This window comes from Aptenodytes patagonicus, unplaced genomic scaffold (assembly GCF_965638725.1).
Source record: "Aptenodytes patagonicus unplaced genomic scaffold, bAptPat1.pri.cur scaffold_74, whole genome shotgun sequence".
NCBI lineage: Eukaryota > Metazoa > Chordata > Aves > Sphenisciformes > Spheniscidae > Aptenodytes > Aptenodytes patagonicus.
In genome coordinates this window covers 392476-461698 of record NW_027472023.1, presented here as the reverse complement: position 1 = coordinate 461698, position 69223 = coordinate 392476, and the positions used below count along the sequence as shown (strand labels likewise).

Genomic DNA, 69223 nt, shown 5'->3' with positions numbered 1-69223 from the left:
CCAACGCAGCGCTGGTGTGCAGGGAAGTGTGCAAGGGGGTGTGTGCCACACGGTGTGCAAGGGGGTGCCTGCAGATCAGCGTGCAGCGAGGTGCTGGGACACGGCTCTGTGTAGAGCGGGATGGCCACGTGTTGGTGCAGCAGAAACCCCGGTCGATGCAGAAACTCCCCCCGTGCACCAGGGACGACTGTGCAGCAGGAACCCTGGTGTGCACAGAAACCCCCGTGCACCAGGGACAATTGTGCAAGCCTGGCTCTGCACACCGCTGCTCAGGACAACGAGGTTCCAGCGTGAAACTTGCACGCGTGCAGACCCCCATGCCGGGCAGGGGGCAGATCCGGAGCAAGTTCCCCCAAAAAAATGTGTGGAGGGGGACAGGGATCTGCAGAAACACCTTTTATTTTGTTTTCTTTTTTTAAAAGAGGGACTACACCTCCCTGCGTGCTTCCGCCCCCCCCTGCCGCCATGGAGGCAGTGGGGATGAGGATGTTTTGGGGGTCACCAGCCACCCAGGGGGGCAGCTCACCCCGTAGCAGCGGGTCAGGGTGTTCCCACGTCCCCTCTGCGGTCCCTCGGGGGGGTGACACCCGTCACGGGACCCCGTCACAGCTCGGGCATGGCGTCGGCAGCGTCGTCCTGTCCCAGCGGCGCGGGCAAGCAGAGGCGTCGTGGCGACTGAGGGCGAAGAGGCGGCCGACGGCCAGCAGCGCCAGCAGTGCGATGGCTGCGCAGACACCGAACATGCTCCTGGTGCCCATCTGACGGTCACTGTCGTGGAGAACCAGTAAACCCAGACAGGCCAGTAAGTTCAGGGGGAGGCGAAACCAGTTCATCACCCCCAGGCGATCCCTCTCCGGCACCACTTTCCATCGGAGGAAACCCATGGCCGGGAAGTAAAGCCCGCAGGAGAGTTCGATGAGGAGGAAGGCGAGGAAGGACTCGGCGGGGCTCTCCTGGCTGGGGTTGGTGGAGAAGGTGAGCATGAAGAGGGAGAAGAAGACCAGGAGGACAGCGAGGGAGAGGAGGTGGACGGGCTGGAGGTGGTACCTCCTGGAGATGGTCAGGCGGTAGAGTGAGGAGCCCAGCGTGCTGGCGGCCATGAAGCCACAGAAGACGATGCCCAAGGGAGCGCCCTGGGGATCCAAGATGGGGGTCCAGAGGAAGACGAAGATGTAGGTGACGCTTTCAAACAGAGCCTGGATGGTGCCCAGGAGAAGGACGGGCCGGTCGGAGAGGAGGCACTTCAAACCGTCGCCGCAGGTTTTGGAGAAAGCTCGTTTCTTTCCGTAGTTTTCATCCCAATTTTTCATGGCAAAGACCCCCAACAGCACCAGGAGGGGGATGGAGACCGTGAACGGGGCCACCAGGCCCAACCCCAACCCCTTGGTGAAGAAATTGGCTGCTCCCCAGCCCCCACGGCGATGATGTTGGTCCAAAAAGCCGCTCGGGAAAAGGTGACGTCGATCCACTCGGTTGGAAAATCGTACCACTCCACGTGCTCGTGGACGTACCACACCTCGAAGGCAGAGAAGAGCAATGCTGCGGACAAACCCCTGGTTGATTATTGCTGGTACCGCGGGGACACGCGGACACGGGGACACACAGACACGGGGACAGCCGGCAACACCAGCCTGCCCCACACCGCCGCCCCCCCGGCCCCCCGCAACCGCCACAGCACGGCGCAGGCACAACTGCCCACCTCGGCCGCCGACGGTCACGCACCCCCCCCCACGCACCCCCCCCACGCACAACCACCCCACGCAGCCCCCCCCACGCACACCCTGCGTGGAGAACCCTCCCCGCCCCATACCCCACCCTGTGCATGGGGGGGGTGTTGGGGGGGGTCGTTATATTGGGGGGCTTGGCCGCGGTCCCTGAGCCCCCCCCCGGCTTCACCCCCTAACAAAGGGCCGGGCCGCAGCGGGGTGGGGTGGGGGAGGGGGACAGGATCTGTGGCAACACCCCCCCTCCCCCTCCCGGTGCTGCCCTCAGGCCCGATCGTGGCCCCCCCGGGGGTCAGGGCGTCCCGCTCGTTTTAAACAACCCCCCCGCCCCCCCAGCACTGGGCCAGACTGGGGGAAACTGGGAGTGCCGGGAACCTCAGAAAAGGAATGGGGGGGGGGGTAAGGGAGGGGCATGCGGGGGGGCAGGGGAAACGCCCCGGGGGGGGGGGGGTGCTGGGCCCATTTGGGCACCGGCCACACCCAGGGCGATTCCCCCCCCCCCTCCCCAAACAGGCTCTGCCCCCCCCAAGCTGACTGTCACCCCCGCCCAGGCCAGTTACCCCCCAACCTGGCTATCCCCCCACCTCCGGCCGTGCCCCCATCCCCCCCCCCGAGGCTGGGGGGTCCCTGTGCCCCCCCCGCACTCACCCCCACCACCACGCTGTCGTCGCCCTGGAAGACGGGCAGGAACTTGTCCCCCCGCAGGATCTCCGCCTGGTTGAGGGGCCGGAACCGGCACAGGACCTTGATGCTGCACTCGGTGCTGGGCTCGGTCATGGCGGGGGGGGGACCCGGGGGGGGCGTCGAGAAGAGTTGGGGGGGGCCGGAGGCTGGGGGGGGGGGCTCAAGGGTGCTGCTGGTACCCAAGGGTGTGGGATGTCACCCGGGGATGCGGGTGGTACCCGGGGGTGCTGGTTACAGCCTGAGGGCCAAGTGGTACCCGGGGATGCGGGACGCTGCTCAGGGATGCTGGGCGGTGCTCAGGGATGCAGGATGCTGCCCGGGGATGCGGGTGGTACCCGGGGATGCGGGATGCTGCTCAGGGATGCTGGGCGGTGCTCAGGGATGCAGGATGCTGCCCGGGGATGCGGGTGGTACCCAGGGATGCGGGATGCTGCCTGGGGATGCAGGAGGGAGGGCGGCGCCGGGCGGGGGATGCTCCGCAGCGCTCCTGCTGCCCCCTGCTCCAGTGACCGCGCTGCTGTCGCCGCTGCAGCCCCGGTACCGGGTGATGGGGGGGGGGGGAGGGAAGCCGCCCCCCGCCCCCCCCCGCACGCACACGCCCCCCCCCCCCGCGTTAAGGTGGAGCTGCCCGCGGCTCTTAAGGTGGACGGAGGCCGGGGGGGGAACGGACACGCCCGGCCCTGGGAACCGTCCCCCCAAACTGCTGATTCATGGCGGGGGGAGCAGGACCCTGTCCGGGGGCGGGGGGGGGGGGTGTCGGCGCGGGGCCAGCCCCCCCTCCCCCCCCGCGTCAGCTCCCCTCCCCCCCGCGGGAAGCCAGCACTCCTGGCTCACGGCCCCCCTCCGGCGCTGAGGCCGGGCACACTCGTGTCCTTGGTGGCCCTGCCCAGGCCCGGGGGTCCAGGCGGGGGCAGGGACGCGCAGTCAGGGGGCACCGCCCCCCCCCGTGACCCCCAAAAACACGCAGGGGTGCCTGCACGGAGCTCACCCCGGGGGCACGCCCACGGGCGGCAGTGGGCAGCCCCCCCGTGTGCCCCAGCCCGCCTGCACCCCTCCGTGGGTACCCACCCGTGAGCACCCCGCTATGCACCCACCCGTGCATCCCCCGTGTGGACCCCCGCGAAACCCAGCCCGTGTGCCCCCTCTCCTGTGCCCCCCCCGTGTGCCCTCCCGTGTCTCCCTCCGTGTCACCCTCGTGCCCACCCGCGCGGTCCCCCGCGTGCACCCTCCCGCGTGCCCCCTCTCCTGTGCCCCCACCCGTGTGTGCCCACCCATGTGCCCCCGTCTGTACCCCCCCGGGTCTCCCCCCGGTCTCCCATTCGTGCCCCCTCCCCATCTCCCCCGGCCCACCCCGCGCAGGCCCCACCCCCGCGCACTCCGTTTCCCGCTCTCCCCGGCCCTGCCGGGGTCCCGTTACCGACCCCCCCCCGTTACCAACCCAACCGGGCCTTAACGGCGGCGGCAGCGGAGCAGCGTGAGTCTGAGGGGCCGCGGACACGGGGGGGCCGAGGAGTGGGGCTGTGGGCCCCGAGGGGGGAGGGGGAGTGGGGCTGGGGGGGGCTGAGGACACGGAGGGGGCGGGCAATGGGGCCTGGGGGGGTGGGGGGATCAGCACTGGCCCCCCCACTGCACGGGGGTCTCCACACGCCGACCCCCCATCGCACGAGGGTCCCCGTGCACTCTCCCACCATTGCACGGGGGTCCTGCACAATCACCATCATTGCACGGGGTCCTTGTACACTGACCCCCCCATTGCATGGGGGTCCCTGCACGGCCACCACCATTGCACGGGGGGTCCTTGCACACCAACACCCCATTGCACGAGGGTCCCTCACAACCAGCAGCATGGCACGGCAGTCCTGCACAATCACCACCGTTGCACGAGGGTCCCTGCACACCATCCCCCGTTGCACAGGGGCCTTGCACACCGGCTCCCATTACACAACGGTGCCCGTGCACCCGCCCCTCCTCACACAGGGGTCCCTGCACAATCGCCACCATTGCATGGGGGTCCTTGCACACCAACCCCCCCATTGCACGGGGTCCTTGCACACCGACTCCATTGCATGGACGGCCACCCCCGTCGCAGGAGGCGCCGTGCGCATGCGCGCCCCCGGGGCGGGGACTACAACTCCCGGCCTGCCCCGCGCGGGCAGCCCGGTGGAGCCGCGCGCTGATCGGCTGCGGAGGAGATTTGAACGGGGCGCGCGGCGGGGCCTGCACCCACCGGCGGCGGCGCGTGAGTCTGAGGGGCCGCGGACACGGGGGGCCGCGGAGCGGGGCTGGGGGGGCCGAGGAGTACGGCTGGGGTGGGGGGGACCTGCAGGTCCCGGGGAGGGCGACTGGGGGGGGCGCTCCAGGCCGCGGCGGGGCTGTGAGCATCTGGGGAGTGGGTCTGGGGGAGGCTGTGTGGCCTTAGGGGGGCCGAGGAGTGGGGCTGGGGTGTGTGTGTGTCTGTGTGGCCTTAGGGGGGCCGAGGAGTGGGGCTGGGGGCTCCCAGGGGGCTGGAGAATGGTGTGGTGGGGGGCAGCGAGCATTAGGGGGCCTGGAGAATGGGGCTGGGAGTTTCCTGCAAGCACTGAGGGGCTGCAAGTGTTGGGGGGGGCTGTGAGCCCTGAGGGGGGCTGTGAGCTGTGGGGGTCCCACACCTTTCCCTGCCCGCCCCAGCCCGCCCCCAAGTCACCAGCCTGGTGTCACATGTGAAGCACCTCAAAGGAGCTGATTTTGCTGCCCGGATGGACAGCTGGGAGGACATAGAGGAGCTGCTCACCGAGCTAAGGGTGAGCGGGGGACCGGGGGGCTCCGCTGCCAGCACCGCAGGGTGGGAACCCTCCCCCAGAGGGCCCTGGGCTGGGTGCCGTGGCTCTGACACCCTCCCCTCCCCAGGAACGCCTCTGCTGCTGTCCTGGAGCCGCCTCCGACTCCAGCCAGGCCTCCCGGCTGCGGAAAAGCCAGGTCTGCGACAGAGTCCTGCGGATCTGTGCCGAGCGGATGGCCGAGCCCGGGGGCTGCCCGGCACATGCCACCAGCCTGGTGGCCGTGGCCGAGGAGGCGTGCCGGGGCTACCTGACTGCTGTGTCACAGCCTGCTCCCCTCTACCTGGAGAAGATCCTCTACCACCGGTGGAGGAACGCGGCCGGCCAGGGAAGCGGCGATGCCTGCTGGAGGGTGGCCGACCTCCTCCGTGCCCAGCTGCTGACTTACCGCCCCGGCCAGGCGCCCTCCAAGGACTTCATGGACATTGCCTACAGCAGCTTCAGCGTGCTCTGGAGAGGGGCGGACGCCCTGGCCGAGCCTGACCGGCCGCAGGAGGAGGGTAGAGCCATCCTCTCAGTCCATCTGCGAGCCCTGCGCTTCCTCCTGCTGCTGGAGGAGGATGGGGCGGCCTTGCTGCCACTGCACCCCCCTTCTTCACCTCCCAGACGGCACAGCAGTCAGCTGCCACCTTGTACGAAGCCCAGCGGGTGCCGTCCTCGGCTTTCCTCAGCTGACAGCTCGGGTACTGCTTGCTCGCGGCTCTGCGAAAGGAGGCGATGAGGCCGCCCACCCTCCAGCAATCCCTCTGCTTCTTCGAGCTCACCTGGAGCAGTGCCGGCATCTCTGCAAGAGCGGCGGGTACAGTGAGGCTGAGGAGGCAGTAAAGGACGTGAGGGGCTTCTTGGGGGCCACCGGCAGCTCCGCAAAGTCTTTCGGTGACCCCCTGTCCCTCCCGGAGGCCGGGGTTCAGCTGAGCCAGGTGCTGGCCAAGAGTGCTTGCCCCGCGGGGCTGCCCTTATCCCAGGCCTTGGAGCGCTTCCTCAGGTGCTGGCTGAGAGCTGCCAGTTCATCGTCTCCTCCCTCGGCGAGTACGCGAAGAGGAGCAAGCAGCAGCCCTTTGGCTGGGAGGATGTGCTCAGCCTCTGTGCCTTCACCGAGGGTCACTGCCGTGTCCTCCACCAGCTGCTGGAGAGGGTAAGGCAGGGGCTGGGAGTGGGGCCACCACGTAGTGTGGTCGATCAGAGCCTCTGTGAGCAGCTGGAGGGTTCGTAACCCCGCTCCGGGCTCGATGTTCCCCTTAATCCATCAGCAGAGGGTCCCTCTCCGGTGTCCCCGTCAAGCAGCAGCGCCTGGTGCTGCCCGGGCCCCACGAATGCTGTTTTTCTCCTTCCCTCCCTTCTGCAGGTTCCTCCTGACAGCGTCAAACAGAAGCTCATGGTGAAGCAGCTGCTCTACTGTAGCATCGAGCTCTTTACCAGTGTCAGTGTGGCCTACGACCCCGAGCCCCCCGGGAAACTCACCTCAGCCAAGAAGTGATCTTATGCCTCCTTGAAGCCCGCTGCTCCTCCTACAGGCCAAGGCACAGCAGGGACATGTGTTGGGCTGTGCGAGGTGGCTGAGGTTTGGGGGCTCAGACCCCCTCCCTCGTCCCTGCTGAGATCAGTGCCCCCATGTCCCCCGGGCACAGTGCAGACTCTTCCCTCCCCAAGGCCCACAGCGGGGTTGTCTGTCCTACCAGCCGCACAGCCACCATCTCCTGCGGCAGCGACTCATCGGTCTCCTCTGCCTGCACCGTCTTCCCCCTGCTACGGACACTGTGGGCATCTGGGCTGTGAGAAGAGACCTCGGCCGGCATGGCAATCCCCCAGGGGGCCAACAGGGAGCCAGGGTGCTGCCCAGCCTCTGCTGGGGCTGGCACCAGGCACCCCCAGCACCCCAGCACTGCACAGACCCACCCCCCGCCCCTGTCCTGCCCCAGGCCTGGGGGGCATGGAGGAGAGCCTGGGAGCTGCTCAGAGTTGTGCAGAGCTGCTTCCAGGAGTCCCGAGTTGCTCAGAGATGTGTTGAGCCGCATAGGAGAAGACAAAGGGCTCTCCCGAGCAGGCTGGAGGAGCGGACAGGAGCCAGAAAGATGTCTGCAAGTGGCAGAGGTCTGCTCGAAGCTGCGAGGAACAGAAGTCGTCTCCTGGGGGACAGGAGAGGGGTCAGGCAGAGCAGGGGGCAAATTTCTCAGCTATTTCCAACCACCCTCTTCGAGTACCACTGTGGGAGCTTGCTCTGTGCTGGGCAAAACACCCCCCACTCCGGACTGGGGTGAGGGGCCTGGGCATCTCTCTTGGCTCTGCTGTACATCTCCCTGGTGGACCCCAAAATGCCCCCCTGCCCACCCCGCAGTGCAGGGAAAAAAGAAATCCTGAAACATCACATCCTGGAGAAGTCCGAAGCTGCCTAATGCCCTTGGACCACTGGCACGGGCATCCCACTGCCTATGGAGAGAGGGCACAGGGCCTTGCAGACAGGCCTGCCTCACTCCTCTTCTCTGCCAGCAGGAGAGCTTTCCCGGGGCTGTGATTCTGCTCTCCCAGTGACACTGGAGCTTTGGTGAGCGACCCTGGGCTGCGCAAGCTGGAGCTGGACCAGCGGGGGCTTCTCCTTCAAGCCCCATTCCCCTGCCCTGTCCCTTGCAGCCCGGACCACGAGCATCCTTCTCCTGAGGGAGAAAGCTCCCTTCCCCACTAGCGGCGCAAGCTGTTGGAAGCTCCCTGGAAGAACATTTGCAAGGAACATACACAAGTCGAGCTGCCACACATCATCTTTGCTTTATTATTCTTCCTAAAGGAGCTCTTGGGCCTGCGGGTGGTCGTTGTGGCTCGCCGTCTTCCCGTGAACCTGTACTCGGTACACACAGGTGTACTCTGGGTTTCCCCAGTTGCTCTGCACCTGGAATTTGATGTAGCGAAAGGTCCTGGGAAGCTCCTTCTGTAAAGAAATGGGGGGAGCCATCATGACACAGGTGGCAAGAGCCACAGCACATCGCCGGAGCCCCCTCTACCCGTGCTCCCCCTGCCGAGGACCAAACAGCAGCCCTGACGAAGGAGGCAGCAAGGTCAACCAGATCCCCCTTTGCCAGGGCCACGGAGGAGCCCTCTGTGCCCAGAAAGCAAAGGCCTGGCCTCAGAGGCTTGCTGAGGGGGGCTGTGGAAACCGGAGGCCCTTTGCTGCCTGGGCTGCTGCGGGATGCGGGGAGAATCCCACTGCGGGGGGGGTGGGGAGACATCTGCCATCCTCCCTCCCGCCGTCTCCCCCGAGGGGGACTGTTTCCCTGCCTGGGCCCCTTCCCACTGCTGCTTTCTCTGCGCTACCCGAAGGAAAAGGAACCACCCCACCTTGCAAAGGTGGGGCAGCTGCCTCGGTCAGCAGAGCAAAGCCCCATTTGCTCTCCTCTTGCCGTCTTCCCTGCAGGAGCAAGGAGCGTGGGAGAGCAGAGGCTGGCTGGGGTGATCCTCCGCACTCTTTCCTCCAAGGACTTGCAGACAACCCCGCCTTCTTCCCAGGCATCCTGCCCACAGCTCTTGCGGTACCTGCACATGGAATGTCTGAGCGATCTCCTTGTGCACGTCGTAGGTGAACGTTCCCAGGAGAGTTTCTGCCGCTGCCTCATCCACTCCCTCAAAGACAAGAGACAAAAGGAGCAGGTCAGGCTCGCACAGGGCGTCAGAAAAAGGGCACGCCGAGGCCGAACCCGGGAACCCTTCCCCACCTCCCTCGGCTCTAGCGGTAGTCTAGCACAGCTTAGGCTGACTCTGGGTCAGGGTGCTTTCAGCACGTGCTCCAGGATCCTTGGCCATGAAGCAGAGAAGAAGCCCCCAGAGGCACAGAACCCCCACGTGTCCCCAGTGGCCCCCCAGGGGATGCGGTGCTCTGCAGCAGCCAGCCCCAGACACATGTCTGAGAGCAGCCGCCGAGAGAAGCACGTCTCTGGTACAGCTTTTCCCTGGGGCCGGCCCCCCCCCCCGAGAAGCACAAGGCAAAGACTTACAGAGACAGCAAACTCTTTGGGGGCACTGCTGACTTCCCCGGAAGGAGAGACTGCCTCCGAGATATGCCAGATGGTGAAAGCCGTTGGCCAGATTTGCTCAGGCAGCCGGACGACCACGTGGCCCCGAGATCCTTGGAAAGCCCAGCAGCTGCCAGGGGCAATACGGGGCTGAAACCAGAAAGCCATGACCGTCAGCGGCAAGGCAGCCCAAGAGCCAACAGAGCTGCCTGTTTGGCCAGAAGCAGAGACTTTGCCTTGCCTGTGGGCTGCGATCCTGCTCGTAAATGAGTACAAGTCGCTGGGCAGCAGGGCAATATGGAAGTGTTTCTACAAAACCTCTGGGCTCCTCCAGCTTTCCCAAGCCAGCTCTGCTTTCTCAGAGCCTGCAGAGACAGGGCAGGTCTCCCCAGTGTACCTCACCCCATTGCCCTTCAAAGATTGCGCTGCAGCTGCACGGTCCAATGCAGATTGGGACCCTGCTTCAGACTTGGTAGACCAGATCAGGGCCGGGGCCCAGAGGAGCATCTCTCGCGGCTTCCGTGGCTCAGCAGCCCCCACCACTCCCACCCCCTCTGGAAAGGGACCCTCAGAGATGCGGTATGGCAGTGGGGCTGCCAAGGACAAACTGCAACCAAGGGTGGTGGGCAGGTCGCGGAAGCTGGGTTCAGCTCGGTCCCCCTCCTGATGGGAGGGCAGTGCTGTCAGGGATCGCAGGGGTCAGGAATGCGACGCAGCCTGCAGGGCTGAGCGATAGGGCCGGGCTGAAGGGAAGTGCTGTGCGCTTGGTCTGCCAATCCAAAAGCAAGGAGGTGAACCACAAGTCAGGACTTCCCTTGTGATACCTGCAAGATTGCCTCTGGAGGGTTTGCAGAAGAGAAGCCGAACAGAGAAAGCCACCAGGTCATCTTGCCTTGCCCACCATAACTCTTGGATGTCCTCTCCGCATCAATGGTGGCACCTGACATGAAGGAGGCCAGAGATTAGGAGTGGAAGCAGTGCATTAGGATGTATTTCTCAGGCTTGAAAGCAGAGCTTGGCAGACTTTGGGGGAGTGCCACACACAAACGGAGGGCAGCGAGACTTCCTGTCTGCATACCTATGGCTTCCAGAGCCCAGTCCGGCATCCGGACGTAGCCTTCAAGCACCTTCTTAATTGCCGCCTGGGTCAGCTGCAGAATTTCCTGGGGGGAAAAAAAAAATGGGAATGGCAGTGAACACAAACACATGCACGGGCCGTTCCGCATGAACACCGAGTCCTAGCACAGAGCCAAGGAGCGCCTCTGTGTCAGAAAATGCAAGGCAAGACCCGTCGGCAAAGGTGCCGACTTTGAGAGTGCCAAGAGGAAGCAGCAGGAGGGAGGCCAGAAAGACAGCGAGGTCTCTGATCTGCCCCCAGCACCCTCACCTCTCTCTTCTCCTCTTGGACACCATGGTCTCCGAGGACCTCTCTCACTGCCTGAAGAATGGTTGCCCTCGCAGCAGACACCTGAGCCACCGTCTCCTTGAGCTCCCACGTCTTCTGCTCCAGCCAAGCCTGTGAGTTCCTGGAGGCAAAGGGAAAGCAGGTCTTGCCCAGCAGCTGCCCAGCCCCTGCAGGCAGGCTCCAAACACTGTGCAGAGAAGGGTCCCCGGGCCTTGGGTCACCCCCTGTCCCCCAGACCCTTTCTTTCCTCTGGTTTACAAATGGCTCCCTTCTGCCACCGCAAGTAGCAGACGGGGAAGGTCAGGGGCCCTGGACGCGAGGCGAGTGAGTGCAGGCAGCACGAAGCCAGCTGAGACGGCTCCACAGAACACGTTCCCGGGCGAGAAAGTGCTCTTACCCCAGAGACTGCAGCTCCGTTTCAGAAAGCCCTGACGCCTCCTGCAAGACAAAGAGGGGGCGGGATGGACTCCTTAAGTAGCTTGTTGACTGCCAAAATTGACACTTTGGAGAGACACTCCGCTGGAGCAAGCACGAGGAGCACTGCCAGGGCTCCCCAAAGGACACTCCCCTAGGGAGAGCTGGCAGAATGTCCTGCTGCTTCGAGTCACTTTGGAGAGACCCCGACACGAAGGTTGGGCTCTTTAACCAGCCACGTTCAGCAGAGCATCTTTTGGGTCTCCGTCTGCCCCCCCAGGCTCTCCGAGAGGGATGCAGGCAGCAAAGGCACCTTCTGCCAAAGTGCTCCGCGCTTCAGCCTGCCACCCTGCGGAGGTCACTTGGGAAGATCTGTCTCTGTGTTGAACGAACATGGAGACCGAAGGACGAACAGAAGTGCCCCCCCACCCCCCACCCCTCCCGCCTCAGCCGTGATGGGCATTTTTGACCAGACGTCCCATGTTCCCAGGGGAGGCAGGAGGGCAGAGCCACGGCCTTTACAGGCATTGGCTTCCCCACAGCAAGAGACACTTACCCGCAACGCTCCCTCTCCCCACACCGTTGAGCCCCAGCGGTAGACAGCAGCTGTGGGTCACATTGTCAAGAGATGGTTATTTTCCTCAGGAGCTGGTCCCTCTCTCCAGGACTGAGAGGACCATTTTTGGTCAGGGATACTCACCCAACAGGAGGGGAAGCAGCAGGAAAAGGAGCCTCAGGACCCTCCTGCCCTTCTGGCGGGTGTTGCATTGTCTAAAAGAGAGGGAACACTGTTGTTACCAAAGCCCAAGGTTGGGACACATATTTGCCAGGGATCCCTTTAGGAGCTCGCTTGCTACCAGGCTCCTGTGTGCTCAGCACTTGGGAAGGTCTGGCCCGTTGCACAGCACCCCTGGGACACAAAGACCTCTGGCCTGACACCGGGGCAGCAGCCTGGCCCCGCTCGGCTCTTCCCAGAGAAGGGGCAGGGCCGTGCCCACAGACTGGGGTTGCTGGGCTGCCCGGCTGGAGGGCAGTAGGGCAAACAGCCCCCATGCTCTGGGGCTGCCTGCTCCTGCCAGGAAGCCAGGTGGCACACAAGGCTTCTGGCCTGATCCCTCTCTGCTTTCTAGGCCTTCCTGCACCCACCTGCCCAACCTGGCCGGCATCTCCGCAACCCCAGCACGCTGGCCAGGCAGAGGGAAAAGCCTGCTCTCCTCCCGAGACCCAAGCACCTCTTCTCCAGGCATCCACTAGCTGCTGAAAGCGCTCTGCTTCGCGCTGCTGCCCACCTCTGCGGCGTGGGGTTTTATGGAGGGCAGCAGGTTATGACCTCACAAGAGCCAACTGGTGGTGGCCATGATGACCTCAGAGGGGCTACCCAGGAGGGGGTTGCTGTGCCACCTGGGAGGGAGAAACCCTGTGGGTTAGCCCCTGCCCACACCTGCAGCTCCCAGAGACAAGGGGCCCAGAAGCACCTGGGAGCACAGAGAGCAGCACCTCCTTTGCCTACCCCGGCAAGCTGCTGTGCCGTTACACACCTCCTCCTGTGCCAGGCGGTGGCATGCCCTGTGCTCCGGGCAGGAAGGTAGTTTTGTGAGAAGCTGGAGATTTTTCACACTGAAGTAGATCAGGGAATTGCCTTTTTTGCACTCAGGCATTGCCAGCTGCTGATGGCAGTGAACTGTGGTGAACTGCGGTGCTTCAGAAGAGGCTGTAGTTCCACGTGGCTTAGTCCAGAGGCAGTGCTGGTTTAAGCGGCCCCCCCCCTCAAAACCCCGTGTGCAGGTGCTGCAGACAAGCCCAAAGACTCGGGCTTGTCCCTCGGCCCCACGCCAGGCTCCTCAGCCACCTCCCGGTGGTGCGGCAGCCTGCAAGGATTGAGCTGTGAGAGCGCTGTGCGCAGCCCCCCAGGGTGACTATCAGGGAGCTGGGCATGTGGGTACCGCACAGACCCCTGCGGGACTGGCCAAGGAGCATGCATACATACAGTCTACATGTCTGTAGATATGTCTTCGGTCTAACGGAAGATGCTAACAGTGCTAATGGAGGTGACTCTGTGCATCGTGGAAATAATCAGCAGCCAGGCTGGCTCTCTCTCTCGAGTCGTGCTGCTCTCCTGGCCTCCCTCCCTGCCTCCCTGCCTCCCTGCCTCCCTCTTCCCAGTGCTGGGGCCAGCCGCTGTCCCCAGGCCAGGAAGAGCTGCTGCAGGCACCCAGAGCGCTTCCCGGCAAGGCCTGTACCGCCTCCTCTGCCTCCCTGGCTGCCCAGGGATGTTCCTTAGCCCGCGGCCGTCTGGGCACCGAGGCAATGTGCTGCGCCTGGCGAGCAGCTGGGTGGGGGCTGCTCCAGCTCATAGAATCATAGAATGGTTTGGGTTGGAAGGGGACCTTTAAAGATCATCTAGTCCAACCCCCCTGCCATGGACAGGGACATCTCTCATTAGATCAGGTTGCTCAGAGCCCCATCCAGCCTGACCCTGAACCCTTTTCCAGCGATGGGGCATCCACAACTTCTCTGGGCAACCTGTTCCACTGTCTCACCACCCTTATCGTAAAACATTTCTTCCTTATGTCCAGGCTAAACCTACCCTCTTTCAGTTTAAAACCGTTGCCCCTTGTCCTGTCTCTACAGGCCTTGGTAAAAAGTCTCCCTCCATCTTTCTTCTAGGCCCCCTTTATATACTGAAAGGCCGCAGGAAGGTCTGCCCAGAGCCTTCTCTACTCCAGGCTGAACAACCCCAACTCTCTCAGCCTTTCTTCATAGCAGAGGTGTTCCAGACCTTGGATCACTTTTGTGGCAATCCTCTGGACCCACTCTAAGAGGACCATGTCTTTCTTGGACTGGGGACACCAGAGCTGGATGCTCCAGGTGGGGTCTCACCAGAGCGGCGTAGAGGGGGAGAATCCCCTCCCTCCACCTGCTGGCCACGCTTCTTTGGATGCAGCCCAGGATACGATTGACTTTCTGGGATTGCAAGCGCACATGGCTGCCTCATGTCCAATTTCTCATCCACCAGGATCCCCATGTCCTTCTCCACAGGACTGCGCTCAATCCATTTTGGCTCATGCGCAGTTTGCCCTTGGTGAAGCCATGTTGGCTGTCTGTAATCACCTCCCTGTCTTCAATATGTTCTGACATGCCTTCCGGGAGGATGTGCTCCATGATCTTATTGGGCACGGGTGCGCTGGGGCGGTCTGCAGCCCTCCGCAGGGGTGAGCCTCTGCAGGAGCATGGCAGATGTCTGCTTGCCTTTAGGCTGGCCCAGCACAGGAGCAGCCCAGGACAAAAGGGCCCAACCTGAGCCGATCCTTCTCCAGACTGTCGGCTTGCTACGAGAACTGTCCAGGGCCAGTTCTGCACCTCCTCATAGGACCCCCAGCTCTTCTACGGACTGCTGTTGTGTGTGCTGTGTGAGGAGACCTACACCGACCTGGCATATGCACTGGGAAAGATCCTCCCCGTGGTCAGTGAGGGGCCGCTGCCCTTTTGACAGACGCCCCCCCAATAAAGCCTTTTCTATCTCCACCTCCATGTGCTCGGGCGTGTTTGTTGGGGCGCAGGGAGAGGGTCTTGCACCGCGTGTCAGTCCCTGTAGCCCCTCGAGGCCAGGCCCAGTCTCATCTGCTAGGCACTGGGTGCCGCCACCCTGCCTGCCGCAAGCCAGGTCCCTGCGTGCTGGCCTCACCTGCCCTCCCTCCCTGCATCCCTGGAGTTTTTATGACACTATATAATCAGGTGGAACCACCATCTTCTCAGGCCACGGTAGTGTTTTTTACTCCACCTTTTTGGCAACCATTTAGCACTGTGCAGGCCAACCCCCGTAATCATGTCCGACATTAACTCAGGCTCCAGCAGCCGGGGATGCATTTACACGGAGGCCGGCAAACGTTATCATCCACAGCCCCCTAGACCTCCCCCAAGCCCCCTCCCTTTCTCCCCACAGCTCCCCATGGCCCCACAGCCACCCGCCTGCCCTCTCACTCCACGGCCCGTATGGCCCCCATGCTGCCCTTCCACGCCACAGCCCACCAGCCTGTGCCCTTCTCCCTCCCCACAGTCCCCATGACCCTGGTCTGCCTCCCTCCCTAGGCTCCCGTCCCTGCTGGCCCCACAGCCCACTGGCCCCCTGGCCCCATCCCCAGCGGTGCTGTCCCCATGGCCCCGTTGCCGCTTGCACTCCATCCCATGGGGCCCACTTGAGCAATCTCGTAGCCGGTGGCCCTGTCCCCAAGGCCCTGTCCCTGCTGACCCCACAGCCACTGGCTGGCACAGCCCCGGCTGCTCCCTGACAGCTTCTCCAGCCACTCACAGGTTTTGCTGCCGAGGGGAAAGGCCCTGTTGGATGGAGGCCAGAGTGACCCGGTCTGCCAACTCCTGAATGCGGTGCCGCTGCACGCAGCCGCTCGAAGGGCCAGAGCTGAAGCACGTGGGTCACTGCCTGCCTGCTGCGTGCCCCCAACCCCTTCCTCCTGGTGTCCCCCCATGTGCCAGCAGCCGCGGCTCTCTGAGCAAGAGAGACACCCCATTCCTCTTGGGAGTCTGCAAGCAGGGTGTCTGCCCAGGCTAGAGCAGAGGGCTCGCCTTTATTTTTCCCCTTTCCCAGCTGAAGTTCCCACCTGGGACTGAATGCTGGATCCTGGTGGAGGATGGATGGTTGAGCCCTGTGCTGGAGCCCACGTAGTGTGTCTGTCCGTGCACATGTGCACACCCGTGGAGCACGTACGTGTCTGTGACTGTCTGCATGTTCCTGCTGGGAGTACATGCGCAGCCTGGGTCCTGCTTGGACTTGGGGTGGGGAGCTGCCACAGCTGGACTGCCATGGGACAGGCATACACCACAGGAAGATGCCAACATGCGGTGCCCGTGGTTGCTCCCACCCATGCTCTAAGGGTGGGTGCTGAGAGTGACGCCCTGTTTCCCCGGTGGCCACGACTGGGCCCCACTTCAGCTCTTGCCACCAGCCCCGGGGAGGTGATTGCCATGTCACAGTGGGCAGCGGTGGCCGTGTCACCGTGATGTCACTGTGGGCTTGTGACATGGGCACCCTGGCAGGTATAAAGGGGGCTGCTCCTGGAGGTGGGGGAGCATCTGGAGGAGAACCTCGGTGCTGCCGGGCAGGAGTTTGGAGAGTACTCGCCAGCGACCTGTCCTGTGTCCACGGTGCAGTGGAAGGTCCCTGACGGGGGAGAGAACGGTGAGGGCACAGTATCCCCACGGTCCCCATGGCCCTCGGCCGGGCGAGGAGGGTGGCCAGGGGTCTGTGTGTGGCTGCGAGCGGTGGGAAGAAGGCAGTAGCCTGGGCCGAGGCAGGGCCAGGCAGGGAGGCTGCACTTGCTGCTGGGGCTGGTGGGGGAACAAAAGGAAGGGGATCCCGGAGGTGGAGGTGTGTTGACCTCACAGGGTGGGGTGTTGACGCTGGAGGTGGCGTCACAGAGGCCCCAGGGCAGGGCAGCCCCACAGGCAGGAGGGGCCCCATGAGCGCCTGGCACAGCAGGGCAGGGGAAGCTCCTTCTCTTCTCAGCGGTCCCTGGTGGCCCCCCCCACCTCCTGCCACGTGCTCAGCACCCAGCTGTCGCAGGCCAAGCTGGAAGTAGTGCTCCTCTCTGCAGGGAGGCTCCCGTGCCAGCCCTGGGCTTTCTTGACTGTCCATGTGCATGGTCGTGTCCTGTGCATGAGAGAGCGCGCGTGTGCACCTGTGCTTGGGGAGCACAAGGCGCTGCATGGCTGTGCCCACGGGCATACGGCTGTACCTGTGCCAGCACCTGCGGTGCTGGGCACAGCTGGAGGTGAGCAGGGTGGCATGCCGGTTCACAGCCGTGCGGTGGTGCATTCCCCTGAGCCCACCCACGTGTCCATGTGCAATTGTGTGCCAGGGTAGGGCAGCGTTCCCGCGAGTGTCCATGCCTGATAGTGCCCGTGGCCGTGCCCTTCACACCCTGCTGGCTCTCGATGCGCAGGTGCAGCCATGCAGGCAGAAGCAGTAAAGCAAGACCTCCGCATGATCCGGGAGTGCCTGGCTCAGTGTTCTGCTGAGTCACAGAGGCACAAGGAGCTGCTGTGGCGTCTGGTAGGTGTGGAGTATTCCCCTTGTCCCTGGGGGCTGGGGGCTGCGAGACCCGAGCCCCTGACCCCACCTTTCCCCACGCAGGGGAAGAAGCGGCAGGAGCTGCAGGAAACCATGGAGCAGCTCAGCATGAAGGTCAGTGTCCCCTCCTCTGCCCATGTCCCCCAGCTGCGGCGGCTGGGGCTGTGTCAGGGGCTCAGTGCCTCTGTCCGGCTCCTCTTCCCAGAACTGTGTCGTGGCGCGGCATTTCATAAACAACCGCCAGGAGCTCCAGCAGCTGGAGGGGCTGGTGGCCCAGACAAAGGTGAGTTCACAGAATCACACACTGGCTGAGGTTGGAAGGGACCTCTGGAGATCATCTTGCCTTGTGCAATGGCCCTGCTCAGGCAGGGTCACCTAGAGCCAGTTGCTCAGGACCATGTCCAGATGTGGACTGTGTCGATACTTTGGCCTGGGGGTCTCTCTGCCTGCCTGCAGTGCCTGCAGGGCTGGGAAGGAGAGGGGAGGCGAGGGCAAAGGCAGTGCCTGAAGGGAGCCGGGAGGGGATAATGCGGAGGGGACTGCACTCGCGGGAGTGTCCCAGCGCCCTGATGGCTGCTCCTCTTGCCCACCTCTCCCGCAGGAGCACGTTCAGGTGGCAAACAGGGAGGCAGCCGCCAGCCTGGGAGAGGCACAGAAGGTACAGGGGAGAAGGAGGCCCGTCCTGACAGGGTCAGGGACGGGGGTGCCAGTGCTGGGTCCGCGCACCCCAGCAGCCATGGGCAGTGGTGTGGCTGGGGAGGACATTTACCCTGGGATATGGCGTCCATGATGGAGGGATCTCCCAGGCTCTTGGCTGTGGCTGTGCTGCTCAAGGGAGCCTGCTGTGGGTCTGCAGGCACAGCAACATGGCTTTGGGGAAGGGGGTGGGATGAGTGACCCCCACTCGTGTGTCTGGGGACGCCGTGTGTAACAGGAACTCAGGCACGGGGGGCAGTGGGTAGTCTGGTGTTGCACCCTGGCCGCTGTCATGGGGGTCCTCCTCCACCCCCCTGCCCCTCCTGGAGACGCTCCTGTTCTCTTTTCCCTCCCAGGCAGACCTCTTTCAGGGAAAGACAGAGGGAGGCACAGCAGTGCAGGAGCTGATCAAGGTGTGTGACCCAGATCCAGAAATCCCTCAGGGAGCGGCCAGAGCTGCTGGGCAATGGTGCTAGCCCCAGGACACCTGGGTGCCTGCCGCCCTGGCCTTGGCCTGACCTCCCAGTGCCCTGGGGACTGACTGGGGATGCCCTTTCCCACCATGGCTCCCTGCAATGTGTCCCACTTGCTTTGCAGTGGGAGCAGTGGTCAGATCTGGCAGAAGCTGTTCAGGAGCAGGTTGAGGTCAAGAAGGTACTGGGGACAGGAGGGACGGGGGCTCAACATGTTTGTGGGGGGAAGCCCCCTCAGAGCGGGCATGGCATGGACTCTTGACTGGGCCCTTTGCTTGTCCAGCTGCTCAGGAACAAGCTCCAGTGCCTCCGGGAGAGACAGAAAGGCCTCCAAGAGCCAACAGCATTGTGAGTGGCGATGGGGCCCTGACTGAAACCTGGGACAGGGGGGTGGGGGGTGCTGAGCTGCTCCAGGCAGACCTCTGCCACTTGCAGACATCTTTCTGGCTCCTGTCCGCTCCTCCAGCCTGCTCGGGAGAGCCCTTTGTCTTCTCCTATGCGGCTCAACACATCTCTGAGCAACTCGGGACTCCTGGAAGCAGCTCTGCACAACTCTGAGCAGCTCCCAGGCTCTCCTCCGTGCCCCCCAGGCCTGGGGCAGGACAGGGGCAGGGGGTGGGTCTGTGCAGTGCTGGGGTGCCAGGGGTGCCTGGTGCCAGCCCCAGCAGAGGCTGGGCAGCACCCTGGCTCCCTGTTGGCCTCCTGGGAGACCGCCATGCCGGCCGAGGTCTCTTCTCACAGCCTAGAACTCCACGGTGTCCACAGCAGGAGGAAGACGGTGCAGGCAGACGAGACCAATCCGTCGCTGCTGCAGGAGATGGTGGCTGTGCGGCTGGTAGGACAGACAACCCCGCTGTGGGCCTTGGGGAGGGATGGGTCTGCACTGTGCCTGGGGGACATGAGGGCACCAATCTCAGCGAGGACGAGGGACGGGGTCTGAGCCCTCAAACCTCGGCCAGCTCGCGCACCCTAACACATATCCCTGCTGTGCCTTGGCCTGTAGGAGGAGCAGCGGGCTTCAAGGAGGCATAAGGTCACTTCTTGGCTGAGGTGAGTTTCCCGGGGGGCTTGGGGTGCTGGGGCTCTTCCGTAGGCAGTGGGATGCCCGTGCCAGTGGTCCGAGGGCATTAGGCAGCTTTGGACTTCTCTGGGATGAAAAGTTTCAGTATTTCTTTTCTTCCCAGCTTGGGGGGCGCATAGCGGGGGATTTTGGGGCCCACTGGGGAGACGTACAGTAGGGCTGAGAGAGATGCCCGTGCCCCTCACTCCAGTCCTGAGCAGGGAGTGCTGTGCCCAGCATGGTGCAAGATCCCATGGTGGTGTTCGAAAGAGGGTGGCTGGAAAGAGCTGAGACAAATTTGCCCCCTGCTCTGCCTGACCCCTCTCCTGTCCCCCAGGAGACTTCTTCTGTTCCTCGCCTTGCTGCAGTTTGCTGTCCTCATCCTGGTGCTGCTGAAGAGGGACATCCTTAACTGGGTCCTGCCACCAAAGCTGGCGGCTGCCTTTGGGAGCCGCCCAGTGAGGTCCCGGTTCTTTTGAAATAAAACGAGAAAGAGAATAAAGAAATCTGTGATTGTAGGACAAGTGCGTCACCTTGTCAATGAATGTCAGACCCCTCCAGCGCATCCGTGCCCAATGCACGGTCTGGGCAGACCTTCTTGCGGCCTTTCAGTATATAAAGGGGGCTTAGAAGAAAGATGGAGGGAGACTTTTTACCAAGGCTTGTAGTGCCAGGACAAGGGGCAACCACGTACCCGCTCCCCCCCCCCCCGCTGCCCCTCTAGACATCCTGGCCCTGGCCTGCTTCCCGGCTCAGCCCCACACTCGTGATGCTGGGCAGGGCAGCGTACTTGGGGTCAGCCATGGCTGGGGGGGCATTAATGGGGGGTGGGGGGTGGGGGTGGGGGATGTTTACCGGGGGATGCATGCAGGGACTTAGCAGCGGCTCAGCCACCAGTAACATCAACAGTGCCCCCTGGGACCTGTCCTGCCGAGGTCGGGCGCAGTCCCAGGGGGTCCCGATCCCAGGCTTGCTCTGGCCCTGTGTGGGGGTTAGGGGATGTGCGAGGCTGGGAGCTCATGGCTGAGGCTCGCGGGTCTTTGGGGCCGTCATCAGGGTCTCTGCAGCTGGTCAGAGCATGGGCTCAGTTGCGCTGTTGGGGTCGGTTCAGGTTGGGGGTGCTGGGGCTGTGGTGCCGCTCGCAGTCAGGGATGAGCGAGGGGGGAGTTTCGGGGATGGGTTAATAGGGGTAATAAGGGCTTCCGCCTTTGGGGTCCAACTTTGCCTCTGAGCCCAAACAGCCCCCGGGTGGCCGTGGTGTTAGCAACTTAGTCGTAATTGCTTTCAAACGAGATGAAGCTAAACGAGGAGCATTTAGGAAAACCTCTACAAGAGCTGACATGGGTGCAAACGTTTGTAAAAAGGACGTGGGTTAAGGAATGGGAGAAGAAAGCGTATTTTAGTCTACTTGCACCAAGACTAAATGGGAAAGGTCTCTCTCTGCCGCCTATATTAAATTTCCTGCTAAGCGCAGGGGAGAAAACGTCTACATGGAATTAATACATGCATTTCGTTGCTGACAACAGTCAACCATCCTTTAACGAATCTACCTTCTTAGAGACGATCTTAATAGTCAGAGGGGCAAGACAGTTACCCTCTTCTATCCTGAAGAGAAGGTACCCAGGGAAGATATTTGCCTCAGTAGACAGAAACGTCTCCCAGCCGGGAACGGATGCTTCATGATGTTATTGAAATTATTACTTTCTTTTCAAAAGTAAAGACAGTCAGAAAGTGACAACGTAGAGTTGAATGGAATACGGGAAATGTCTGTATATATAAGCGTATATATAAGAGGGGAGGGAGGGAGGGAGAGAGAGAGAGAGTTTGTATTCTCAGAGGAGTTTTAACATTACATTTAAGCATCACTGTGAAGCATCGCTCATGTTTTTTTTCTCATGGCCGAAGACTCTGACCCTTTGTCAAGAATTTTTCTTTCCCGCTGGGCTACTTCACTCAGCTCTTCAGGAGCAGCTTCCCGCTAAGGATTAAAGCAAGATGAACCTTCCCCCTAGAGGCTGTGACAGATCCTGCAGCAGCATTTGCTAAAGAAAATGTGAGTTGTGAGAAATAGAGTGATGACTCTTTTGGCAATAATGCAAGAAATGGACCTTTCAGGACGGTGTAAAGGTAATGAGGCCACTCAGAACTGTTGCAGGGCAAATTTGCCGTTGTGTATTTTAATGGAAGCACATGAAGTCTTGTACCTTCTGGGATCGTGTGACTGTGTTGGGGCAGTGCTTAGGGCACTGTGAATGAATCCAAACCCAATGTTTAACAGCCTGGAGGTTTTTTGAGCAAATCATGATGCAAGTGACGCGCTCCCGTTCTGATCATTCTGATGTTAAAGGAAGTCTTTGACGGAAAGAATGAGCAAGCGCAAGTCTCAGAAATTACAGACTGACACGGACAAAGGATTCTTAAACCAGCCTTCAAAGAAGCTGCAAAAGGAGGGGAAGGTTCACCATTTTGTTACTAATAATGAAGCAAAATCCTCTGTCGGGGAGTGTCTTTACAGGATGCTCCAAACCAAGATGTGGAGCTACTTACAGCCCACAGCACCTTTTGCCACATTGGTGTGCTCTCAGAGTTTATAAAGAGCTGTAACCAGAGCTTCCCCAGAGCTGTCAGAGCCCGGCCTGTGGACGTGAACACTTCAGACTCGGCAAGGATTTGGAAAACCGGAGATAGGGGTGTGTTTGAAACTACAGGATCTGCGCCTCTGCTCCAAAAGGGAGGCCAGAAAGCCAACCGTATCCTGGGCTGCATCAAAAGAAGTTGGGTGTTGCAGTTCCAGGTGCAGGGAATGGTGAGGGAAGAAACAGGAAGAGCCAGCAGATCGACACCTGGCTCTGAGCCCGGTGTCACCGGCAGAATTTTTTGGGTTTTGAGCATGGGTCGGCTTACATGACACCAGGCCTGCTGGCGACAGACAGGGTACACCTGTCTCAAAGCGGGGGGGAAATGAACTTGGCGCAGGATTTAGCAGGGCTCACTGAAGGAGCTTTAAACTAGATGTGAATGGGGAAGGAGATAAAACCAGGCTTGCTAGAGGTAAGCCTGGGGTCGACACGCCAATGTTTGAGGTTGATGGTGTGCTAGCGAGGTCCTTTGGTCTGCCGTCTCAGTGGAGCTAGGGGGATGGAGAGCCATTCGACAGCAAAGACACAAGGGTTATTGATGTGTTAGAAACCATGGAAGCGCCTGGGAATGGTCACGTAGGAATTAGGGCTTCTCTCCCAAAAACGGTGGCGGGATCAAGAGCCCGGCTTGAAGTTCATCTACACCAGTGCATGCAGCGTGGGCAACAAACAGGAGGAGCTGGAAGGCACTGTGCAGCGGGAAAACTATGGTATTGCTGCCATCACAGAAACATGGCGGGATGACTCGCACACCTGGAGTGCTGCAATGGATGGCTATAAACTCTTCGGAAGGGATAGGCAAGGAAGGAGAGGCAGTGGGGTAGCCCTGTATGTTAGGGAGCGTTTTGACTGTCTAGAGCTTGATGATGGTGACGATAGGGTTGAGTGTTTATGGGTAAGAACCAGGGGAAAGGCCAGCAAGGCAGCTATCATGGTGGGAGTCTGTTACAGACCACCCAACCAGGATGAAGAGGCAGATGAAATATTCTATAAGCAGCTGGGAGAAGTCTCACAATCGCTAGCCCTTGTTCTCGTGGGGAACGTCAACTTACCAGATGTCTGCTGGAAATACAGTGCAGCAGAGAAGAAACAGTCCAGGTGGAAGACAACTTCCTGACACAGCTGGTGAGGGAGCCAACTAGGGAAGGCGCCCCGCTGGACCTGTTGTTTATGAACAGAGAAGGGCTTGTGGGTGACGTGGTGGTTGGAGGCCGTCTTGGGCGTAGCGATCACGACATGATAGAGGTTTCCATTCTTGTAGAAGGCAGGAGGGGGGGTTAGCAGAACTGCTACTTTGGACTTCCAGAGGGCGGACTTTGGCCTGTTTAGGGGCCTGGTTGACAGAGTCCCTTGGGAGGCAGTCCCGAAGGGCAAAGGATCCCTCTTCAAGAAGGCAATCTTAAAGGTGCAGGAGCAGGCCATCCCCGTGTGCCGAAAGATGAGCCGACAGGGAAGACGACCGGCCTGGCTGAACAGAGAATTTTGGCTGGAACTCAGGGAAAAAAAAGAGAGTTTATGACCTTTGGAAGAAGGGGCAGGCAACTCAGGAGGACTACAAGGATGTCGTGAGGTTATGCAGGGAGAAAATTAGAAGGGCCAAAGCCCAGCTAGAACTTAATCTGGCTACTGCTGTAAAAGACAATAAAAAGTGTTTCTGTAAATACATTAGCAACAAGAGGAGGGCTAAAGAGAATCTCCGTCCTTTATTGGATGGGGGGGGAGGGGGAACGTAGTGACAAAGGATGAGGAAAAGGCTGAGGTACGCAATGCCTTCTTTGCCTCAGTCTTTAATAGTAAGACCGGTTGTTCTCCGGGTACCCAGCCCCCTGAGCTCGCAGGCAGGGGCAGGGAGCAGAATAAAGCCCCCGTAATCCAAGGGGAAATGGTTAGCGACCTGCTACACCGCTTCGACACACACGCACACAAGTCTATGGGGCCAGATGGGAGCCACCCAAGGGTACCGAGAGAGCTGGCGGAAGTGCTCACCAAGCCACTTTCAACCATCTATCAGCAGTCCTGGCTAACCGGGGAGGTCCCAGTTGACTCGAGGTCAGCAAATGTGACGCCCATCTACAGGAAGGGCCGGAAGGAGGATCCGGGGAACTACAGGCCTGTCAGCCTGACCTCAGTGCCAGGGAAGGTTATGGAGCAGATCATCTTGAGTGCCATCACGTGGCACATACAGGACAAGGAGGCGGTCAGGCCCAGTCAGCACGGGTTTATGAAAGGCAGGTCCTGCTTGACTAACCTGATCTCCTTCTATCACAAGGTGACGCGCTTAGTGGATGAGGGAAAGGCTGCGGATGTTGTCTACCCAGACTTTAGTAAAGCCTTTGACACCATTTCCCACAGCATTCTCCTGGAGAAACTGGCTGCTCATGACTTGGACAGGCGTACGCTTCGCTGGGTTAAAAAACTGGCTGGATGGCCGAGCCCAAAGGGTTGTGGTGAATGGAGTTCAAGCCAGTCGGCGGCCGGTCACAAGTGGTGCTCCCCAGGGATCAGTAGTGGGGCCAGTTCTGTTTAATATCTTCATCAACTCTCTGGACGAGGGGATGGAGTGCACCCTCAGTCACTTTGCAGACGACAGCAAGTTGGGCGGGAGTGTTGATCTGCTCGAGGGTAGGAAGGTTCTGCAGAGGGACCTGGACAGGCTGGATCGATGGGCCCAGGCCAGTTGTATGAAGTTCAACGAGACCAAGTGCCGGGTCCTGCCCTTGGGTCACAACAACCCCATGCAGCGCTACAGGCTTGGGGAAGAGCGGCTGGAAAGCTGCCTAGCGGAAAAGGACCTGGGGGTGTTGGTCGACAGCCGGCTGAACATGAGCCGGCAGTGTGCCCAGGTGGCCAAGGCGGCCAAGAGCATCCTGGCTTGCGTCAGAAATAGCGTGGCCAGCAGGAGTAGGGAAGTGATTGTGCCCCTGTACTCGGCACTGGTGAGGCCACACCTCGAACAGTGTGTGTTCAGTTTTGGGCCCCTCACTACAAGAAGGCTATTGAGGTGCTGGAGCGTGTCCAGAGAAGGGCAACGAGGCTGGTGAAGGGTCTGGAGAACAAGTTCTATGAGGAGCGGCTGAGGGAACTGGGGTTGTTTAGCCTGGAGACAAGGAGGCCGAGGGGAGACCTTATTGCGCTCTACAACTACCTGAAAGGAGGTTGGAGTGAGGTGGGTGTCGGTCTCTTCTCCCAAGTAAGAAGCGATAGGACAAGAGGAAACAGCCTCAGGTTGCGCCAGGGGAGGTTTAGATTGGACATGAGGAAGATTTTGTTTACAGAAAGAGTGGTTAAACATTGGAACAGGCTGCCCAGGGAAGAGCTGGAGTCATCCTCTCCGGAGGTATTGAAAAGACGTGGAGGTGTGGCGCTTAGGGACATGGTTTAGTGGTGGACTTGGCAGTGTTAGGCTAATGGTTGGACTTGATGATCTTAAAGCTCCTTTGCAACCTAAATGACTCCATGATTCTATGATTCTCAGTGCGGCCAGCAGGTGGAGGGAGGTGATTCTGCCCCTCTACTCTGCTCTGGTGAGACCCCACCCGCAGTACCGTGTCCAGCTCTGGAGTCCTCAGTACAGGAAAGACATGGAGCTGTTGGAGCAGGTCCAGAGGAGGGCCACAAAAATGATCAGAGGGATGGAACACCTCTGCTATGAAGAAAGGCTGAGAGAATTGGGGCTGTTCAGCCTGGAGAAGAGGAGGCTCCGGGGAGACCTTATTGCAGCCTTTCAATACTGAAAGGGGGCTTATAAGAAAGATGGGGACAGGCTTTTTAGTAGGGCCTGCAGCGATAGGGCCAGGGGTAATGGTATTAAACCAAAAGAAGGTAGATTCAGACTAGGTATATGGAAGAAATTTTTTATGCTGAGGGTGGTGAAACACTGGCACAGGTTGCCCGGAGAGGCTGTAGATGCCCCATCCCTGAAAACATTCAAGGTCAGGCTGGACGGGGCTTTGAGCAACCTGGTCTAGTTGAAGAAGTCCCTGCTCATTGCAGGGCGGGGTTGGACTAGATGACCTTTAAAGGTCCTTTCCAAGCCAAACCATTCTATGATTCGATGGTTCTATGAAAACAAACCTCTGCTACAGCACCAATATTGGGCCGGAAACTGGAAAAATACCCAACCAGGATACCACTGGGAAGAGCAAACCAAAGAAAGCCACGAAGTGGGCAAACTCATCATGGAAGGGTTTCCTGTGCTCAGTGCCACTGACTGGATTTAGTTTTCCCTGTGAATCCTTCCCAGTTCCCTTTCTATGTTCTTCTTCTGTGTCACCACTCCTTTTTGGGGAGGAAACAACTCCCCCCCTCAGCCTCCACCTTTTTTGGGGAAAGAGCTCCCCACCATGGCCCTCCACCCAGACTGTGGTGGGGGGAAGAACTCCCTTCCATCGCACTCCCTTGTAAATGCTCCCCCGGCCACGTCTGACCCCAAGTATGGCGACCTGCCCGGCATTGTGAGTGCAGGGCCTGGCCAGGGACCGGGCCAGGGGGATTCTGGAGGAAGCAGGACCTTGGGGGGAGCAGGTGCCTGGGGTACCTGGAAGGAGTGGGCTGTCTGGGGGGAACTGATGGGATCAGGAGGGTATGGGTGGGGGAGGTAAAGGGGTCGGGGGTGTTGGGAGAGAGCTAAGATGATGGGGGTGTCTGGGGAGAAGTGAAGGCAATGGAGGGTGTGCAGGGGGGAAGTGAGGAGATGGAGGGAGTCTGAGGGGAACTCAAAGGATTGGAGGTGTCTGGAGGGGGGAACTGAAGGGATCGGGGTCTTCTGAGGGGGTAACTGAGGGGATCGGGGTCTTGTGGGGGAAACTGAGGTGACCAGTGGCATTTAGGGGGCATTTGAGTAGATTGAAGACATCCGAGCGGGAGAGCTGGGATGCCTGGAAGGGTAACTGAGGGTATCGGGGCTGTCTGGGGGGAAGCAGAGGCATCTTTGGGGCTGAGGTTTCTGGGGTTAACTGAGGGGATCGGGGGCACTGAGTGGGTAACAGAGGGGATGAAGGGTACCCTGGGCAGGTCTGGCATGTGTAAGGTCGTAAACAGGGCATATGGAGAGTTGGGGGTGGTAGGTGGATGGAGGACGTTAGGGTGTCCTGGTTTCGGCAGGGATAGAGTTAATTTCCTTTCTAGTAGCTGGTACAGTGTTTTGGATTTAGGATGAGAACAAAGTTGATAATGCACCGATGTTTTAGTTGTTGCTAGGTAATGCTTACACGAGCCAAGGACTTTTCAGCTTCCCATGCTCTACCGACTGAGAAGGCTGGAGGTGCACAAGAAGCTGGGAGGGGGCACAGCCAAACTGGCCAAAGGGACATTCCGTACCATGTGACGTCATGCTCAGTACATAAACTGGGGAAAGCTGGCCGGGGGGGGGCCGCTGCTCGGGGACTGGCTGGGCATCGGTCGGCGGGTGGTGAGCAATTGTACTGTGCATCACTTGTTTTGTGTATTATTATTATTATCATCATATTATTATTATAATTTTATTTCAATTATTAAACTGTTTTTATCTCAACCCACGAGTTTTTTTCTAACTTGTGCTCTTCCATTTCTCTCCCCCATCCCACCGGGTGGGGGGGAGTGAGCGAGCGGCTGCGTGGTGCTTAGTTGCTGACTGAGATTAAACCACGACATAGGGTAACAGGGAACGGGGCAAATGGGGTGCCTGGGGGGATCAGAGAATGAAGGCGCAGTTAGCGGGGTGTTTGGGGACATGGGGGGGGTTCTGGAGACTGTCTGGAAACAGGCATATCTGGGAGATGTCAGGAGTACTTGGGGTATTTGGGGCGATTGTGTGACTCAGGGTACCTGTAAAGGCCCTGGTCATTTGGAGGTGTAGGGGGGGATGGGGGCAGTGAGTGGGGTATTTGGGGACATCAGGGGTGTCCAGAAGGCATGTGGAGTCTTTGGGGAGATGGGGGAGTGTGGGGGCAGGTAGCTTCTGCGGGTGTCTGTGGGCTGAGGTGGTCTCTGAAGCTGTTTGGGGCAGTTGTGGGGCTATTTGCTCATAAACGGCTAATAGCCGAGGAGAGCTGGGGTGCCCGGGGATGACCAGGTGAAGCTCGAGGCGGTAAGGCCTTGCTGGGGCTGTGCTTGGGGTGGGGGTGAGCAAGTGTGCCAGTGCCCCCATCCCGTGGGTGTCCAGCACAGCGGGCCTGGCACCCTGGCAGGGAAATGGCTCCTCACCCCACAGGCGCCCCTGCAGTGCCACATCTCCCCAAGGGTGCCGTGTCCCAGTGATACGCACCCGTGGCTGGAGAGCTTTCCTGACATAGAAGCGCACATCACGGGGCTGCAGAAGTGAAAGCACCACAAAACCCTTCCCCAGGCATCCCTGCCCAACCCCGGGCCCCACAATCCCCTGCAAATCCCTTTGCCACCCACCAGGTACCAGCCCCTGCTTCCGCATACCCTGGCTCTGCCTCTCCCGCGCAGCATGGGGAGTGGAGGCGCCCTGCCCATCCCCCATTCCCACCCCGGGCCGGGGGGTGTTCTGTGTCCCCCCCCATACCGGGATTAACCCCACTAAAGGGCCTGGCTTGAAGTGTGTTCGTGTCAGCATCTTCTTAGGACTGTGGGGTGTGATCAGGGCCCAGCCGCTGGGTATTAAATGCACCATTTAATTGTGCATACAACCCCTCCAAACACCCCATCGCAGCCCCAGCGCTGCCTGTGAGTACGTAGGTGACAGAAGGACGGCGAGGGGAAATGGGGGCCTGTGACGGGTGCGCTTGACCCCTGACCAGACTGGCGGTGGTTTGGTGCAGGCTCCGGAAGGGGTAAAGGCCTGAGCCGTAGCCAGGCGTGAACTCCCCTAGTTTCAACCTGTTCTCTGAAAACCCACAAAGGAGCAGAGTGACACAGTGAGCATCAGTGCATATGAGCTTGGAACACCGACCACGCAACTAACACATGAATAGTGGGTGGCTTTTCCAAGACTCATTTATCAAGGAACAAAGAATGTTGTGGGTACAAGGAGTCTCACGTATACCTTTTCCACCGCATGTACTTTGACTAGGAGCCAACCGCTTTATCCCCTAACTATGACAGCCTAGGTGAGCCTTCTTTGAGCTCTCCCTGCTAAGCAGCTGGCTGCGTGGCGGTGATCTCCCCTTGAGCTGGGAGACCTCTCAAGGTTGCTCCTCAAGGCAGAGAGACCTTTTACCAACAACAGATCTTCGGTAAGCGACCGATACTGCGCATAACCTTGTAGTATGGTAACTTGGATTTGGTCTTGGTAACTTTGATACGTAGACTCCTCTCGAAGGAGGAATTCAGAAAGCAAGGGGGGCCACTCTGAACCTCATGGCTCAATGGGAGGGTCCTCCTTACCTTTCTGCATCTCCGCGCTCTCTGTGAATCATTCTAACTCGAGTGTAACTCAATTTTCCTTTGTATGTTTCTTCCATGCAGTAATTAGTAGAGTGAACCTTGCCATCGAACTTTCTTAAGTTGCGCTTTTACAACATCATATTAAAACCTCTTCTGCTAATACGTTTGACGGTGATTCTTTAAGCAATCTAAACCACTCATTTCGTGACAGGGCCCGCTGCTGAACGAGGCGGGGGTCCTGGGGACACAGGACGTGGGAAAGGCTGAGGCACTGAAGGCCGCCTTTGCCTCTGTCTCTACCAGCCTGACTGGCCTTCAGGAATCCCAGGTCACAAAGGCTGGAGGAAAGGCTGGAGCAAGGCAGACGTACCCCTGGCGGAAGAGGATCAGGTCAGGGAATACTTAAGGAAACTGGACATACAGAAGTGCATGGGCACAGATGGGACGTACCCGCGAGCGCTGAGGGATCTGGCTGATGGCACTGCAAGGCCACCCTTGCTAATCTTTGATGGGTCATGGTGATTGGAAGAATTGCCAGAGGACTGGAGGAAAGCAAATGTCACTCCTGTCTTCAAGCAGGGCAAGGAGGACCCAGGAAACAACAGGCCGTTCAGCCGTGCCTCGACCCTGATGGGAGCAGCTGTAAAGGCAACCTGCTCATAAGGGAAATGCACTGACAGAGAAAAGGTGTCTGCCAGCCTGGGAACTGCTGGCCTGGGAACCTGGGGCATCCTCGAGGGCCATCCTTGAGAAGCGCACCTGGCGTCCTTGAAGCGCCGCTGGGAACCTGAGGACCTGAGACATCCCGAGGAAAGGTAGAAATTGCCTGTAAACGTTGAAAACCGTCTGGAAAAACAGAAGTCAGCAACAGCTATTGGCTGCCCCAGGTGGTGGTGCCCTACACCCCCCTTATGTCTCTAAAGATAGAAAAAGAACTCGCTCTCTACCCAATACGGATCTTCTCTCCGAGAGCTCCCCCGTGAGAACGCCTCTACACGGGACCTGCTAGGCAGACTGGACCCTCTCCGGGGATGCCTGGCTGACTGCAGACTCCGTGACGCGGCTCACCTTCGAAGTGAGACTTTGTGCGTGGTCGATTGGCCCCACTCTTCGGAGCGGTTTGGTGAGTGCTGTACCGCTAGCACTTCAAATAGTACAGAGAGGCACTCATATACTAATAATTAATTGGTAATAATAATTACATTAATTTATAATAATTAAATTTGTAGTAAGTTGTAATACAGAAATTTGACAAAAACCCTCCTTGTCCTTGTGTATTACACCGAGACCCATAGCGGCAATACGGTCCTACAATATAGTGGGTATGGATCTTTTAAGACCCCAGACCGTTAGTACTCCATCGGGCACTTGGCGGCCAAACCATCAGACCCAGAACTCCGTAGTCTCTATAGATGAAACACCAGCCAAGGGATCCACTACTTTTCTACTACAGGCCACACCTAAATTACCCAAAAATGCCTTGACTCATGTATGACAATATGATATTAGCCCTGAAGCCACACTAGGCATAACTACTCTTACTCACGATTTATGACAATGGGGTGTTATTCAGAAAACTCACTCTCCGTGTAACTGCCCTGTGTGGCCTCTCTGTAAGCCTAACAGTACCGGGCGTTTGATGGTACATTATGGCAAACTGAATGAAAATACTGGACCCTTACCTGCTGCCGTCCCATCTATCACGGGTCTTCTTTTCATGATAGAGCAAGCAGCCCACCCTTGGGTGGCTGCCGTGGATGTAAAAGATACATTTTTCATGGTCCCATTACAACCTGAGGATCAAGAGAGCTTGGCTTTTACTGGGCATGGGATAAAGCATACTTCCACCCCATTACCCCAAGGATGCAAACATAGCCCTACATTGTCACATCAGGCTTTTATTAGCACGGGGCATTTTAATTGGAGGGGATTCCTCCAGTGAGGGCCGAAGAATGCGTGGTCACCTCCTAGCCCATCTGGAAGGTAAGGGGATTACCATCCCTGAAGCTAAATGACAGGGACCTAGCCAGCTGGTTCCCTTTTGACATATAACCTGGCAAGATGGCAGGCGATGTACTCCCCCTGATACCCTGCAGCAAATATCCCAGCTAAACTCACCCTCCAATAAGAAGGAGCTCCGACAAGGAATGCAGGATTCTGGCGAGACCATATTCCAGGGCTTACTATAACTGCCCAACCCTCATACGATCTGTTGAAGAAGCACGCTACCTGGGAATGGACAATTACTCATAAAGAAGCGCTTTGTTTGTGAAGACACAATGTTTTAGAGTATCAGGCTATGGGCCCCGCAGTACCAGGGGCCCCCTTTAGCCTACATATAGGACTCGCAGAAAGACGGTATCAGTGGAGATGGTGGCAATGAGTTGGGCCCAATAAGGCCCAATTAACTCCCATAGGGTTTGGATCAAAGGGGTAGCAAGGTTCCCAGTCACGCTATTCACTCTGGGAAAAAAAATCACTACTGGCTACTTACCCAGCCCTACTAGATACTGAACCCATCACATCAGACACAGCCTTAGAAATTCAGACCCCGTTCCCTATCCTCAAAAGAATCAGAGAGTCTGCTCCCGTTCCTCAGGGAATGGCACACGCCAGTACAATTCAGGAAATGACAACGTACACAGCACGTCGCGACTGGGTCGTGAGGGGAACAGGGCTTACAGGGAGCCTGACAGAGTACAGTATCCAATGGCAAAGGGGTGCCTTGTCACCCCTTGGTACGCTGCCCCCACCCATTCAACATGCACCACCCCCATCCGATTTACAAGAGGATATCGAGGTGTGGTCTAGTGATGGCTTACAGATGGACCAGCTCACAGGGAAGTGGGAGGGAAGGGCTGCCCCCCTGCAGCCCTCAGACGGGACATCCAAAACACAGGAGATAGAGGGATCAGCTCAATTGGCTGAGCTCCAGGTGGCAGTGCTAGCTGCTGGACGGGGTGCCGGCACAATATATACCGATTCCTGTGCGGTACGGGCTGGGGCCACTCAGTGGCTCCCATACTGGAAAGCTGAAGGATGGAAAACTGAAGAAAGTGAAGTCCGGGGAAAAGAACTAGGGGAAAAGCTATATTTAATAGCTCGAGCAAAGAAGAATGATGGGAATCTTCTTCGAATAGGGCACGTATCCACACATACGAAGGGCACAGACCTAGGAGCCAGATGGAACCATGAAGCACATTGCTTTGCTTAAGAACCTAGAAAGAGCAATGCTACTGATCTTCCCCGTAACATATATACTCCCTCCACCTCTGATCGCATGATGCTGGGCTGGTTACGTGACAGCTTAGGACTTATGGGTGGCCTGGATCTATCTCGACAAGTGGGCCCCCGAGGGTGGCCGATTTCTAAAGCACAATGCCAAGATTTTGTCGCTAGCTGCCCTTTTGTACATCGGCCTGAGCCAAATTTTTAGCTGGGCAACAGTGGGCCGACCTGAGAGATGGCAAATAGATTTCAAAGGACCCCTACCCCAACCTCCAAGTAAATGGGAGTATATTTTAACCGGGGTAGGGATTATTAGCGTTCTAGGTATGGGCTACCCATGCCCTCATTTCACGGGCGGCCACATCACTCTACCAATGCAGTCCCTGCCTTAAACAATTGACGGACCATGACTGGCAGTCCGATCTGGAAAGCTTTTGATAGCAGCCACAGTGTACCTTCAACTTCAGGCAAAAAAGATCATCATCAATTATCTGTGGGACAAACCGTCCAGGTTAATCACCTGCAAAAAGGGAGTTTTCCTTGCATATTGCTAACACACCTTCAAAGTGCCATGTGGAAGGTGCTTGACCACAAGCATCCCAAACTTGCTGGGGATGCTCAACACTGACCTTGAGCTTAATCTGGTATTTGGGCTCTGTACTGAACATCTCGTTTCCGAGCAGTGGATCTCCAAATCATCCGGTACCCAAAGGGAATGAAGCTGGTTTTGTGTTTTCTTTCAGGTTACCCCAACTGCAACATGGGCAACTGGGAACTCAGATTATCTGCCCGGGATCCTTGGTCCCACGCATAAAGAGGAATTTGAAAAACTCGCAACGAGGAATGGGCATATGTCATAACAACTCACAACAGGGGGAAGTGAAGGGGAAAGTCAAATTGTAACAGAAAATAGAAGTGGACGTAGTTTAGTGCTGCTTAACACAGCATTAAAGTATATTCTGTTGGGGGATTGTCGGGATTACTAGCTTTGGTGGTTGTGTATGTATAGGTTCAGTTGATCTTGTAGCGAAACTGGTATGTGAGAGGATGGAACGAAGAAGAAGAGAGGACGAGAAATAAAATGGGTTGAAACAAATGGGTTTGGAAATGAAAAAAGATAAGATGTCATGAGCAACTGGGAAGAGCAGAGTTTAAAAAAAAAGGAACAAACACGCCAGGCTCCTCAGCCACCTCCCGGTGGTGCGGCAGCCTGCAAGGATTGAGCTGTGAGAGCGCTGTGCGCAGCCCCCCAGGGTGACTATCAGGGAGCTGGGCATGTGGGTACCGCACAGACCCCTGCGGGACTGGCCAAGGAGCATGCATACATACAGTCTACATGTCTGTAGATATGTCTTCGGTCTAACGGAAGATGCTAACAGTGCTAATGGAGGTGACTCTGTGCATCGTGGAAATAATCAGCAGCCAGGCTGGCTCTCTCTCTCGAGTCGTGCTGCTGTCCTGGCCTCCCTCCCTGCCTCCCTGCCTCCCTGCCTCCCTCTTCCCAGTGCTGGGGCCAGCCGCTGTCCCCAGGCCAGGAAGAGCTGCTGCAGGCACCCAGAGCGCTTCCCGGCAAGGCCTGTACCGCCTCCTCTGCCTCCCTGGCTGCCCAGGGATGTTCCATAGCCCACGGCTGTCTGCACAGCGAGACAATGCGCTGCGCCTGGCGAGCAGCTGGGTGGGGGCTGCTCCAGCTCATAGAATCATATAATGGTTTGGGTTGGAAGGGGAGCTTTATTAAAGATCATCTAGTCCAACCCCCCCCCCCCCGCCATGGACAGGGACAGCTTTCATTAGATCAGGTTGCTCAGAGCCCCATCCAACCTGACCCTGAACACTTCCAGTGATGCCCACAACTTCTCTGGGCAACCTGTTCCACTGTCTCACCACCCTTATCGTAAAACATTTCTTCCTTATGTCCAGGCTAAACCTACCCTCTTTCAGTTTAAAACCGTTGCCCCTTGTCCTGTCTCTACAGGCCTTGGTAAAAAGTCTCCCTCCATCTTTCTTCTAGGCCCCCTTTATATACTGAAAGGCCGCAGGAAGGTCTGCCCAGAGCCTTCTCTACTCCAGGCTGAACAACCCCAACTCTCTCAGCCTTTCTTCATAGCAGAGGTGTTCCAGACCTTGGATCACTTTTGCGGCCTGTGGGAGACTGGCTGGCTGAGCAGAGGCATGTCAACATAGAATTGATAAGTCAGCAGGATCTCAAGAAGTGGCGAAAACAGCTGGTGTGAGAACTAATAAAGTGCAAGGACACACTGACCTTGTTTACTCCGGCATAAAGCCGACAAGAAAGTTGTGGTTAGCAAAAGGGAACGGCAGCTGGAGGAAACAGGGTGTTGGGAGAAACAAGATGTGTATGTAAATGTTGGGAGAAACAAGATGTGTATGTAAAGGCTGGCATTTAGGCTACTAACCAATAAGGAGCTTGGCTTTTGTAATATGTATGAGCTAATTAAGGAACCTATAAAGTGTGATGATTGTATTCTAATAAACGAAGTCTGCTGATCCCTCACATTGAGTGACTGCTCCTTCCCTCTGCTTTGGCAAATGGCACGACATTTGGCGCCCGAACAGGGACCCGGCGACCCGATAGCGGAGTCCGGAAGCCACGGCCAGTAGAGAACTAAAGTGCGGTCCTGTAAGCAGCGCAGGAGGTGAAAGGGATATTCGTCCCCGCACCCGGGAGCACCTAAAGAGGCTGTCCCGCCAGCTACGCGCCGCCGAAGTCTGCAAAGGCTGCAATAGCGCGCTCTTTAAAGGTATGAACAGGCAAGCGGCGTATAACTTGCTCAAATGCTTCTTAGAGAAGCGGGGCACAGGAGGGGTAGATTTAAAGAAGGAACTCCCTGACTTGTTAGAGTATGGGGTAGCCCGGGGAATTTTTTCAGATCCTAATACGGACTGATAACGGAGCAGTCTGGCCAACTGCCTCCCAGTGAGCGACCGCTATCATGGAAACAGAGGCGGCAGCTGTGTTGCTCGTAAGCATCCTCTCCAAGAGAGGGATCGAGACAACGGTAAAACAATTATGTACGTTGATTAAATTAGGACAACGTTGGGGACATTTTAAGGACAGTCAAACTATTTTTTCTGACCTTGAGTGGCGAGAGCTTGGCAATACTATGTGGGAGCAGACTATCACGGGGGATGAAAAGTCAAAGAAGGAGATTAAAACAGTGCGGGAACTATGGAGGTCTGTGTCAGAGACTTTAAAAGCCATGAAAGCTGAAAGAAAGGTGGCTTGTGCAGCCACTCAAATGCTAGCCCCAGAACCCTTGCCTGATAGACCGAAGAATACAACATCTGGACTGTTTCGGTTCTTTGGGCCGTCTGCAGTCCGAGGTATGTCGGGTGCCCCCAAACGAACTGCCTTGGAAGCCAAGTATAGTGTTCTGGGGGGTGACGGCGCTTCTGAACTGCTTGAAACGCACCCTCCGCTTACGGACTGCAAAGATGCAGAAACTAGCGGTAACGGGGCCCCTCTTTCACCTGAGACGGTCGCGGAAGAGCGACGACCCGGAGAGGAGGAGCGGCTGGTTCCGTTAACCCCTCCCTGGCCAACAGCCCCGCCTCTAGGAGTCTCTTCAGGTGCGTCTACTCCGCCACAGGGTGACAGCAAAGCACAGAGTATGGCTGAGACTAATGAGCTCCTGAAGAAGGTGGTGCAACAGTTACAGGACTTAACAATTACAGCCCAGAGGGGAGGGATGGAGCACCTGTCCGGGGCGTCAGGGGAATCCCTACCCCCTTGCCTCTCTGGACCACCAGCGACGGTTCAGCCCAGACGCTGGAGCGAAGTGGCTAGAGACGCTATGCTGGACGGGCAGTGGCAAGCGGCATCCAGCTTGGGGGCGAGTGCTTTTCCTGTGCTGCAAGAGAATAACGGCAATAAGTGGGCACCTCACGATTGGAAAATCCTTCAGCAAGCAAAAAACACTGTGTCCCAGTATGGGATAAAATCAGAAGCTTCACGTCAAATTGTAATCTGGATTTTTTCGGCTGACCTGATGTGCCCTTCTGACTGCCAAAACCTTATGCGGCTTTTATTGTCACCTACGCAGTATTTGTTGTGGGGGTCGGAATGGTCACGGCGGGCGGCAAGTGCTGCGGCACAGCATCAAACGCAGGGGGATCCCCTCTATGGGATTACCGCGGAAATGATAACGGGGACGGGAAGGTTTAATAATATTAATGCTCAGTTGGTTTTTCCTATTGCTTTGTTGCAGTTGTCTGCCAAACTGGTGCTAGATGCCTTTTTAGCCTTACCCGGTTCGTCCACTCCATCCTTTAGTTCTGTACAGCAAGGTGCCACTGAAGCGTATAGTCATTTTGTCGATCGCTTGTGGGGGGAGATATGTGAAAAAAAAAAAAAAAAAAACAAACAACAAAACACCCAACAAACAAAAAAAAAACCAAAAACAAAGAGTGCCTACGGTGTGTACCATGAGTATTGTGTCAGTGTTACCATTGTGATAAGAAGTGGTGGGCCCGGTGCACGCGCGCACAAAGGTGGTGTGAAACTTGCTATCTGAAAGAAATAGTGCTGTATAGAATATTAATAACCACTGGACACGAAATACAGTTCACGAAACTGCCAAATTGATTATTGTTTATAAAAAAAAAAAAAAAACAACAAAACCCAACCAACAACAACAAAAAAAACACACACACAAAAAAAAAAAAAAAAAAAAAAAACCAAAAAAAAAGAAAGGCAATTCGCCTAGAAGAGAAAATGTTGAGCCAGGCAGATGTGATTGTAATTGGGCTAATCTTAATAATCCTAGGGTTGGCAACTATACATCGCATTAACCCAAGGGAAAATATGTGGGTAACCTGGGCAAATAAAACAGGGCAGCCCGCATTTTGCCTTTCCCTCGCCTCAGCAACTGAGCCGTTTAGGACTTGTTTGTTAGGTATGCCTGGATATAAGGAAGGTGACTTTGCCAGGTTCAGTACTGGCAGTTGTACTAATGTGACTGCAACTAGCAACTGTAGTGCTAACTTGATAAAAGGATTAAATCACTCGCTACCCTGGAATCCCCAGGAGTTGGAACTATTAGGGTCGATGCGAGTTGGAAATACATCTAAAAATTGGATTCAAACATGTTTTATATTTGGGGGACCCCTACAGACGGGTATCCACTTCTACCAGGCAAGAAATTGGACAGGGTGGACTAATGTCACCTCTCACGCATCTTACTACAAGTATCAGGATGCGGGCGATTTTTGTGGTACCAATGACAGTGGTAATAGCTATGCTTTAGGAGCGGCTGGAGCGGAAACAAAGGGAGGAATAGGGATCTGGAACAATGGTACCCCAAAGGCGTTGCCCCCACAGGTATTTTTAATATGTGGGGACAGGGCCTGGCAGGGTATCCCAGCAAATGCTGTAGGAGGGCCATGCTACTTAGGAAAATTGACCCTGCTGGCTCCGGGAGAAAATTGGTGGAAAACCATAACAAGAAAAGGGCAACAACAAAGACGAAAAAGAGCCGCCACGGGTCTTTCCCCAGACTGTCGTGATGACGTAATTCTGCCTAGCGACACCGAAAAGGTCTTCCTTTCACTATTTGTACCAGGCGCTGCAGCTGCGAGGGCCCTAAATGAGGTAGGGAAATTAGCTTGTTGGGCTAAAAAGCAGGCTGATATGACAACAGAGCTTATTGAAAAATTACTTGCAGATCAGGATAGCTTCCATCATGCAATTTTACAGAATAGAGCTGCTATTGACTTTCTGTTATTAGCACAAGGACATGGGTGTGAGGATTTTGAAGGGATGTGTTGTATGAATCTGTCTGACCATGGGGAGTCAATCCACAAACAGCTACAATGGTTAAAGGACCACACCAAGAATATTCAACAAGATCACGGGTTATTCGATACCTGGCTTAAGAATATATTTGGGGAACTGTCATCTTGGATAATAAGTTTAATAAAAGAAAGCTTATGCATTTTAATTGTTATATTAGTAATAAGTATATGCTCTTGTATAATTTTTAGCTGTGTGAAGAAAGCAATTATGAAAATTGTTAATCAAGTCTGGGTTGCTCAAAAACAAGAAGGGGGAATTGTGGAGGAGTGGCTGGTACAGCAGGGGCACGATCTAGTATCCCTGAGCAACCCATGTTTTTAACAGTAGCAGGGATATGCTGACAAAAACGGCTGGTGACCTTGACCATCCTTCCCTGAGCAGAAGAAGGAGCCTCACTACGTGATGAACAACAACAGCGGAACAACACCCAGGATAAGGAGGAGGCACAGATCGGCGAGACCAGCCGGCAGCTACCAATGAGAAGGGCTAACTAATTGGCTAGGCCTAGGAGGGTGGTTAAAGGGAATAATTCAGAGCATAATATTAATACTAATAATAGTGATTATAGGATTATTGTTGTTTAGTTGTGCTTTGTCTTGTATTAAACGATTAATAACACGTATATCTAGTGACGCTTGGCTAGCCCAAAATAAAAACGGGGGAATTGTGGGAGACTGGCTGGCTGAGCAGAGGCATGTCAACATAGAATTGATAAGTCAGCAGGATCTCAAGAAGTGGCGAAAACAGCTGGTGTGAGAACTAATAAAGTGCAAGGACACACTGACCTTGTTTACTCCGGCATAAAGCCGACAACAAAGTTGTGGTTAGCAAAAGGGAACGGCAGCTGGAGGAAACAGGGTGTTGGGAGAAACAAGATGTGTATGTAAAGGCTGGCATTTAGGCTACTAACCAATAAGGAGCTTGGCTTTTGTAATATGCATGAGCTAATTAAGGAACCTATAAAGTGTGATGATTGTATTCTAATAAACGAAGTCTGCTGATCCCTCACATTGAGTGACTGCTCCTTCCCTCTGCTTTGGCAAATGGCACGACAGCGGCCCTCCTCTGGACCCACTCTAAGAGGACCATGTCCTTCTTGGATTGGGGACCCCAGAGCTGGATGCAGTACTCCAGGTGGGGTCTCACCAGAGCGGCGTAGAGGGGGAGAATCCCCTCCCTCCACCTGCTGGCCACACTTCTTTGGATGCAGCCCAGGATACGGTTGCCTTTCTGGGCTGCAAACACACATGACCACCTCATGTCCAATTTCTCATCCACCAGGATCCTCAAGTCCTTCTCTGCAGGGCTGCTCTCAATCCATTTTGGCTCATGCGCAGTTTGCCCTTGGTGAAGCCATGTTGGCTGTCTGTAATCACCTCCCTGTCTTCAATATGTTTTTGACATGCCTTCCGGGAGGATGTGCTCCACGATCTTATCGGGCACAGATGTGTGGATGGGTCTGCAGCCCTCCGCAGGGGTGAGCCTCTGCAGGAGCATGGCAGATGTCTGCTTGCCCTCAGTCTGGCCCAGCACAGGAGCAGCCCAGGACGAAAGGGCCCGACCTGAGCTGATCCTTCTCCACACTGTCGGCTTGCTACGAGAACTGGCCAGGACCAGTTCTGCACCTCCTCATACGACCCCCAGCTCTTCTACTGCCTGCTGTTGCGTGTGCTGTCTGAGAAGACCTACACCCACCTGGCATATGCACTGGGAAAGATGCTCCCAGTGGGTGCTGAGAGTAATGCCCTGTTTCCCCAGTGGCCACGACTGGGCCCCATGTCAGCTCTTGGCGCCAGCCCCAGGGAGGTGATGGTCATGTCTCAATGGGCAGCAGTGGCCGTGTCACCATGATGTCACCGTGGGCTTGTGACGTGGGCACCCTGGCAGGTGTAAAGGGGGCTGCTCCTGGAGTCGGGGGAGCATCTGGAGGAGAACCTTGGTGCTGCTGGGCAGGCGTTTGGAGAGTACTCGCCAACGACCTGTCCTGTGTCCGCCATGCAGTGGAAGGTCCCTGACAAGGCAGAAGAGGATGAGGGCAGAGTATCCCCACGGTCCCCACGGTCCCTACGGCCCACGGCCAGGCGAGGAGGGTGGCTGGGGGTCTGTGTGTGGCTGCGAGCGGTGGGGGGAAGGCAGTAGGCTAGGCCAAGGCAGGACCAGGTGGGGAGGCTGCGCGTGCTGCTGGGGCTGGTGGGGGACCAAAAGGAAGGGGATCCCGGGGGTGGGGGCATGTTGACCTCACAGGGCGGGATGCTGACGCTGGAGGTGGCGTTGCAGAGGCCCCAGGGCAGGGCAGCCCCACGGGCAGGAGGGGCCCCGTGAGCGCCCGGCACAGCAGGGCAGGGGAAGCTCCTTCTCTCCTCAGCGGTCCCTGGTGCCCCCCACCACCTCCTGCCACGTGCTCAGCACCCGGCTAGCGCAGGCTGAGCCGGGCACGGAACTAGTGCGCGTGCACGCACAGGACAGCTGGCTGCGGGGGGTGCAGGCGCGTGAGTGCAGATGGCTGACGGTGCCCCTCTCTGGGAGGAGGCTCCCGTGCCAGCCCTGGGCATCCCTGACTCTGCATGTGCGTGGCCGTGTCCTGTGCGTGAGAGAGCGTGGGTGCGCCTCTGCTTGAGGACTGTCCCCGCGAGTGTCTGTGCCTGACAGTGCCCACGGCCGTGCCCCTCACACCCTGCTGGCTCCAACGCGCAGGTGCAGCCACGCAGGCAGAAGCGGTGAAGCAAGACCTCTGCATGCCCCGGGAGCACCTGGCCCAGTGTTCTGCTGAGTCACAAAGGCACAAGGAGCTGCTGCGGTGTCTGGTAGGTGTGGAGTGTTCCCCTTGTCCCCGGGGGCTGGGGCCGCAGACCCTGAGCCCCTGCTCTCCTTTCCGCATGCAGGAGGAGATGCAGGAGGATCTGCGTGGTGCCATAGAGAAGCTCAACAGCGAGGTTGGTGTCCTCTCCCCTGCCCACGTCCCAGAGCTGAGCTGGCTGGGGCTGAGAGGTTGGAAGGGACTTCTGGAGGTCATGTTGTCTTGTCCGACCCCCCTGCTCAAGGAGGGTCACCTAGCGCCGCTTGCCCAGTGGCTGTGGGCAGCAGCGTGACTGGGGAGGACGTTTTCCCCAGAATATGGGGGCGTCCATCACTTCCCTGTGCCTGGCCTTGTGAGTGGCCCGGTCTCCTGGTGCCCTGGGGCAGTGGGGTAGCGAGTGGGCGTGGCCCTGGGGCTGGAGAGGGGCGAGGGTGCCCAGGTCCCAGCCCAGCCGCCCGCATGATACGCCCGTTGTTTTGCAGGGGGACAAGCACTATGCCCAGATGAAGGCCTGGCTGCGGGAGGCTAAGCGGGAGAATGAGGTAGTGCCGAAAGGGCTGGGGGAAAACGGGTGGGTGCCCACGGGCCCTGGGGTGGGGAGGCTGGAGGAGGGCCGCAGCAGGCTCAGGGACTCGGACCCTTCCTTCTCCCAGGTGCTGCGTCAGGAAATAAAGAAACTTGAAGAGGCACTGGAGCAGGAAGAGACCTGGTGAGTTGGGCCCCTGGCCCCACACGGGTGCCCAGGGGGGGTCTCTGCAGCACCCCGAGTGATGGGGCTGCCAATGCTGGTGCCAGGCAATGGGGTGGTGTATGTTTGGAAGGGGACCCCCCGCGTGGCCATGGAGGTCTGTAACTCGTCCAACCAAGCCCTGTTGCCTGCAGCCAGCAGCAGAGGAAGAAGGAGGCAGAGGCGCCGGGGACAGTGCTGCCGGAGGTGGTGGAAGCACAGCTGGTAAGGGGGAGAGCCTGTGCCAGCCCCGGCCCCGGCCAGCGTGGGTCTCTCTGGGGAGAAGGCTCCATGGAGGTCACAGCCACGCATGGGCTATAGACTCCTGCGCAAGGCACAGCCCAGGGGCACTGTGCAACTCCAGCTGTCCCGACCCTGCGGCCGGGCTTGACAAGTGTCCTTGCTCTGTGTTGGCCCGCAGGAGAGCGACATGCTGGCAAGGAGACGCGGCTTCTTTTCTTGGCTGCAGTGAGTGTCCCCGCTGGGTCCCCTGTGCTCCGGGGCCGGCTTCCGGGCAGCGGGTGGGATGGGCTGGATGCCTGCTCCTGCCGGCAGGGCTCACAAGTCCAGGCTGCTGGGGAGCTGCCGGCCGGCTGTGGGCTTTGCAGCTGGGAAGTGCTCAGCGTCGGTTTTCCCTGGGCTGGGGTGTTTTCCCGGGCTTGCGGAGCCTCGTGTCCCACCCTGCCCGAGGGAGCAATGAGAAACGGCTGGGGAGGCAGCCCGTGGGGCTCCCAGGACGGCCCCCTCCGTCCCATAGGCAAGATGGGCTTGGGATGCATCCGCCCTGCCCAGTCTCCCATCCCTCTTCTGCCCCACAGGACACTCTGCCTGCTCTTGGTCGGCCTGCAGCTGGCCGTTGGCTTTGCTCTGGCTGCTGCGGTGCTCTACGCCTCCTGGTACGACCGCGAGCTCTTCTACCGCCTGCTGTTGCGTGTGCTGTGTGAGGAGACCTACACCCACCTGGCATATGCACTGGGAAAGATCCTCCCCGTGGTCAGTGAGGGGCCGCTGCCCTTTTGACAGCCTCCCCCCCCCCCCCAAAAAAGCCTTTTCTATCTCCCACCTCCATGTGCTTGGGCGTGATTGTCAGGGCGCAGGGAGAGGGTCTTGCGACTTTCTTGCCCGGGAACGCGCTCTGTGGAGCCGTCTCAGCTGGCTTCGTGCTGCCTGCACTCACTCGCCTCGCGTCCGGGGCTTCTGACCTTCCCCGTCTACTACCCGTGGTGGCGGAAGGGAGCCATTTGTAAACCAGAGGAAGGAAAGGGTCTGGGGGCCGGGGGCTGACCCAAGGCCCGAGGACCCTTCTCTGCACAGTGTCTGGAGCCTGCCTGCAGGGGCTGGGCAGCTGCTGGAGGTGAGCAGGGTGGCATGCCTCTTCACAGCTGGGCGGTGGTGCAGTCCCCTGAGCGCACACGTATGTCCGTGTGCGATTGCGTGCCAGGGTAGGGGAGCGTCACCACAACTGTCCGTGCCTGACAGTGCCCACGGCCGTGCCCCTCACACCCTGCTGGCTCCCGACACGTAGGTGCAGCCATGCAGGCAGAAGCGGTGAAGCAAGACCTCCACATGCTCCGGGAGCACCTGGCCCAGTGTTCTGCTGAGGCACAAAGGCACAAGGAGCTGCTGCGGTGTCTGGTAGGTGTGGAGTGTTCCCCTTTCCACGGGGGCTGGGGCTGTGAGACCTGAGCCCCTGACCCCACCTTTCCCCACGCAGGGGAAGAAGCGGCAGGAGCTGCAGGAAACCATGGAGCAGCTCAGCATGAAGGTCAGTGTCCCCTCCTCTGCCCGCGTCCCCCAGCTGCGGCGGCTGGGGCTGTGTCAGGGGCTCGGTGCCTCTGTCCGGCTCCTCTTCCCAGAACTGTGTCGCGGCGCGGCGTTTCGAAAACAACCGCCAGGAGCTCCAGCAGCTGGAGGGGCTGGTGGCCCAGACAAAGGTGAGTTCACAGAATCACACACTGGCTGAGGTTGGAAGGGACCTCTGGAGATCATCTTGCCTTGTGCAATGCCCCTGCTCAGGCAGGGTCACCTAGAGCCAGTTGCTCAGGACCATGTGCCTGCAGGGCTGGGAAGGAGAGGGGACGCGAGGGCAAAGGCAGTGCCTGAAGGGAGCCGGGAGGGGATAATGCGGAGGGGACTGCACTCGCGGGAGTGTCCCAGCGCCCTGATGGCTGCTCCTCTTCCCCTCCTCTCCCGCAGGAGCACGTTCAGGTGGCAAACAGGGAGGCAGCCGCAAGCCTGGAAGAGGCGCAGAAGGTACAGGGGAGAAGGAGGCCCGTCCTGACAGGGTTAGGGAGGTGGGTGCCAGTGCTGGGTCCGCGCACCCCAGCAGCCACGGGCAGTGGTGTGGCTGGGGAGGACATTTACTTTAGGATATGGCGTCCATGATGGAGGGATCTCCCAGGCTCTTGGCTGTGGCCATGCTGCTCAAGGGAGCCTGCTGTGGGTCTGCAGGCACAGCAACATGGCTTTGGGGAAGGGGGTGGGATGAGTGACCCCCACTCGTGTGTCTGGGGACACCGTGTGTAACAGGAACTCAGGCACGGGGGGCAGTGGGTAGTCTGGTGTTGCGCCCTGGCCGCTGTCATGGGGGTCCTCCTCCACCCCCCTGCCCCTCCTGGAGACGCTCCTGTTCTCTTTTCCCTCCCAGGCAGACCTCTTTCAGGGAAAGACAGAGGGAGGCACAGCAGTGCAGGAGCTGATCAAGGTGTGTGACCCAGATCCAGAAATCCCTCAGGGAGCAGCCAGAGCTGCTGGGCAATGGTGCTAGCCCCAGGACACCTGGGTGCCTGCTGCCCTGGCCCTGGCCTGACCTCCCAGTGCCCTGGGGACTCACTGGGGATGCCCTTTCCCACCATGGCTCCCTGCAATTTGTCTCGCTTGCTTTGCGGTGGGAGCCGTGGTCAGATCTGGCAGAAGCTGTTCAGGAGCAGGTTGAGGTCAAGAAGGTACTGGGGACAGGAGGGACGGGGGCTCAACATGTTTGTGGGGGGAAGCCCCCTCAGAGCGGGCATGGCATGGACTCTTGACTGGGCCCTTTGCTTGTCCAGCTGCTCAGGAACAAGCTCCAGCACCTCCGGGAGAGACAGAAAGGCCTCTAAGAGCCAGCAGCTTTGTGAGTGGTGATGGGGCCCTGACTGAAACCTGGGACAAGGGGGTGGGGGTTGCTGAGCAGCTCCAGGCAGACCTCTGCCACTTGCAGACATCTTTCTGGCTCCTGTCCGCTCCTCCAGCCTGCTCGGGAGAGCCCTTTGTCTTCTCCTACGCGGCTCAACACATCTCTGGGCAACTCGGGACTCCTGGAAGCAGCTCTGCACAACTCTGAGCAGCTCCCAGGCTCTCCTCCATGCCCCCCAGGCCTGGGGCAGGACAGGGGTGGGCCATGGGTCTGTGCAGTGCTGGGGTGCCGGGGGTGCCTGGTGCCAGCCCCAGCAGAGGCTGGGAGGCACCCTGGCTCCCTGTTGGCCTCCTGGGGGATTGCCATGCCGGCCGAGGTCTCTTCTCACAGCCCAGAAGCCCACAGTGTCCGTAGCAGGGGGAAGACGGCGCAGGCAGAGGAGACCGATGAGTCGCTGCCGCAGGAGATGGTGGCTGTGCGGCTGGTAGGACAGACAACCCCGCTGTGGGCCTTGGGGAGGGAAGAGTCTGCACTGTGCCCGGGGGACATGGGGGCACTGATCTCAGCAGGGACGAGGGAGGGGGTCTGAGCCCCCAAACCTCAGCCACCTCGCACAGCCCAACACATGTCCCTGCTGTGCCTTGGCCTGTAGGAGGAGCAGCGGGCTTCAAGGAGGCATAAGATCACTTCTTGGCTGAGGTGAGTTTCCCGGGGGGCTCGGGGTCGTAGGCCACACTGACACTGGTAAAGAGCTCGATGCTACAGTAGAGCAGCTGCTTCACCATGAGCTTCTGTTTGACACTGTCAGGAGGAACCTGCAGAAGGGAGGGAAGGAGAAAAACAGCATTCGTGGGGCCCAGGCAGCACCAGGCGCTGCTGCTTGACAGGGACGCCGGAGAGGGACACTCTGCTGATGGATTAAGGGGAACATCGAGCCCGGAGCGGGGTTACAAACCCTCCAGTTGCTCAGAGAGGCTCTGATCGACCACACTACGTGGTGGCCCCACTCCCAGCCCCTGCCTTACCCTCTCCAGCAGCTGGTGGAGGACACAGCAGTGACCCTCGGTGAAGGCACAGAGGCTGAGCACATCCTCCCGGCCAAAGGGCTGCTGCTTGCTCCTCTTCGCGTACTCGCCGAGGGAGGAGACGATGAACTGGCAGCTCTCAGCCAGCACCTGAGGAAGCGCTCCAAGGCCTGGGATAAGGGCAGCCCCGTGGGGCAAGCACTCTTGGCCAGCACCTGGCTCAGCTGAACCCCGGCCTCCAGGAGGGACAGGGGGTCACCGAAAGACTTTGCGGAGCTGCCAGTGGCCCCCAAGAAGCCCCTCACTTCCTTTACTGCCTCCTCGGCCTCACTGTACCCGCCGCTCTTGCAGAGATGCCGGCACTGCTCCAGGTGAGCTCGAAGAAGCAGAGGGATTGCTGGAGGGTGGGCGGCTCCGTTGCCTCCTTTCGCAGAGCCGCGAGCAAGCAGTACCCGAGCTGTCAGCTGAGGAAAGCCGAGGACGGCACCCGCTGGGCTTCGTACAAGGTGGCAGCTGACTGCTGTGCTGTCTGGGAGGTGAAGAAGGGGGGTGCAGTGGCAGCAAGGCTGCCCCATCCTCCTCCAGCAGCAGGAGGAAGCGCAGGGCTCGCAGATGGACTGAGAGGACGGCTCTACCCTCCTCCTGCGGCCGGTCAGGCTCGGCCAGGGCGTCCGCCCCTCTCCAGAGCACGCTGAAGCTGCTGTAGGCAATGTCCATGAAGTCCTTGGAGGGCGCCCGGCCGGGGCAGTAAGTCAGCAGCTGGGCACGGAGGAGGTCGGCCACCCTCCAGCAGGCATCACCGCTTCCCCGGCCAGCCGCGTTCCTCCACCGGTGGTAGAGGATCTTCTCCAGGTAGAGGGGAACAGGCTGCGACACAGCAGTCAGGTAGCCCTGGCACGCCTCCTCGGCCACGGCCACCAGGCTGGTGGCATGTGCCGGGCAGCCCCCGGGCTCGGCCACCTGCTCGACACAGATCCGCAGGACTCTGTCGCAGACCTGGCTTTTCCGCAGCCAGGAGGCCTGGCTGGAGTCGGAGGCGTCTCCAGGACAGCAGCAGAGGCGTTCCTGGGGAGGGGAGGGTGTCAGAGCCACGGCACCCAGCCCAGGGCCCTCCGGGGGAGGGTTCCCACCCTGCGGTGCTGGCAGCGGAGCCCCCCGGTCCCCCGCTCACCCTTAGCTCGGTGAGCAGCTCCTCTATGTCCTCCCAGCTGTCCATCCGGGCAGCAAAATCAGCTCCTTTGAGGTGCTTCACATGTGACACCAGGCTGGTGACTTGGGGGCGGGCTGGGGCGGGCAGGGAAAGGTGGGGGACCCCCACAGCTCACAGCCCCCCTCAGGGCTCACAGCCCCCCCCAACACTTGCAGCCCCTCAGTGCTTGCAGGAAACTCCCAGCCCCATTCTCCAGGCCCCCTAATGCTCGCTGCCCCCCACCACACCATTCTCCAGCCCCCTGGGAGCCCCCAGCCCCACTCCTCGGCCCCCCTAAGGCCACACAGACACACACACACCCCAGCCCCACTCCTCGGCCCCCCTAAGGCCACACAGCCTCCCCCAGACCCACTCCCCAGATGCTCACAGCCCCGCCGCGGCCTGGAGTGCCCCCCCCATTCACCCTCCCCGGGGCCTGCAGGTCCCCGCCGCCCCAGCCGTACTCCTCGGCCCCCCCAGCCCCGCTCCGCGGCCCCCCGTGTCCGCGGCCCCTCAGACTGACGCGCCGCCGCCGCCGCCGGTGGGTGCAGGCCCCGCCGCGCGCCCCGTTCAAATACCCTCCACAGCCGATCAGCACGCGGCTCCACCGGGCTGCCCACGTGGGGCAGGCCGGGAGTTGTAGTCCCCGCCCTGGGGGTGCGCATGCGCACGGCGCCTCCTGCGACGGGGGTGGCCGTCCGTGCAATGGAGTCGGTGTGCAAGGACCCCGTGCAATGGTGGTGATTGTGCAGGGACCCCTGTGTGAGGAGGGGCGGGTGCACAGGCACCGTTGTGTAATGGGAGCCGGTGTGCAAGGCCCCTGTGCAACGGGGGATGGTGTGCAGGGACCCTCGTGCAATGGTGGTGATTGTGCAGGACTGCCGTGCCATTCTGCTGGTTGTGAGGGACCCTCGTGCAATGGGGTGTTGGTGTGCAAGGACCCCCATGCAATGGTGGTGGCTGTGCAGGACCCTCATGCGATGGGGGTGGTTGTGCAGGCCCCGCTGTACTGCTTGGGCCAGGACAGAGTTATTTTTAGCTGACCGAGCCTGAACTTGCTAATAAAAGTAACGCTGCAAACACAGAACTCGCTGAATCCAGCAGATGGGAGTGGAACGAAGAAGAGAAGGACCAAGGAAGCAATTGATAGAATCACAGAACGGTTTGGGTTGGAAGGGACCTCTAAAGCTCATCTAGTCCAACCCCCCTGCCCTGGGCAGGGACATCTTCAACTGGAGCAGGTTGCTCAGAGCCCCGTCCAACCCGACCTGGAATGTTTCCAGGGATGGGGCATCCACCACCTCTCTGGGCGACCTGTGCCAGTGTCTCACCACCCTCAGCATAAAAAATTCCTGCTTAAATCTACTCTGAATCTCCCCTCTTTTAGTTTAAAGCCATTCCCCCTGGTCCTATCGCTGCAGGCCCTGCTAAAAAGTCTGTCCCCATCTTTCCTGTAGCCCCCTTTCAGTACTGGAAGGCTGCAGGAAGGTCTCCCCGGAGCCTCCTCTTCTCCAGGCTGAACAGTCCCAACTCTCCCAGCCTGTCCTCAGAGCAGAGGTGTTCCAGCCCTCCGACTGTTTTTCTGGCCTCCTCTGGACCTGCTCCAACAGATCCAATCCCAAGAGAATGAGCTCGCTTCAGAAGAAGTGAAACCCAGTAAGAAATCAAGAGTCGACTGCCCAGAATGAAGGGGTTGGACTTGGGGATCGGGTGGTACGGGCGGTACGGGTATAACTGGGGGGCGCGATCTGGGGTAGGGGTCCCTCTACGGAGGAACCCAGCTCGAGCTTCAGACCTGACATTTACCAGCGGGACCCCAGGGTCGGACCCTGTTACAGTGGCCGACGTGCGTAAATCCGTAACGGTGTGCAGGGACCTCCCCCTGCAACGGGTGTGGGTGTGCAAGGGCCCCCGTGCAACAGGGGACTAGTGGTGTGCATGCGGGTAGTGTGCAACAGGGTGCTGGTGTGCAGGGACCAGCGCACAACAGCTTTACAGTGTGCAGGAACGCCTGTGCAACGGGGAGCGGGTGTGCAGGAATGCCTGTGCAACAGGGAGTGGGTGTGCAAGGATGCCTGTGCAACGGGGAGTAGGTGTGCAAGAACGCCTGTGCAAGGGGGAGTGGGTGTGCAAGGACTCCTGTGCCCCAGGTGTGCAGGGACCGGCGTGCAATGAGGCTGCTGGTGCACAGCGAGGTGCTGGGATCACTGTCCAACGCAGCGCTGGTGTGCAGGGAAGTGTGCAAGGGGGTGTGTGCCACACGGTGTGCAAGGGGGTGCCTGCGGATCAGCGTGCAGCGAGGTGCTGGGACACGGCTCTGTGTAGAGCGGGATGGCCACGTGTTGGTGCAACAGAAACCCCGGTGGACACAGAAACTCCCCCCGTGCACCAGGGACGACTGTGCAGCAGGAACCCTGGTGTGCACAGAAACCCCCGTGCACCAGGGACAATTGTGCAAGCCTGGCTCTGCACACCGCTGCTCAGGACAACGAGGTTCCAGCGTGAAACTTGCACGCGTGCAGACCCCCATGCCGGGCAGGGGGCAGATCCGGAGCAGGTTCCCCCCAAAAAAACGTGTGGAGGGGGACAGGGATCTGCAGAAACACCTTTTATTTGGGTTTTTTTTTTTTAAAGAGGGACTACACCTCCCTGCGTGCTTCCGCCCCCCCCTGCCGCCACAGAGGCAGTGGGGATGAGGATGTTTTGGGGGTCACCAGCCACCCAGGGGGGCAGCTCACCCCGTAGCAGTGGGTCAGGGTGTTCCCACATCCCCTCTGCGGTCCCTCAGGGGGGTGACACCCGTCGCGGGACCCTGTCACAGCTCGGGCACGGCGTCGGCAGCGTCGTCCTGTCCCAGCGGCGCGGGCAGGCGGAGCTCGGTGTCATGGCGACTGAGGGCGAAGAGGCGGCCGACGGCCAGCAGCGCCAGCAGTGCGATGGCTGCGCAGACACCGAACGTGCTCCTGGTGCCCATCTGACGGTCACTGTCGTGGAGAACCAGTAAACCCAGACAGGCCAGTAAGTTCAGGGGGAGGCGAAACCAGTTCATCACCCCCAGGCGATCCCTCTCCGGCACCACTTTCTGTCGGAGGAAACCCATGGCCGGGAAGTAAAGCCCGCAGGAGAGTTCGATGAGGAGGAAGGCGAGGAAGGACTCGGCGGGGCTCTCCTGGCTGGGGTTGGTGGAGAAGGTGAGCATGAAGAGGGAGAAGAAGACCAGGAGGACAGCGAGGGAGAGGAGGTGGACGGGCTGGAGGTGGTACCTCCTGGAGATGGTCAGGCGGTAGAGTGAGGAGCCCAGCATGCTGGCGGCCATGAAGCCACAGAAGACAATGCCCAAGGGAGCGCCCTGGGGATCCAAGACGGGGGTCCAGAGGAAGACGAAGATGTAGATGACGCTTTCAAACAGAGCCTGGATGGTGCCCAGGAGAAGGACGGGCCGGTCGGAGAGGAGGCACTTCAAACCGTCGCTGCAGGTTTTGGAGAAAGCTCGTTTCTTTCCGTAGTTTTCATCCCAATTTTTCACGGCAAAGACCCCCAACAGCACCAGGAGGGGGATGGAGACCGTGAATGGGGCCACTGGGCCCAACCCCAACCCCTCGGTGAAGAAATCGGCCACTCCCCGGCTGCCACGGCAATGACATTGGTCCAAAAAGCCGCTCGGGAAAAGGTGACGGCGATCCACTTGGTTGGAAAATCGTACCGCTCCACGTGCTCGTGGATGTACCACGCCTCGAAGGCAGAGAAGAGCAACGTCGCGGACAACCCCCCTAAAGCCCTCCCCATTGCCAGCACCAGATGATCCCGGGAGAGTTTGGCCAAACAACAAATCGAGTAGGTCAAGGAAAAAAGGACGCAGGATTTTTTCTGACCCAATCGATCTACTAAAGAAGAGGAAGCCAACACGAAAAGGATGCTGGAGGCGAAGCCGCAGATGTAGAGGATGGCGCTCTGTCCCTCCAGGAAGCGGCAGCGCTGGTAGAGTCTGTAGAGGTCGGGTCCCTGCAGCCTGTTGGCGCCCAGTGCCGGCAGGTAGATGTGGTAGTAGCCGCGCTGGAAGCGGTGGAAGGCCGGGTTGGCGTGGTGGGGGGCAGCGGGGGGGCAGGAATGGCAGGCGGCCAGGAGGAGGGCGCAGGCGGAGCAGGAGGCAAGGAGCATGGCGGGGGGGAGATCACCAGCATCGCCGGGGTTGGGGGGGGCTGCGGAGGTCCTGCGGGGGGGGGGGGGGGGGGGCGGAGAATGGGGTGAGTGGGTCTGCGGGTGGGTGGGGGCTCCTGGGGGCAGGTGTCCCCCAATCAGCCCCCCCAGCTCACCCCAAAAGGCTATGGGGTGTCTGTAGGGTGTCCGTGGGGCAGAGGTGCCCATAGGGCCCCTCACAGGGGGGCTGTGGGGTGTCCATGGGGTGTCCATAGGGTGTCTATGGGGCAGTGGTATCTATAAGGCCCCGCACAGGTTGTCTATGGGGTGTCCATAGGGTATCTGTGTTGCAGCAGTGCCTATAAGGCCCTGTCTGAGGTGTCTGTGGGTACCTATAGGATGCTTATGGGGCAGTGGTGCCTATAGGGCCCCTCACAGGGTGTCTATAGGGTGTCTGTGGGGCAGCAGTGCCTATAAGGTCCTGTATGGGGTGTCTATGAGGTATCTATAGGGTGCCTGGGGGATGGTAGTGCCTATAGGGCCCCTCACAGGGAGTCTGTGGGGTGTCTATGGGTCAGTGGTACCTATAGGGACCTGTATGGGGTGTCTGTGGGGTGCCTGTAGAATCACAGAATCGTTTAGATTGGAAAAGACCCTTAAGATCATCGAGTCCAACCGTCAACCCAGCACTGCCAAGTCCACCACTACACCATGTCCCTAAGCACCACAGCTACATGTCTTTTAAATACCTCCCGGGACGGCGACTCAACCGCTTCCCTGGGCAGCCTGTTCCTGACAATCCTTTCGGTGAAGAAATTTTTCCTAATATCCAATCTAAACCTCCTCTGGAGCAACCTGAGGCCATTTCCTCTCATCCTATTCCAGTTCCCTCAGCCGCTCCTCGTAAGACTTGTGCTCTGGAGCCTTCACCAGCTTCGTTGCCCTGCTTTGAACACGCTCCAGCACCTCAATATCCTTCTTGTAGTGAGGGGCCCGAAACTGAACACAGTGCTCAAGGTGTGGCCTCACCAGTGCTGAGTACAGGGGGATGATCACTTCCCTAGTCCCACTGGCCACACTACTTCTGACACAAGCCAGGATGCTGTTGGCTGCCTTGGCCACCTGGGCACACTGCCAGCTCATGTTCAGCCGGCTGTCGACCAACACATCCTCCAGGTAGCTTTCCAGCCGCTCTTCCCCAAGCCTGTAGCGCTGCATGGGGTTGTTGTGACCCAAGGGCAGGACCCGGCACTTGGCCTCGTTGAACTTCATACAACTGGCCTGGGCCCATCGATCCAGCCTGTCCAGGTCCCTCTGCAGAGCCTTCCTACCCTCGAGCAGATCAACACTCCCACCCAACTTGGTGTCGTCTGCAAACTGACTGAGGGTGCACTCCATCCCCTCGTCCAGAGAGTTGATGAAGATATTGAACAGAACTGGCCCCAGTACCGAGCCCTGGGGAGCACCACTTGGGACCAGCCGCCAATGGGATTTACCACCATTCACCACAACCCTTTGGGCCCAACCAGCCAGACACCTCTTTACCCAGCCTTCGGAGGTGCTCGGCAACCTTCGGAGGTGCTCGGCGGCGATCGGCGCCACCTGGCAGCGTTCATTTCAGCTTGGCGCCGCTCGGTAGTGCCCGATCGGACTCCGTGCTGCTCGGCAGGACTCAGCTCGGCTCGGCTCGTCCAGCATAGTGCCCGGCTGCAGGGCCGGGCCAGGCTGGGCAGGGCCGTGAGGGTTGCGGCAACACACGGCAGGCATGCACAGTGCTGTGCAGCACCGGGCCGGGCCCGGCATGGCACGGCCTGGTGCAGCATCTGGCTGCAGTGCATGGCATGGCACAGCCATGCACGGCTGCTTTGCATGGCCCAGCACAGCCATGCACGGCACGGCACAGCTTATACAGCTATGCACGGCTGCATTGCAAGCTCTGGCACAGCCACACAGGGCACGGCACAGCACAGTCGTGCACAGCTGCATTGCACAGCACGGCATGGGCCTGGCACAGCTTGGCACAGCCCTGCACAGCTGCACTGCACACCCTGGTACAGCCATGCACGGCCTCACACGGCAAACACACCTGTGCCCTGCAAGGTGCCCTCCTGCATGGGCCTGGCACAGCCGGTGCGAGGCCGGGCTGCCCATGGCAGTGCTGAGCTGCTGTGCTTGCAGGGGATTAGTGGGGGGGGGGGTCACAGGGGGCAGCCCCCCCTCCCCAGCACATGCTCGCACACCAGCATGTGAGGGCAAACCCGTGTGGCGCCGGATCCTGCTCTGTGCCCCCGTGCACACAGCTGTCCCCGTGCAACAGCCCCGCTGCACATGCAGCCCCCCCCCCCCCGACACCGTGCCACGGCAGCCCCACACTGTGGCGTGGCACCGATGGTCCCATGCAAATACCCCCACACACTGTGCAAACACCCCAGTTCCTGTGCTGATACCCCCCCAATACCCAAGGCCTGGTGCAAATGCCCCAGCCCCTGTGCAAATGCCCTGACCCCCATGCACCAGCCCTGGGCCTTCTGCAAATGCCCCCCCCTGCAGGCAATTGCCTCAGCCCCTGTCCCTGTGCACATGCCCCCCCCCCCCCCCGTGCAAATGCCCCCTCACCCTTGTACAACCCAGGGCCGGGAGCCCGGAGCTGGGGAGGGAGGTCCAGACCTGACGTGCCTCAGTTTCCCTATGTTGCGGGGGGGGGGGGCACCCCCATACTCATGGCAGCTACTGGGTGCCTGCCCAGGGGGTTGTCCGGGGGGAGGTGCGAGGGGGGTCCGGGCACCCCCTCACTTGGTGCTCAGCCAGAGGTGGCAGGCGGGGCAGCACAGGGGGGGCAGGCAGGGGGGCAGGCAGTGGGGGCAACTGGGGGGCAGCACCAGCAGGGGGGACAGCAGGGCAGAGGAGGGGAGCAGCAGGGTCGGGGGTGACAGGGTGGGGGGGTGACACTGGGGGCAGCAGGGTCGGGGGCAGCAGGGGATGTGACACTGAGGGTGACAGGGCGGGGGGTGACACTGGGGGCAGCAGGGCGGGGGGTGACACTGGGGGGGCGGCAGGCAGGGGGGCAGTAACAGGCAGGGCAGGCCATGGGGGGGCCCCCCATGGCAGCGGGGCCGGGTCCCGGCCAGCCCAGCCCCATGGCGGTGCCGCCCCCGCCCCCCCCCCCCCCGCCCCGGGGGATTTAGGGCCCAAAGCCGCTGAGCTGGGGCGGGGGGGGGGGGGCAGTGCACGTGGCAGCACCCATGGGTGTGGGGGCTGCAGCCGCCCTGCTGCCCCCTGCACCCCGCCCCCCTCACGGTGTGACCAGCCCCACGCGGGACACCCCACCGGGGAGGCAGGGCGGGGGGTCCCGGGGGTCCCGTGGGCTCATGCTGCCCCCTGGCAGGGACCGGGAGCTCTGCGGCGTGCAGGGCCACGCCACGGGGGACACGGGAGACGGGGGGAGACGTGGGGGACACGGGAGGCATAGGAAACATGGGGGACATGGGGTATATGGGGGACACAGGGGACACGGGGTCACACAGGGGACATGGGGGATATGGGGGACACGGGGGACATGACAGGAATAGAGGGACATGGGGGGACACAGGGGACATGGGAGGCAGGGGATGTGGGGGACACAGGCATAGGGGACATGGGGCACATGGGATATGGGGGCACATGGGATATGGGGGCACACAGGGGGACATGGGGAACATGGGGGGCACGGGGAATATGGGGGGGCAGGGGAGACATGAGATATGGGGGACACTGGGGGACATGGGGAACATGAGGGGACATGAGGGACATTGGGGTAGGGAGACATGAAGAGACACGGGACATGGGGGGACATAGGGGAACAGACAGAGCTATGAGAGGGACATGGTGATGTGGGGGGGACTGGTGGGGCTGCTGGGGACATGGGGGAACATGGGGGCACACAGGGACGTGGCACAGGGGGACACATGGGGGCCATGGGGGACCCCGGGCCATGGGGGACCCCAGGCCATGGGGGATACGGGAGGCAGGGACAAAGCAGGGTGACCTGAAGGCCATGGAGTGACAGGGGGGGACAGGGGGTGCCCTGGGGGTGGCACCAGGCTCTGCCACCCCTTTGGAGCGTGTGTGTGTGTGTGTGCATGTCACACTGGGTGTAGCACACATGTGCCAGTGTGTCACCACCCCATGTGTCCCAGCTGGCTGCGTGCGTGTGCAGGGTTGACATGTGTGCCACCCTCAGTGTGCAAGCATGTCAGCCAGGGCCTGGCATGTGTGCAAGGGTGTCACCCAGGACATGCCATGCAGGCTTGTGTCACCCAGGATACGCCACGTGTGTGCAAGCGTGTCACCCAGGACATGCCACGCCCGTGCCTAGGCACCATCCCAGCCCCTGCAGCCGTGCAGTGTGCCCGTCCCTCACCATGTGTGGCCCTGCCACGTGTGTCCCCATCCCTGTCCCCTCGAGGATGGCGGCAGAGCCATGCCATGCCATGCTGAGCCATGTCCTCGCCAGCATCATCCTGTGATTTGGGAAAAACTGCGGTGGATTTTAGGGCAGCGTCACATGACAGAGTGTGCAGGGCCCGGGTGGCGCACACGTGCATGTACACGCACATGTGCCCATGGCCACACCAGGTGAGTGGGGGTGGGGAAGGGTGGGGTCCCCAAGGGGGAGGGGGCTGCCACGTGAGCATGAGAGGGATGGGGGGGGGGTGAGCACACACACGCGTGTGCAGGAGCATGTGTCCTGCAGGAGTGTGCGTGTGAGTGTATGTGAGCCGGGGGGGGGTGAGTGGGGGTGAGCATGTGGGAGGGCGTGGCTCTGTCTCAGTGCAGGCGTGGGTGTGCAAACATGCGCGCCAGCCTGTGCATGTGTGTGCCCAAGCATGTAAGTGCTGTAAGGCAGCGCACAAGCGTGTGTGCAAACATGCATGTGCGCATGTGTGTGAGCACGAGTGCATCTGTGTGGGCATGCACACAAGTGTGCTAGTGTGTGCGTGTGTTAGTGTACGTGTCACACCCAAGGGCACGCCCTGCACACACACACACACATGCGCGCGTGTTCCCCTGCCCCAGGGGACTGTTCCCTCTGGCATGTTGACCACACCACTCAGCTTGGTGGTGTGGTGCACTTCACCGTCCATGCAATGCCATGCAAAGCTATGCAAGACAGCGCAAAGCCGTGCAATGCCATGGCACACTGAGCAATGCTGCACGGTGCCATGCGATGCACTGCAAAGCTGTGCAAGGTTGTGCAAAGCCGTGGTGCACTGTGGTGTGCAATGCCGTGGCATAATGTGCAGTGCCATGCAATGCCGTGGCACGCTAGGCAGTGCCGTGGCGTGGTGTGCAGTGCTGCACCACCTCATGCAAAGCTGTGCAATGCCATGCAGCAGCTATGCTGCACTGTGCAGCACTGTGGCATACCATGCAAAGCCATGCAATGAAACACAGTGCCAGGCGAAGCCGTGCAATGCCATGTGAAGCTGTGCAAAAGCTGTGCAACGCTGTGCAAGGTCTGCAGAGCCGTGCAAAGCTGTGCAATGCCATGCAATGCTGTGCAAGGTCGTGCAATGATGTGCAAGGTTGTGCAATGCTGTGCAGCACCATGCCCATGCAGTGCTACAGGCTTGGGGAAGAGTGGCTGGAAAGCTGCCCAGCAGAGAAGGACCTGGGGGTGTTGGTCGACAGCCGGCTGAACATGAGCCGGCAGTGTGCCCAGGCAGCCAAGAAGGCCAATGGCATCCTGGCCTGTATCAGAAATAGTGTGGCCAGCAGGACTAGGGGAGTGATCGTGCCCCTGTACTCGGCCCTGGTGAGGCCGCACCTCGAATACTGTGTTCAGTTTTGGGCCCCTCACTACAAGAAGGACGTCGAGGTGCTGGAGCGTGTCCAGAGAAGGGCAACGAGGCTGGTGAGGGGTCTGGAGAACAAGTCTTATGAGGAGCGGCTGAGGGAACTGGGGTTGTTTAGCCTGGAGAAAAGGAGGCTGAGGGGAGACCTCATCGCTCTCTACAACTCCCTGAGAGGAGGTTGTAGCGAGGTGGGTGTTGGTCTCTTCTCCCAAGTAACTAGCAATAGGATGAGAGGAAATGGCCTCAAGTTGCGGCAGGGGAGGTTTAGATTGGATGTAAGGAAAAATTTCTTTACTGAAAGAGTGGTGAAACATTGGAACAGGCTGCCCGGGGAAGTGGTGGAGTCCCCATCCCTGGAGGTATTTAAAAGACGTGTAGATGAGGCGCTGAGGGACATGGTTTAGTGGGCATGGTGGTGTTGGGTTGACGGTTGGACTCGATGATCTTAGAGGTTGTCGTGGTTTAACCTCAGCCGGCAACTAAGCACCACGCAGCCGCTCGCTCACTCCCCCCCCGGTGGGATGGGGGAGAGAATCGGAAGGGTAAAAGTGAGAAAACTCGTGGGTTGAGATAAAGGCAGTTTAATAGGGAAAGCAAAAGCCACACATGCAAGCAAAGCAAAACAAGGAATTCATTCACTACTTCCCATGGGCAGGCAGGTGTTCAGCCATCTCCAGGAAAGCAGGGCTCCATCACGCGTAACGGTTACTTGGGAAGACAAACGCCATCACTCCAAACGTCCCCCCCTTCCTTCTTCTTCCCCCAGCTTTATATACTGAGCATGACGTCACATGGTATGGAATATCCCTTTGGCCAGTTTCGGTCAGCTGTCCTGGCTGTGCCCCCTCCCAGCTTCTTGTGCACCTCCAGCCTGTTCAGTCAGTAGAGCATGGGAAGCTGAAAAGTCCTTGACTAGTGTAAACACTACCTAGCAACAACTAAAACATCGGTGTGTTATCAACATTGTTCTCACCCTAAATCCAAAACACAGCACTGTACCAGCTACTAGGAAGGAAATTAACTCTATCCCTGCTGAAACCAGGACAGTAGTCTTTTCCAACCTCAATGATTCTATGATTCTATGCCATGCCGAGGAGGTGCCTCCCCAGGTGGGGAACCCCCTGACAAAGATTTCCACCCAGTGCCCAGCTCAGATTTAGCCTCACCGGGGGACCCCACTCCCCATGGGGACCCACCATCGGCACCCACCGTCCTGCGCCCACGGGGCCCTGCCGAGCCACGGGACAGGTGCTGGCGTGGGTGGGGGTGGCGCACCCCGGCCAGTGGTGGGGGTGTGGGTGCAGCTGGGGGGGGCAGGAATGCAGCTGGGCAGGTGCTACCAGCACAGGCCTTGCACACCTGCGCATGCCCGCACACGTGGGGACACGCCAGCTGCTGTGCGGTGCAGCCACATGCCGTGAGGCACGGCAGGGGTGGGCATATGCGTGTGCGATCGCACAGGCAGTCGTGCATGCTCGCACAGTCGTGCGTGGTCACACACACTCATGCATGGTCTTGCACGCTTGTTCATTCCTATACACACTTGTGCATGCTCACACACACTTGTGCCCACTCAGGCACACTCACACACACTCCCCACCCTGCAGCCCCCCCCCCTCCAGCACCCCCATCCCCATCCCTGGGGAGGGAAGGGCCGAGGGGGTCAGGGAGGTGCCTGCCTGCCCCCAGGTCCTGCCTGCTCCTGCCTGGCCTGCCCCAGCCTGCCAGGCCTGCTCTGCCCTGCCTGTCCCTGCCCATCCTGGCTGTGCCATGTGCTGGGCCCTGTCTGCCATGGCTGTCCCTGCCTGTCCCTGTCCCTGCCTGTCCCCTGCCTGTCCCTGCCTGTGCCCTGTCAGTCCCTGCCTGCCCTCCCTACCCTGCCTGTCCCTGCAATGTCCATCCCTGCCCATCCTGCCTGTGCCACGGGGGTCCCTGCCCATCCTGCCGGCCCCTGCCCGTCCCTGCCTGCATGAGGCCCCACACACAGTGCTGGTGCCCCCGGCACCCTCAAGACCCCTGCACACGGGGACACACGCATGTTGGCATGACGCCCCATGTCCCACGATGTCCCAGGAGTGCTGGGGGCCTTGGTGTGACCCCCCATTGTCCCGTGATGCTCTGGGTACGCATTGGCATGACCCACGGGGTGGGCAGGGGCCCACCAGCAAGCCTTGCATGTGCGTGTGTGAGGGGCCCCGTGGCACCACCTACCACGCATGGAGCCTGCAGGGCATTGCAAGTGCCTGGTGTGCCAGCTGCTCTCACGAGTGTTAGCACGTGCACAGGAACACTGGCCCTGGGCAGGAACACACAGCTCACGACGGCCGTGCAAGCCTGGCACCAACCCCACAACCCCCGTGCAATGCTTGCACCAATGCCGCATGCAACGCTTGCAGTAACCCCCATGCAACCCTTCCACCAACACCCCTGTGCACCCCTTGCACGGACACACACCCCCTTGCACACCCTCATACCCCCTCGCACGGCTCCCTGCTGCCTGGCCCCTCTGGTGTGGCCCCGTGTGAAGGTGTACAAGGGCCGTGCGAGGGTGTGCGAGGGCCGTGCGAGGGCACCAGCAGCCGGGTGGGGGAAAGGGGGGCAGCTGTTGGTTCTAATTACCTGCAGGTGGCCAGGGCTAATTGGGACTTTTTGGCTGCGGTGAGGGCAGGGGAGAAGGGGCCCTTTCGGGAGTCACCATGTGGCAGTGGGATACGAGTGCGTCCCCTCCCTGAGGGCCCCGGGGACAGGCACATGCGTGGGGCACAGGGACGTGGGGGTGGCCCAGGAGTGGCCCAAGGGGGCATGAATGAGGGGACATGGGGTGGCACAAGGGACACACATGGAGGGACATGGGGTGGCAGAGGGGGATGGGGGGGGCACACATGGGGGGACATGGGATGGCACAAGGGGTGGCATGAGGGGATATGGGGAGACACATGGTGGGGCACAGAGAGGACACGGGGTGGCTGGAGGGTGACATGGGAGGACACCCACGGGGGACACCTGTGGGAGGAGGGGGAAGATGGAGGTGACGGGGGGCAGGGGGGGCCACGAGGGTGTCCCCACTGCATTGATTGCCCTGGTTGGGTGCTGGGGGGATGACATGGGGACTGGGGAGGGGATGAGGGGACTGGGGGGCTGGGGAGGGGGGGGGACATGGGGACTGGGGGGACATGGGATGGAACTGGGGGATCTAGGGAGGAAGTAACATGAGGACTGGAGGGATTGGGAGGACTGGGGGGACAGGGAAGTGGGGGGAGTGGAGGGACTGGGGAGGGCATGATATGGGGACTGGGAGGGGACGAGAGGACTAAGGCAACAGGGGGCTGGGGGATTGGGAAGGACTGGGGAGGTGACTGGGGAAGGTGCCATGGGGACAGGGAGAACTGGGAGGACTGGGAGGGACAGGGGACATGACACAGGGGCTGTGGGCGGGGCTGGGGGAGGTCAAGACACCACCTCCCTCCCAGGTGTGTGTGTGTGTGGGGGGGTGTGACACTGTGTGACACTTTGTGTGTGATACTCCATGTGTGTGACACTGTGCCCATGGCCTGTCTCCATGTAAATGCATCCCCGGCTGCTGGAGCCTGAGTTCACGTCAGACACGCTTACAGGGGTTGGCCTGCACGGTGCTAAATGGTTGCCAAAAAGGTGGAGTAAAAATGCTACCGTGGCCTGAGAAGACGGTGGTTCCACCTGATTACACAGCGTCATAAATACTCCGAGGACGGAGGGAGGGAGGGCAGGTGAGGCCGGCACGCAGGGACCTGGCTTGCGGCAGGCAGCGTGGCGGCGCCCAGTGCCTAGCAGATGACACTGGGCCTGGGCTCGAGGGGCTGCGGGGACCGGCACGCGGTGCAAGACCCTCTCCCTGCGCCCCGACAAACACGCCCGAGCACATGGAGGTGGAGATAGAAAAGGCTTTATTGGGGGGGCGTCTGTCAAAAGGGCAGCGGCCCCTCACTGACCACGGGGAGGATCTTTCCCAGTGCATATGCCAGGTGGGTGTAGGTCTCCTCACACAGCACACGCAACAGCAGGCGGTAGAAGAGCTCGCGGTCGTACCAGGAGGCGTAGAGCACCGCAGCAGCCAGAGCAAAGCCAACGGCCAGCTGCAGGCCGACCAAGAGCAGGCAGAGTGTCCTGTGGGGCAGAAGAGGGATGGGAGACTGGGCAGGGCGGATGCATCCCAAGCCCATCTTGCCTATGGGACGGAGGGGGCCGTCCCGGGAGCCCCACGGGCTGCCTCCCCAGCCGTTTCTCATTGCTCCCTCGGGCAGGGTGGGACACGAGGCTCCGCAAGCCCGGGAAAACACCCCGGCCCAGGGAAAACCGACGCTGAGCACTTCCCAGCTGCAAAGCCCACAGCCGGCCGGCAGCTCCCCAGCAGCCTGGACTTGCGAGCCCTGCCGGCAGGAGCAGGCATCCAGCCCATCCCACCCGCTGCCCGGAAGCCGGCCCCGGAGCACAGGGGACCCAGCGGGGACACTCACTGCAGCCAAGAAAAGAAGCCGCGTCTCCTTGCCAGCATGTCGCTCTCCTGCGGGCCAACACAGAGCAAGGACACTTGTCAGGCACTGCCGCAGGGTCGGGACAGCTGGAGTTGCACAGTGCCCCTGGGCTGCGCCTTGCGCAGGAGTCTATAGCCCATGCGTGGCTGTGACCTCCATGGAGCCTTCTCCCCAGAGAGACCCACGCTGGCCGGGGCCGGGGCTGGCACAGGCTCTCCCCCTTACCAGCTGTGCTTCCACCACCTCCGGCAGCACTGTCCCCGGCGCCTCTGCCTCCTTCTTCCTCTGCTGCTGGCTGCAGGCAACAGGGCTTGGTTGGACGAGTTACAGACCTCCATGGCCACGCGGGGGGTCCCCTTCCAAACATACACCACCCCATTGCCTGGCACCAGCATTGGCAGCCCCATGACTCGGGGTGCTGCAGAGACCCCCCCTGGGCACCCGTGTGGGGCCAGGGGCCCAACTCACCAGGTCTCTTCCTGCTCCAGTGCCTCTTCAAGTTTCTTTATTTCCTGACGCAGCACCTGGGAGAAGGAAGGGTCCGAGTCCCTGAGCCCGCTGCGGCCCTCCTCCAGCCTCCCCACCCCAGGGCCCGTGGGCACCCACCCGTTTTCCCCCAGCCCTTTCGGCACTACCTCATTCTCCCGCTTAGCCTCCCGCAGCCAGGCCTTCATCTGGGCATAGTGCTTGTCCCCCTGCAAAACAACGGGCGTATCATGCGGGCGGCTGGGCTGGGACCTGGGCACCCTCGCCCCTCTCCAGCCCCAGGGCCACGCCCACTCGCTACCCCACTGCCCCAGGGCACCGGGAGACCGGGCCACTCACAAGGCCAGGCACAGGGAAGTGATGGACGCCCCCATATTCTGGGGAAAACGTCCTCCCCAGTCACGCTGCTGCCCACAGCCACTGGGCAAGCGGCGCTAGGTGACCCTCCTTGAGCAGGGGGGTCGGACAAGACAACATGACCTCCAGAAGTCCCTTCCAACCTCTCAGCCCCAGCCAGCTCAGCTCTGGGACGTGGGCAGGGGAGAGGACACCAACCTCGCTGTTGAGCTTCTCTATGGCACCACGCAGATCCTCCTGCATCTCCTCCTGCATGCGGAAAGGAGAGCAGGGGCTCAGGGTCTGCGGCCCCAGCTCCCGGGAACAAGGGGAACACTCCACACCTACCAGACACCGCAGCAGCTCCTTGTGCCTTTGTGACTCAGCAGAACACTGGGCCAGGCGCTCCTGGAGCGTGCGGAGCTCTTGCTTCACCGCTTCTGCCTGCGTGGCTGCACCTGCGCGTCGGGAGCCAGCAGGGTGTGAGGGGCACGGCCGTGGGCACTGTCAGGCACAGACACTCGCGGGGACAGTCCTCAAGCAGAGGCGCACCCACGCTCTCTCACGCACAGGACACGGCCACGCACATGCAGAGTCAGGGATGCCCAGGGCTGGCACGGGAGCCTCCTCCCAGAGAGGGGCACCGTCAGCCATCTGCACTCACGCGCCTGCACCCCCCGCAGCCAGCTGTCCTGTGTGCGCATGCGCACTAGTTCCGTGCCCGGCTCAGCCTGCGCTAGCCGGGTGCTGAGCACGTGGCAGGAGGTGGTGGGGGGCACCAGGGACCGCTGAGGAGAGAAGGAGCTTCCCCTGCCCTGCTGTGCCGGGCGCTCACGGGGCCCCTCCTGCCCGTGGGGCTGCCCTGCCCTGGGGCCTCTGCAACGCCACCTCCAGCGTCAGCATCCCGCCCTGTGAGGTCAACACGCCCCCACCCCCGGGATCCCCTTCCTTTTGGTCCCCCACCAGCCCCAACAGCACGCGCGGCCTCCCCGCCTGGCCCTGCCTCGGCCCAGGCTACTGCCTCCCCCCCCACCGCTCGCAGCCACACACAGACCCCCGGCCGCCCCCCTCGCCCGGCCGAGGGCTGCGGGGACCGTGGGGCTACTCTGCCCTCACCCTCCTCTCCCCCGTCGGGGGCCTTCCACTGCACGGCGGACACAGGACAGGTCGTTGGCGAGTACTCTCCAAACTCCTGCCCAGCAGCACCGAGGTTCTCCTCCAGATGCTCCCCCGCCGCCAGGAGCAGCCCCCTTTGTACCCGCCACGGTGCCCGTGTCACAAGCCCACAGTGACATCATGGTGACATGGCCACTGCTGCCCACTGTGACACGGCCATCACCTCCCTGGGGCTGGCGCCAAGAGCTGACGTGGGGCCCAGCTGTGGCCACCGGGGAAACAGGGCGTCACTCTCAGCACCCACTCTTAGTGCACGGGCAGGAGCGACTGCGGGCGCCGCGTGTCGGCGTCTCCCTGTGGGGTTTGCCTGTTCCTTGACCAGCCGGCTGTCACAGCTCCCCACCCCAGGACCAAGCACGAGCCAGGCTGCGCATGTACTCCCAGCAGGCACAGGCAGACACTCACAGACATGCGCGTGCATGCATGCTACGGGTGTGCACGGAGGGCCAGACCGCGTGGGCTCCAGCACAGGGCTCCGGCATCCAGCCCCCGAACTACAGCCCGGGAAGGGGAAAAATAAAGACTAGCCCTTCTGCTCTAGCCCAGGCAGACACCGTGCTTGCAGACTCCCAAGAGGAATGGGGTGTGTGTGTCTCGCTCAGAGAGCCGCGGCTGCCGGCACGCGGGGGGACATCAGGAGGAAGGGGTGGGGGCACGTGGCAGGCAGGCCGTGACCCACGTGCTTCAGCTCTGGCCCTTCGAGCGGCTGCGTGCAGCGGTGCCGCATTCAGGTCACTCCGGCCTCCCTCCGACAGGGCCTTTCCCCTCAGCAGCGAAACCTGCGGGCGGCTGGAGGAGCTGGCAGGGAGCAGCCGGGGCTGTGCCGGCCGGTGGCCGTGGGGTCAGCAGGGACAGGGCCACTGGCTACAAGATTGCTAGAATGGGCCCCATGGGATGGGGTGCGACTGGCAACGGGGCCATGGGGCCAGCACCGCTGGGGATGGGGCCAGGGGGCCACTGGGCTGTGGGGCCACCAGGGCTGGGAGCCTGGGGAGGGGGGGCGTGGGGGCCATAGGGGCCGTGGAGTGAGAGGGCAGGCGGGCGGCTGTGGGGTCGTGGGGAGGGGGCTTGGGGCTGTCTAGGGGGCTGTGGGTTTGCCGGCCTCCGTGTAAATGCGTCCCCGGCTGCTGGAGCCTGAGTTCACGTCAGACACGCTTACAGGGGTTGGCCTGCACGGTGCTAAATGGTTGCCAAAAAGGTGGAGTAAAAATGCTACCGTGGCCTGAGAAGACGGTGGTTCCACCTGATTACACAGCGTCATAAATACTCCGAGGACGGAGGGAGGGAGGGCAGGTGAGGCCGGCACGCAGGGACCTGGCTTGCGGCAGGCAGCGTGGCGGCGCCCAGTGCCTAGCAGATGACACTGGGCCTGGGCTCGAGGGGCTGCGGGGACCGGCACGCGGTGCAAGACCCTCTCCCTGCGCCCCGACAAACACGCCCGAGCACATGGAGGTGGAGATAGAAAAGGCTTTATTGGGGGGGCGTCTGTCAAAAGGGCAGCGGCCCCTCACTGACCACGGGGAGGATCTTTCCCAGTGCATATGCCAGGTGGGTGTAGGTCTCCTCACACAGCACACGCAACAGCAGGCGGTAGAAGAGCTCGCGGTCGTACCAGGAGGCGTAGAGCACCGCAGCAGCCAGAGCAAAGCCAACGGCCAGCTGCAGGCCGACCAAGAGCAGGCAGAGTGTCCTGTGGGGCAGAAGAGGGATGGGAGACTGGGCAGGGCGGATGCATCCCAAGCCCATCTTGCCTATGGGACGGAGGGGGCCGTCCCGGGAGCCCCACGGGCTGCCTCCCCAGCCGTTTCTCATTGCTCCCTCGGGCAGGGTGGGACACGAGGCTCCGCAAGCCTGGGAAAACACCCCGGCCCAGGGAAAACCGACGCTGAGCACTTCCCAGCTGCAAAGCCCACAGCCGGCCGGCAGCTCCCCAGCAGCCTGGACTTGCGAGCCCTGCCGGCAGGAGCAGGCATCCAGCCCATCCCACCCGCTGCCCGGAAGCCGGCCCCGGAGCACAGGGGACCCAGCGGGGACACTCACTGCAGCCAAGAAAAGAAGCCGCGTCTCCTTGCCAGCATGTCGCTCTCCTGCGGGCCAACACAGAGCAAGGACACTTGTCAGGCACTGCCGCAGGGTCGGGACAGCTGGAGTTGCACAGTGCCCCTGGGCTGCGCCTTGCGCAGGAGTCTATAGCCCATGCGTGGCTGTGACCTCCATGGAGCCTTCTCCCCAGAGAGACCCACGCTGGCCGGGGCCGGGGCTGGCACAGGCTCTCCCCCTTACCAGCTGTGCTTCCACCACCTCCGGCAGCACTGTCCCCGGCGCCTCTGCCTCCTTCTTCCTCTGCTGCTGGCTGCAGGCAACAGGGCTTGGTTGGACGAGTTACAGACCTCCATGGCCACGCGGGGGGTCCCCTTCCAAACATACACCACCCCATTGCCTGGCACCAGCATTGGCAGCCCCATGACTCGGGGTGCTGCAGAGACCCCCCCTGGGCACCCGTGTGGGGCCAGGGGCCCAACTCACCAGGTCTCTTCCTGCTCCAGTGCCTCTTCAAGTTTCTTTATTTCCTGACGCAGCACCTGGGAGAAGGAAGGGTCCGAGTCCCTGAGCCCGCTGCGGCCCTCCTCCAGCCTCCCCACCCCAGGGCCCGTGGGCACCCACCCGTTTTCCCCCAGCCCTTTCGGCACTACCTCATTCTCCCGCTTAGCCTCCCGCAGCCAGGCCTTCATCTGGGCATAGTGCTTGTCCCCCTGCAAAACAACGGGCGTATCATGCGGGCGGCTGGGCTGGGACCTGGGCACCCTCGCCCCTCTCCAGCCCCAGGGCCACGCCCACTCGCTACCCCACTGCCCCAGGGCACCGGGAGACCGGGCCACTCACAAGGCCAGGCACAGGGAAGTGATGGACGCCCCCATATTCTGGGGAAAACGTCCTCCCCAGTCACGCTGCTGCCCACAGCCACTGGGCAAGCGGCGCTAGGTGACCCTCCTTGAGCAGGGGGGTCGGACAAGACAACATGACCTCCAGAAGTCCCTTCCAACCTCTCAGCCCCAGCCAGCTCAGCTCTGGGACGTGGGCAGGGGAGAGGACACCAACCTCGCTGTTGAGCTTCTCTATGGCACCACGCAGATCCTCCTGCATCTCCTCCTGCATGCGGAAAGGAGAGCAGGGGCTCAGGGTCTGCGGCCCCAGCTCCCGGGAACAAGGGGAACACTCCACACCTACCAGACACCGCAGCAGCTCCTTGTGCCTTTGTGACTCAGCAGAACACTGGGCCAGGCGCTCCTGGAGCGTGCGGAGCTCTTGCTTCACCGCTTCTGCCTGCGTGGCTGCACCTGCGCGTCGGGAGCCAGCAGGGTGTGAGGGGCACGGCCGTGGGCACTGTCAGGCACAGACACTCGCGGGGACAGTCCTCAAGCAGAGGCGCACCCACGCTCTCTCACGCACAGGACACGGCCACGCACATGCAGAGTCAGGGATGCCCAGGGCTGGCACGGGAGCCTCCTCCCAGAGAGGGGCACCGTCAGCCATCTGCACTCACGCGCCTGCACCCCCCGCAGCCAGCTGTCCTGTGTGCGCATGCGCACTAGTTCCGTGCCCGGCTCAGCCTGCGCTAGCCGGGTGCTGAGCACGTGGCAGGAGGTGGTGGGGGGCACCAGGGACCGCTGAGGAGAGAAGGAGCTTCCCCTGCCCTGCTGTGCCGGGCGCTCACGGGGCCCCTCCTGCCCGTGGGGCTGCCCTGCCCTGGGGCCTCTGCAACGCCACCTCCAGCGTCAGCATCCCGCCCTGTGAGGTCAACACGCCCCCACCCCCGGGATCCCCTTCCTTTTGGTCCCCCACCAGCCCCAACAGCACGCGCGGCCTCCCCGCCTGGCCCTGCCTCGGCCCAGGCTACTGCCTCCCCCCCCACCGCTCGCAGCCACACACAGACCCCCGGCCGCCCCCCTCGCCCGGCCGAGGGCTGCGGGGACCGTGGGGCTACTCTGCCCTCACCCTCCTCTCCCCCGTCGGGGGCCTTCCACTGCACGGCGGACACAGGACAGGTCGTTGGCGAGTACTCTCCAAACTCCTGCCCAGCAGCACCGAGGTTCTCCTCCAGATGCTCCCCCGCCGCCAGGAGCAGCCCCCTTTGTACCCGCCACGGTGCCCGTGTCACAAGCCCACAGTGACATCATGGTGACATGGCCACTGCTGCCCACTGTGACACGGCCATCACCTCCCTGGGGCTGGCGCCAAGAGCTGACGTGGGGCCCAGCTGTGGCCACCGGGGAAACAGGGCGTCACTCTCAGCACCCACTCTTAGTGCACGGGCAGGAGCGACTGCGGGCGCCGCGTGTCGGCGTCTCCCTGTGGGGTTTGCCTGTTCCTTGACCAGCCGGCTGTCACAGCTCCCCACCCCAGGACCAAGCACGAGCCAGGCTGCGCATGTACTCCCAGCAGGCACAGGCAGACACTCACAGACATGCGCGTGCATGCATGCTACGGGTGTGCACGGAGGGCCAGACCGCGTGGGCTCCAGCACAGGGCTCCGGCATCCAGCCCCCGAACTACAGCCCGGGAAGGGGAAAAATAAAGACTAGCCCTTCTGCTCTAGCCCAGGCAGACACCGTGCTTGCAGACTCCCAAGAGGAATGGGGTGTGTGTGTCTCGCTCAGAGAGCCGCGGCTGCCGGCACGCGGGGGGACATCAGGAGGAAGGGGTGGGGGCACGTGGCAGGCAGGCCGTGACCCACGTGCTTCAGCTCTGGCCCTTCGAGCGGCTGCGTGCAGCGGTGCCGCATTCAGGTCACTCCGGCCTCCCTCCGACAGGGCCTTTCCCCTCGGCAGCGAAACCTGCGGGCGGCTGGAGGAGCTGGCAGGGAGCAGCCGGGGCTGTGCCGGCCGGTGGCCGTGGGGTCAGCAGGGACAGGGCCACCGGCTACAAGATTGCTAGAATGGGCCCCATGGGATGGGGTGCGACTGGCAACGGGGCCATGGGGCCAGCACCGCTGGGGATGGGGCCAGGGGGCCACTGGGCTGTGGGGCCACCAGGGCTGGGAGCCTGGGGAGGGGGGGCGTGGGGGCCATAGGGGCCGTGGAGTGAGAGGGCAGGCGGGCGGCTGTGGGGTCGTGGGGAGGGGGCTTGGGGCTGTCTAGGGGGCTGTGGGTTTGCCGGCCTCCGTGTAAATGCGTCCCCGGCTGCTGGAGCCTGAGTTCACGTCAGACACGCTTACAGGGGTTGGCCTGCACGGTGCTAAATGGTTGCCAAAAAGGTGGAGTAAAAATGCTACCGTGGCCTGAGAAGACGGTGGTTCCACCTGATTACACAGCGTCATAAATACTCCGAGGACGGAGGGAGGGAGGGCAGGTGAGGCCGGCACGCAGGGACCTGGCTTGCGGCAGGCAGCGTGGCGGCGCCCAGTGCCTAGCAGATGACACTGGGCCTGGGCTCGAGGGGCTGCGGGGACCGGCACGCGGTGCAAGACCCTCTCCCTGCGCCCCGACAAACACGCCCGAGCACATGGAGGTGGAGATAGAAAAGG

General features: G+C 60.4%; 3 protein-coding genes across 3 annotated transcripts; 1 reads left to right on the top strand and 2 right to left on the bottom strand.

Annotated features, from left to right (window-relative positions):
- Positions 1-388: 388 nt before the first annotated feature.
- Positions 389-3510, bottom strand: LOC143173415 (molybdate-anion transporter-like). Its single transcript, XM_076363633.1, is given in 5 exon segments — positions 389-659; positions 662-1408; positions 1411-1539; positions 2373-2554; positions 3503-3510. Coding segments are annotated over 5 exon segments (1122 nt in total). The 3' UTR covers positions 389-603.
- Positions 3511-17006: 13496 nt separating this feature from the next.
- LOC143173414 (uncharacterized) lies at positions 17007-44988 on the top strand. The gene is made up of 14 exons (XM_076363632.1): positions 17007-17108; positions 17190-17240; positions 17332-17409; positions 17728-17784; positions 18179-18235; positions 18420-18476; positions 18579-18643; positions 19061-19130; positions 19299-19345; positions 19693-19813; positions 43605-43655; positions 43747-43824; positions 44087-44143; positions 44938-44988. Exons 1-14 carry the CDS (start codon positions 17007-17009, stop codon positions 44986-44988), a joined length of 942 nt encoding a protein of 313 aa, XP_076219747.1.
- Positions 44989-50034: 5046 nt separating this feature from the next.
- LOC143173419 (molybdate-anion transporter-like) lies at positions 50035-51377 on the bottom strand. Its single transcript, XM_076363637.1, is given in 2 exon segments — positions 50035-50840; positions 50843-51377. Coding segments are annotated over 2 exon segments (1341 nt in total).
- Between the last annotated feature and the right edge of the window lie 17846 nt (positions 51378-69223).

Excerpts from the sequence above, each read along its gene's own strand:
- LOC143173414 (XM_076363632.1), top strand. The coding sequence starts at position 17,007 with ATGCAGGCAGAAGCAGTAAAGCAAGACCTCCGCATGATCCGGGAGTGC. Across the intron at positions 17,241-17,331 it reads TGGAGCAGCTCAGCATGAAG|AACTGTGTCGTGGCGCGGCA; the intron begins GTCAGTGTCCCC and ends TCCTCTTCCCAG. Across the intron at positions 19,814-43,604 it reads CTGCCTTTGGGAGCCGCCCA|GGGAAGAAGCGGCAGGAGCT; the intron begins GTGAGGTCCCGG and ends TTCCCCACGCAG.